This window comes from Marmota flaviventris, chromosome 9 (assembly GCF_047511675.1).
Source record: "Marmota flaviventris isolate mMarFla1 chromosome 9, mMarFla1.hap1, whole genome shotgun sequence".
In the NCBI taxonomy this organism is placed as follows: Eukaryota; Metazoa; Chordata; class Mammalia; order Rodentia; family Sciuridae; genus Marmota; species Marmota flaviventris.
Window position 1 is genome coordinate 59,497,973 of NC_092506.1, and position 72,089 is coordinate 59,570,061.

The 72,089-nt window shown below is 37.2% G+C and overlaps 5 protein-coding genes and 1 pseudogene across 5 annotated transcripts; 4 read left to right on the forward strand and 2 right to left on the reverse strand.

Annotated features, from left to right (window-relative positions):
* The first annotated feature begins 7,189 nt into the window (after positions 1–7,189).
* Or51g1 (olfactory receptor family 51 subfamily G member 1) lies at positions 7,190–8,155 on the forward strand. The gene has a single exon (XM_027942748.2). It carries the CDS (start codon positions 7,190–7,192, stop codon positions 8,153–8,155), a length of 966 nt encoding a protein of 321 aa, XP_027798549.2.
* A 9,773-nt stretch (positions 8,156–17,928) lies between these two features.
* On the forward strand, positions 17,929–18,870 carry LOC114098431 (olfactory receptor 51G2). Its single transcript, XM_027942674.2, has one exon. The coding sequence runs from the start codon at positions 17,929–17,931 to the stop codon at positions 18,868–18,870; it is 942 nt and encodes a 313-aa protein (XP_027798475.1).
* Positions 18,871–21,034: 2,164 nt separating this feature from the next.
* LOC114098585 (olfactory receptor 51A7-like) lies at positions 21,035–26,290 on the forward strand (annotated as a pseudogene).
* Positions 26,291–30,728: 4,438 nt separating this feature from the next.
* On the reverse strand, positions 30,729–31,706 carry Or51t1 (olfactory receptor family 51 subfamily T member 1). The gene has a single exon (XM_027942827.2). It carries the CDS (start codon positions 31,704–31,706, stop codon positions 30,729–30,731), a length of 978 nt encoding a protein of 325 aa, XP_027798628.2.
* A 13,189-nt stretch (positions 31,707–44,895) lies between these two features.
* Positions 44,896–45,846, forward strand: LOC114098513 (olfactory receptor 51H1). The gene has a single exon (XM_027942763.2). It carries the CDS (start codon positions 44,896–44,898, stop codon positions 45,844–45,846), a length of 951 nt encoding a protein of 316 aa, XP_027798564.2.
* Positions 45,847–55,377: 9,531 nt separating this feature from the next.
* Positions 55,378–56,334, reverse strand: LOC114098295 (olfactory receptor 51H1-like). The gene has a single exon (XM_027942446.2). The coding sequence runs from the start codon at positions 56,332–56,334 to the stop codon at positions 55,378–55,380; it is 957 nt and encodes a 318-aa protein (XP_027798247.2).
* Between the last annotated feature and the right edge of the window lie 15,755 nt (positions 56,335–72,089).

Genomic DNA, 72,089 nt, shown 5'->3' on the forward strand with positions numbered 1-72,089 from the left:
TTTACTCCCACTTGTTAGAATAAGTTTATTATAAGCATGTATCTAAGGGGCATCCATTTTTATTTTTTATTGGTTCTTTTTAGTTGTACATGATAGTAGGATCCATTTTGATATAATTACACAAGCATGTCTTGTGAAACTCAAAAACCTAAATCCCCTTAGTACCTTGGCAATCTTGGATTCCCAGATTATACATCTCAAAATCTAACCTATAAAGGAAAACTGAAAGATTCTGCTTCTTACTTTTTTAGGATATATGTCAATAAAATATTTTATTCTAATTAGGACCCCATTCTTGTGAATGTATACAATGGTTGGATTCACTATGTTATATTCATATATGTACATAGTAAAGTTATATCAGATTCATTCCACTGTTGTCACCAGCTGGGTGGGCTGGCAAAATGAGCTGGGTTCAAAGGAGTTGGCTGTATCAATAACTAAGAAAACAGTGAAAAAAACATGCAGCACACCAACGTGAGTTTCTAAGAATGAGAGTGGGACAGCTCAGTGACCCCAAGGGTCAGCTCCACGCTGGGCAACGTTGGAAAGAGCAAGAGAGAGAGCAAACCCCAAACCCTCCTATTTATTGGGTAGAAGACATTGGATAAAATATTCTTCCTAAATAAGGCAAGGGGTAGGGTTTCGAAGGGTGGAATCTTGCTTGGTGATGTCTTGTGGTCAGCAGATTGATTGACATCTTAGCAAGTCATACCCATCTCAGGTGCTGTGTGGGAACTCAGGCAGATTGAGAGGAAAGGGACATTTGCATCGCACAGCCCAAACAATGCTCAATGCCAGCAAAGTCCCCTCATACGCCCAAATGTGCATAGCTCACACACACACAGCCCATGGATGGCTTGGGACACACTGTCTTTCCTTTTCTTACTCCCTCCCTTCCCTTCATTCTAATCAATAGAACATCTATTCTTTCCCTCTCTCCTTATTTCGGTTAGTATCTACATATCACTGAAAATATTCGACCTTTGGTTTTTCGAGATTGGCTTATGAACAATTTTTATTATCTAACAAAATTGTCTTTTTATTATCTAAACAAAATTAGTGAGGCTTTTACTTTTTTCTTCAATCTTGAATCCAGGTGGGGTCACATTTTCATGATGAAACCTTCCCTGATCACTTCCAACCTAGATAGACATTATAATTTCTCCTAAATGTCAATCTTCCTGTACTTGTTCTTAAAATCATATATATTAAGGATTATTTCCTTATATTCTAGGATCATTTTCTTATAATCTTAGAATCCTGTACTTGTTCTGAATATCATATATATTAAGGATTACTTCCTTAATTCTAGAATTATTTCCTTATAATCCTAGAATCCTAGATATCATTCATAACTTATTTTTTAAATATATTATACAATTATTTGGTGTTAGAATATGAGTTTCAGGAGAGCAGTGACTGCTTATTTTATTCACTACTTCATATCAGCGGCTAGCTCAGTGAAAAATGTAATATACAAAGTCCAAAAGTTGTGCGCACACACATGCACACAGACTTTAACATCACAGAGAAATAACTGTATTGTTGCTCATTTATGACCACATTTAATGCTTTTTCTGTGCCCAATGCATACTTCAATGTCATTATGTTTGTTTTATATCACTAACAAGAAAATATGCTTTCAGTTTTGAAATGTTTTGAATAAGTATGGTGAATAACAATCTTCAAATGATTAGATATTGATAATGATGCTTATTTTGATAAAGGAGAGTAGTGAGTACAGTTAAGATTTGAAGAGGCTGAGAAAGTGTCTTTGGGGTCTCCTTTCAGCATGAGAAGAACTTAACTGCAAAGAAGATAAGATTCTTCAACAAGGAACCATCTTTCAGGTATAATATACAAGTTTCACAAAAGCTTAGCGATTTACAACAACAATAATCTTTCATTCACTTATAGTTTTGTAATCTGTTCAGAGCTCAGCAGAGAAATCTCATCTCTGTTCCACACAGCACCACTTAGGCACCTTCAGAGTGGCTGGAGGATACACGTGTAAAATGGTTACACCCATAGCTGCCAGTTGATGCTGGTTGCCAGAGTTGAATTTAGCTAAACTTCAACATGTGACCTCTACACAAATCTTGGACTTCTAATAACATGATGACTGGATTTAAAGGAGTACCATAAGAGAAAGTAATGTGTTCCTGGAAGCGGGTTGGAAGCTTCTAAATCTAAAACATTGTACCTGGCAAGGTATAGAGTCACTTCTACTGTACCTCTTAGTTACACATTAAAGGGGATAGTAAGTTTCAAAGGAAGGAGAAACCAATTCCACCTTTTGAAAAAAATGGTAATAATTTGGAATTGCCTTTAACCCATCAGAGACAGAATTTTTGCTTCTTTAGTTTTACATTCAGTTTCATAACTATAAACCATAGATTAGTGTGAATCTCTTCTGCATTTGCATGCATCCTCATTGCTGAGCAGTGAAGACCATCCTGCGCTGCTCACGATGGTGTCACAGAAACTACTATCTAGGCTGATCATCAGATAAGACTTGGAAAGCTATAATTATTTTGCATTTCAGTTCAGCTCCCACATCCATTCCTCTCAGCAACCAAGGAAGGAATGGAATAGGGAGAATTAAGCCCAACATTTCTCAGGCTCTCCACTATCTACTGCACATACACATACTCCATCCTTTAAAAGCAATGAAACATGAGTGATTTCATTTTTTGCCATGTGACATCATGTCTTCTGTATATATTCTACCAACTTATCTCATTCTCATTCCTAAGAGGAATATCACTACTCTAACAAAACTTAATCTAAGTCCCTAAAAAAATAAATAAATAAATGTATCACCTTCCTACTTCTTCTAATGACCTGACTATACCTTATGTATTGTCCTATTTTTTAATTTCTTTGCTAATAACTACTGCCCCTCAGCCTCTAAACATGCTTGCTTAAAAGTGTTTAAAGAGTAACATACCCTGGATACCTCAACTTACTCAGTCTTCATCAATTTCTTATTTACTGTAATGTGTTTTGATTTTTTATTGATACATACATGACATTCCATGTCTCATGAGCGCATATTACATGGAGTTTTTGTTTGTGTCTTAGTTCTTTCTTTCCTCCTCTTTCTACTCTCTAGACATGAGCAGATCACTCTAGCTCTTCAGTTGACCAGTATCAGGAGGTAACAGAGATTATATAAAGATGCACTAGCTGCATTTGAGGCAGACCAGTGTAGGCAGACATTTAGAAATCCAGAAATTTATGTCAATAACTCAACAGGTCCTTGGCAAAGGGACTGTATACAGCCTCTGTTGGGAACCCTTTTAGAATCCTGTCTCTTATTTATCTCCAAATTCATACAATCATAGGATGGCATATGAATTTACAGAATTCTTCATATTGAACAACATTTGCATTTCTCAAACAACTAGGACTTGCAATAGTCTTTGTCTCTTCACCCTCTCATGTGTTTTTCCAATATTATTAATTTCAACATTAGCTTTAGCAATGACCTCTAGTTTGGTTTATATTTACATTTTGCTTGCTTTTCTCATTTCTTAAAAACTTTAGCATTTCTTAAAGAGTTAAAATATATGAAGTTAATAATTATACACTTTAGATAATAAATGAGGTTGTGAATATAAATAATATTAAATATAATATGTAATACTTATTAATGATTTTATCATATGTGTTGACCACTAAAATAGTTTTAATCAAAAATTAGACTTAATAGTAACATCTCTCCTAAAAGTAAAGCAAACCCATCTATCAGTTCTTGGAAAACTAAGATCTTGTTAACTTTACTAATTACTTTAATAATAGTATTTACCAAGAATGCATGAAGTATCAGCTATCCTGTTCAGGTGCATATATCAATAATTTAAATTGATCTTAGAAGAAGTCTTGGTAAAGATATTGGTAATTGAAAGAAGTGAACTATTTGAAGGTATTAAATCAGTATTTAGAGTATGAGTTTCTGAATTGTGACTCAAATCACGTATACTGGGAGGACAACACAGGAATGTCTAATAGTAACTAAGAAACCAATAGTTTAAGACCAAAGACCAAGAACTTCCTTCCTTCTCCCTAACCTCAAACCAAATCACATTACCAGTTGACTCTAAAACAGATGAGAATTCTTGATAGTATCAAAATCCATGTTGAAAAAAGGAGGGGGTGTATTCCTCACTTAAAACAGGAAATAATAATCTCAGAGAGATTAAGTAATTTGCCCTTGGTCACACAATCATATGGTTAAAAGTGTCAGAGATAGCTACGGTGGTGTCACAAGTTCAAAATCTCAGAAACTCTTGAGGCTGATGGAGGAGGATCACAAGTTTGAGGCCAGCCTCAGCAACTTAGCAAGGCCCTGTCTCAAAACAAAAAATAAAAAGAGCTGGGGTGTACCTCAGAGGTAGAGCACCCCAAGGTTTATTCCATCTCCAGGACTATGAGAGAAAGAAAGCAAAGAGGGAAAGAAAGGAGGAAGGAAGAAAGGTAGGGAGGGAGGAAGGGAGGGAAAGAAGGAGGGAGGGGCAAAGAGAGAAAGAAAAAAAGAATCAGAAGTAAGGCTGATGACTTTATATTTTATCTGAATCAAATCTCTCTCTTTCTCCCTCCACCCTGCTCTCCATGTCTAGCTGGGTGTTTAATTTACAGTTTCAAAACATGGAATCCACAACTAGAAACATACAAATATCTTGAAGATAACCCTTGCACACACACAGTATAGATTTCCCTCCGTAACTGTTTTCCCTTGATTCCCATGTTTTAGGGCTTCTCATCAGCTAAGAACCATGAATACTCTTCCGGGAATTCAGCTTCAGAAAAAGTCCCCAAGGAGAAACTCCTGGACATTTCAAAAAGCCGTCACATTTTAAATACGGGATATTCTTGTAGCCAAGCTACAGTGCAACCTGAGTTCTGAAGTATGTTTTCTGAGAAGTCCTGTTCCTTCCAGCTATTGGTGCTCAGGTATGATTGTAGGCAGCATCACACAGAGAATAGTCTAGAACACAGAGGGACTGGGCATTTGGAACCAGGAACACACACTGAGCTCTCCGTCCTGGCTACTTGCTAAATCCTCATATCATGCTAGTAAGGCAGTTTTAAGTTGCAGATGGATTGGGATAGAAGACCTGCAATTCTGTCACTATGTGACATTGTCAAACCAAGGTAGACATTTATTCTTTTATTTATTTATTTATTTATTTTTAGTTCTTCGACATCTCTCTAACTTACTAAGGGAAGACTTTTGAAAGAATATCTCAATTTCCTGTATTTCTTCCTGTATTTCATCTGTAGATTTTTCTAACTTCTATATTATATACTATCTTCACTTAAATTGTTTGCAATGTTGTGATTTGAGCCCTTCTCCGTCCTGCTCATATTTCGTCTCCTAGCATTTTTTTCCATACACTTGGCAGACATCCTATAACTCAAGCTCTCACTCAAACCAAATATCAGTACACATAACATCCTCTAGAATCTCTCACCAAGAATTTCTTTCTTTTTCTTTTTTTTTTTTTCCTTATTGGTACCATGGATTGAACCAAGAAGTGCTTAACCACGGAGCCACGCCCCCAAACTTTTTATCCTTTTTTCTTTTTTGAGACAGATCTCATTTAATTGCTGAGGCTGGCTTTGAACTTTCAATCCTCCTGTTTCAGCCTCCCGAGGTGTTGGGATTACAGATGGGCACCACCACACAACAGCAGGAATTCTTTTGTAAACTTGTGTTCAGCATGTCCAAAACTGAACTCAGTCCCCCAAACATTTTACCTCTCTATTGTTATCCATTTCAGTTCATTAGTCATTTTTCATATAATGGAAATCTCTGTACACATGCTTGCCCAAGGTAGGAAATTTTAAGTTTTTAATTTACTTTTTAATTGTCTAACTCTTGTAACAGTTAAGTTGGTATGCAATCATAGTAGAAAATATGTTGTAAAGTGATCATGTAAACTCCAGACTATACTGCCAGGGTTGGGATTTTCTCCTTAACCCTTACTTTCTCTGCAGACTTACCCAATTGCTTTACCTCTTTGTGCCATGATTTCCAAACTATGCTCATGAGAATAGAACCTATATGGTAATATTGGTGTCAGAGTTGAATGACACAATTCACATTAGACATTTAGAAAAGTAACAAGTCTATAGCATATTTAATAAATATTATTTATTTTAAACTTCTTATGCATGCGATAAATAATATACTAGTTGCATTGCATTTGCATGCAAAGAACACAATAGAGCATTTTTCAGTGTAACTGAATAAAACTTCTTCAGGGAGAGCAAAGGAAAACCCAGTCCATGCATTTGAAGAATCTCTACCTGTTGTCATAGTACACAAGCCCCAGAGACACAGCTGACTCCAAGTCCTTCAAATTTAGTTTCCTCATCTTATGCTAAGGATTAGAGGCTTTTACCAGCTATTTTAGATTTCTCTTCTTAATTTCTTGTGCCTTAGATTTGATGCACACCTCTTTTGCATTCCCATCTCCACACAGAAGACCAATTTAACCAGTCTGATATCAGAGACACACATCTATCCTGTCCCCTTTTCTAGAATTATTTTTTTTTCTGAAGGCCCAGGTTCTTCTATGATGTTATTCAGTTCCAGTCTTCAGATTTACATACTACATTTGGCCTCCTAACCTACCAAAAGCTGTTATGTAGATTCAGGAAATATATCTCTCTGGTCACAAGTTTCAATTTCAAAGAGTTCAATAAACATTTACTAAACACTCCCTCTGAACTCCCCTATAGGCTAGGCAAGTTATAAATACTTTTGAAGGCACATTGTAGACACCTGATCCTAGTAGAAATTATATAAAATGATGTATAGTACAAATTCCCCATATATATGATTTCTAAATTCTTCAATTATTGCATTGGGGTATTTTTTCCAGGAGGTAACATATTTAAAAATTGTGTTATCTGAGGTGACATAATTAAACCACTAAGAGGCCAACATTGATGGAGAATCTGATGGCACTCATGGGTTGTAGGAATCCACTGTAAAAGTGCCCCTTCTGAACCTTCTGGAAAAGACAAATTGATCTAGAGCCCCAATTCTCTCCCATGCCATCTGCAGACCCTTCCTGACTCACTAGTCCTGGCTAAGTGACTGAGAAATCAGCCCTGTCTCTCTTCAGGAATCTCATTCTATATCACAGGTTGGTGAATCTAAAATTGTAAAGTCATGGCCATTTCTTACAACAGCAGCCTCCAAAAAGCCACCTTCTTTCTGACGGGCTTTCAAGGTCTGGAAGATCTCCATGGCTGGATCTCTATTCCCTTCTGCTCCATCTACCTGACGGTTATCCTTGGGAACCTCACCATCCTGCACATCATCCGAACCGATGCCACCCTCCATGAGCCCATGTACTATTTCCTGGCCATGCTGGCCCTCACCGACTTGGGCCTTTGCCTGTCCACACTGCCCACCGTCCTGGGCATCTTCTGGTTTGATGCCAGAGAGATTGGCATCCCTGCCTGCTTCACTCAGCTCTTCTTCATCCACACCTTGTCTCTGGTGGAGTCCTCCGTGCTGTTGTCCATGTCCGTTGACCGCTACGTGGCCATTTGCAACCCACTGCGCTACTCCAGTGTCCTGACGCCTACACGTATCATCAAGATGGGGCTGAGCTCAGTGCTTAGAAGTGCTCTGCTCATCCTCCCCTTGCCGTTCCTCCTTAAGCGCTTCCAGTACTGCCACTCCCACGTGCTGGCCCATGCCTATTGTCTGCACCTGGAGATCATGAAGCTGGCCTGCTCTAGCATCATTGTCAATCACGTCTATGGGCTCTTTGTGGTGGCCTGCACCGTGGGTGTGGACTCCCTGCTCATATTCCTGTCGTATGCTCTCATCCTGCGCACTGTGCTGAGCATCGCCTCCCACCAGGAGCGCCTCCGGGCCCTCAACACCTGCATCTCCCACATCTGCGCTGTGCTGCTCTTCTACATCCCCATGATCGGCTTGTCTCTTGTGCATCGCTTTGGTGAACATCTGCCCCGCATTGTGCACCTTCTGATGTCTTATGTTTATCTGTTGGTACCACCCCTCATGAACCCCATTGTCTATAGCATCAAGACCACGCAAATCCGCCAACGTATTGTTAAGAAGTTTGAGTTTGTAAAATCACTTAGGTGTTTTCAAAAGGACTAAGTTAGCAGGAAGAGAAAAAGTTCACCCCGTTTTTTGTTTGTTTGTTTGTTTGTTTTGTTTGTTTGTTTTTGTTCATTTATTTCACGTATGCTGTGGAAAAAATAATTAATTAGCTCTGCAATAAATAGCCTGTGTAACCTTGGGGAAATTACCTACCTCTCTGGTCTTTCAGTTTCCTTAATTCAGGAATGAGTATAGAAGTAAAGTTGGGAGCAGTGGCACATACCTGTAATCCCAACTACTCAGGAGGCCGATGTAGAAGGATTGCAAGTTCAAGACAGAACTTAGTGAGATACTTTTCAAGATAAAATAAAGGGTTGGGAATATAACTCAGTGATAGAGCACTTGCCTAGCATGTACATAGCTCTGAGTTCAATTGCCAGTACCTAAAAAAAAAAAAAAAAAAAAAAGGAATAATTATACCTTTTCTCCTTAGAGAGATGTAGTGATAATTAAATGAGATAATCCATGCATGTATATCCCTAACACAGTGTCTGACAAACACACAATTCTCAACAAATATTAACTGTTATTATTTAAGAAAATTCAAGTGGCACACGCCTGTAATCCTAGTGGCTCAGGGGGCTGAGGCAGAAGGATCACGAGTTCAAAGCCAGCCTCAGCAAAAGAGAGGTGCTAAGCAACTCAGTGAGACCCTGTCTCTAGATAAATTGCAAAAAAGAAGTCTGGGAAATGTGCTTCAGTGGTTGAGTGCCCCTGAGTTCAGTCCCCAGTACTGCCCCCCTCCAAATAAAAGAAAATTCAAAACAGTAACACAAGTTTCATCTTTCAACGCCTCCAGTAAGTGGAATTTAATTGATGATCACTCTTAACTTACCTCTTAACTTATTTTTGTTATGTTATTATAATAATCATAATTTTTATTCATTGGCAACCTGTTGCACATATCCACACCCACACTCCCAATGATGGCTTTTCATGGAGGGTACTTGCTAAGGACACATGCACAAAATTAAGAAAAGGAGCAAATGCCCCGGGAGTCTGAGGAAAGGTACCAGATTGAAATAATATGAAAATATTCATGGATAATCAAAAAGGCAACAGAGGCTGAGGATTATCGCTTTCCATCTGAGGTACTAATCAAGCATCTTCTTATAAAGCATCTTGACTTCTTCCTTTAGTTATTATGTATATTGCAAGGGTGGAAAGGTGAGAGAAAGCATGCAATGTATTGTTTCTTTGTGAGGTATTTCCCGCATCTCTGGGCTCAGCCATGTTAAACAACACACGCACACAGGCTGCTGTGGTTCTTTTTTTACTGTTTTTGTTTATGTCCCCACAGTGCATATTTTCTGTGCCACCTTTGTTTGTGTTGGTACATATGTCCCATTTAGCTAGCTTGTGTGAATCATTTTTGCACTTAAATGGGACAGAAGAGGCTGGACACCTGAGGAATTTTCTGGAAGCAGGTTTATTGACTGCAGGGTTCAGAGGTGGCTCTCACATAAGAATTCTTCCTTTGAACCATGAGTATAGAAATACTTTGAACTTTATATCCAGTGGGGGGTTAGGGGACTAGGAGGTTCATATGACAAGAGCATTTTGTTCCACCCTTTAGATAGACAGGGTTTTTACAACTTTTTTTCTGCAAACCTGGCATTTATAAACAAAGAGGAAGCTACAAAACACATTGCCTTCTGCAGATTTTTCCTGATAGCTGATGTTCTGTGCAAAAAAAAAAAAAAACTCTCTGATAAGAAGAGGGATTTACATGCCACAAATATGGTTGGGGTTTCTGCTTAATTATGATAAGAGTCTTCTGGGTGGGGGTCTCTGGCCTGCTTCAGTATATTACACATATGTCTAGATACAGGAGAATTATAACACGATATATTCATATATATAGGTAGAGGTGTCCTCCTCTAGGACTTTACCTAGAGTCAGAAGAAGGAGAAAGTTTTGGCTCAGTAATTTCTTCCCTTTCCAGTTGTGTTGCCCTAACTCTAGTTGCCAAAAGGGAAACCAGTGAGAGAGCATTTTACCCAAAATGGAAGCAAGTAGAACCAGTGGAGCTTCAAGACAGTGGGCTATATACAAAAATGATTAGTTTTAGATCCTTGAATTTCCCAAGGCATCAGGAAAGAGAGAAGATTGCAATAGTAGTAGTAGTAGTAGTAGTAGTAGTAGTAGTAGTAATGTATTTGCATAACTTTACATAGGCACATATGAATATGAATACATAAAATGACACATATTTACACAATGGCTTGTGCAGTTCAAATACGTAGATTCATGTATTCACCCTAATGGAACTGCACGCTTCCTAGTGTCCTGGGTGCCTTCTGTTTTCCTGGGATTGTTGAAGAAGCCTGCTTCACTCAGTTCTTCTGTATTCACAATTCCTCATTCTTAGAGTCCTCACCTCTTCTCATGATGGCCTTGGATCTTTGGGAAGTACTTTCTCACACCTTGACATGTATTTCACTGTTCGTTGTTTCTAGAATCACAGAAGCAGGACTGTTCTTGGCAGGAGCCTGAGCCTTGCTTTCTCCTTCCTGTTCTAAGGTAATTCCATTACTGTGGATGAGCACTCTACCTTTTGCCCTGTTTACACCAAGCTAACAGGAACATGCCTGTCCAGGAACCGTCAGCTGCATGCAAGGTTGAGTAGCACTTGCTGTATTCTTACCTCATTCCTACCTCCCACCCTCTTAAATACAGGGACCTGCAGGGTGGTGTCTGGAGCTGGCTCTGCATACCTGTGTTGCTCACCCCTACACTGCTCTTGTGTTAGACAAACATTGTCATTGTTTTTGTATTTCTCAAATGACTTTATTTATTATTACCTTCACCATAAAAATGCTAACTTGTTTCAAATGGCTCTGTGTTTTCAATGATTTTAGTGTCCTTTTTTACCTAAATGTTGATTGAAATGTGTGCATTTTTAAATGTTTTAATATTCGTCTAGGAAAACATTGAATTCAATCATTTTGTTAAAATTTAAATTTCCTCTGTCTTCATTAAGTCCCATCTTATTATTATAAAAGGGTTGGTTTCCTTTTCAATTCTCATATAGACTTTTTAGAGAGTAGTTTTAATGAGATTACTTACTATTACCAATATTGCATATCTAATAAACTGGAGTCCAGAACTACATTCAGGTCTGTATGACCTCAAAAGTTGAACTTTTTTGAGATTGTGATGTTCAGACTTTGTGAATTCAAATTTCTCTACATTATATCCTATTCTTCCCTCACAGAAGATACATGGCTAAGATATAGAGAAGATAGGATTATATTTCCTATAATATGAACTAATCTTTATGCTCTTTCTATTAAGGCTATTGAAAGATTTATCAAATATTAATCAAAATTTCCTCCCTCTCCCCCCCATCTCCCTCACTCCCTCCAAACAAATGCACTGAAGTCTACTCAAAACATATCTAATAATAGCTTTCTCTTCCAAGAGTTTGGCCTTAAATATTACTCAAGATGAACATGTTTTGGATATGTTTCCCATTTCCATTAATGCAGAAACGTTCCGAGGTGAAAGGATTAGATCATGAGGGCAATAATCCCATTAGTCCATCCTAGAGTGAATGTACTGACTAGGCGTTAACCATAAGTAGGTGGGGTGTGATTAGAGGAGATGAGTCACTGGTGGCATGCTCTGGCACAGCACATCTTCCCCATGGCCCCTTCTCCTTTTTCTCTCTCTGTCTCCACACTCCCTAACTCCCTTGCTGCCATGAGGGAAGAAAATTTCCTCTGTTAGGCCTTTCCCCCATGATTTACTGCCTCACCTTGGGCTGGGAACAATGGAGTCATCCATGTACGGTCTGAGAACTCTAAAATCATGATCCTAAAATAAATTTTTTCTCGTCTAAGTTGATTTTTTTGAGTATTTTTTTAAAACATTTTTTTTAGTTGCTTATGGATCTTTATTTACTTGTTGAGAATCAAACCTAGTGCCTCAGGCATACTAGGCAAGCACTATACCACTGAGCTACAACCCCAGCCCTCTAAGTTGTTCTTTTTGGGTATTTTCATCACAGCAATGCAAAACTAACTAAAACAGGCATGGAGAATAAGATGCATCTCTTATTGTATATGAAATATTATTTTGCTATTAAATATTTGCTAAATCCATGAATAGATGTTTGACAGGATTATAGCTAAATAGGTGTGATGGACTGAATTGTTTCTACCCTAAATTCTATGTTTAAGTATTGACTTGAAGGGTCTCAGGATGTAACTATATTTAGAGATAAGTTCACTAATGAGAAAAGTAAGTGAAAATAAGGTCACTAGGATAGAGCCATATAACTGGTGCCCTTATTAATGAGAAACTTTGGATACTTAAAGAGAAGTCAGGAGTTCACATGCACAGATAAAAGGTCATGTGAGATCATAGGAAGAGACTAAGAAAACAGGCTTCAGGAGAAGCCAAGGCTGTCAACATCTTAATCTAGGATTTTGTTGGCCTTCAGAACTATAAAAAAAAAAAATCCTTTGTTAAGTTATCAAGTCTATAGCATTTTATTACATAAACTAGTAAATTAATATAACAGGCAACTGAGATGGGTAGTAATTCTAGGCTAAAAGTGAAGATAAATATTTAATTATGGAAGGAATAGAAAATTCTGATTATGAAATCAGACTTGTAAAGAAATCGTGAAGACAATGATATGTATGTGAAAATTCCCAAATCTCGTGGTTGACATAAATATCCAATTTTCTGAATCTGTCAGGAAAGGACAAGGCCCAGAAATATGCATTTAACAAGCATCACAAGAGATTCTGATCCAGATCATCTGGCGACTGTGATTTGAGCCACACTGGTTCATCACACTTCAATGTGTATACAGCACATCCATCAAGAACACGAGAGTGAGGCCACAGGACCAACCAGGTCAACAAACTGGAATAAACTCTTGGGACTGGTTTGGGGACTCTGGAACATTCCTTTATAGCTTTACCTTCACACTCCCAAGAGAAAGCCAACAAGTTCATTTTGATTATCTGAGTAATAAAAAAACTGAAATGGCCCTCCCTTCCTGTCTCTAATTGTCTTCCCCCTCAACTTTCCCAGTGTCCAAAAATGGATGGCTAACTCTTCATATCTTTGTATTTACCTATAAAAACTCATTTTCAAGTTTTTTAAAAATTTGTTTATTGTGTTGCCTTCTATTTTTTTTTTCTCTTTCTTTTGTTTTGGTACCAAGGATTCAACCCATGGCCTATTAAGCACATGCTGTACCACTGAGCTTCACCCTAACCCTCGCTATTCAATTTTAACAGAGTCACCCTCCATGCAATGGAACACCAGAACTCATTTCTCATATAGAACTCTAAATTAGTGCCCATCGAGCACCTTCTCCTCATCCCTTTTCCCCCCTTTCTCTCCCTGGTCCTTAGTAACCATTGTTTTACTCACATTTTCTGAGACCAACTTTATTAGATTCCACAACAGTAAGATTATGTGATATTTGTCTTTCTGTGTCTAGCTTACTAAAAAGCCCTTTCAAAATATCAAATACGGTTATCTATGCCTACCATGCCCAAGGTCACTCCCAATGTACATAATTGGAACTGTGCTGTACCATACATGCAACATTATCAACAGCACATGCTCTGCTTTCCTGGAGTTGCAGAGTTTGTTAAAAATTTTCTCAACATCCTTCAGCAGTAGTAACAAGAACATGGCACCCACTGGACTTCCCATCCAGGCAGCTCAAAGTTGTCTCCTTTTTATCTTTCCCTCAGAGACTGAGATAATGAGGTCCAGAGACCTATCCACAGTAGGGAATTGATTAAAGATCCTCAAAGGGTCTCAACAGTACTTCCGGCACTTACATAAAATCACGGATTTAAACATCCACCCTCCAGTCCCTCCATACCTCTTATGCCCTGTGTGTTTAGCCTCCCTTCTTCCTGGTTGTGAGTTGTAGAGCTTCTAGGTGCTCCGCTGTGGAGCAGAGATCTCAGAAGAGTCAACCTGAGGTGAAGAAGGAGGAGAGACAAAGGATTTGAACCATGAAAAGGCTATAGAGGATGCCTGCTGAAGATGGAAACAGCTGCACCCAGATCTCGCTAACTGCACAGGATCCCAGATCTGACCTTAGAAGTAGCTCAGAAGACGGCTTTCTCACATCCATTCACTTCCTTGGTTCCTGCCCAGAGATTTGCCTCCTACCCAGTAACAGCTGGATCATTGATGTAAGCAAGTTGAGTGGGCAAAATTGAGGTGCAGAAATGAGATGAACTCAATTATGAAGGGCTCAGCATCTAGTCCTTAGCCCCAGGCACAGGGTTATAGAATCAAGAGTTACTTCCAAAAAACAAAGAGTTAGGTGGATAAGAAATAATCTGACCCTCTGGAAGAAAATCTTTTCTGTAACACAAAAGGACATTTCTATGAGTAACCACAAAATATAAATAGAATCAGAACAGTCATTTATCTTGCCCAAGTCCCTTCAGAAAAAATCCCCAAGCAGAGCAACTAGGGGTAGAAAGTCATGTTAAATTTACTTCCCAATCCCACCCTACTTTTGATAATTGCTTTAGTACTAATTAGAAACAATGAAATCTTCCCCAAACCTGATAATAGATATTCTGAATATATATTAATAAGAAGCACTTAGAAGAATTATCTTACCAGCATCTTTCTGGTCAGCAGGTGATCTTTCCCAAGCAGATATCACTTGGCTTCATTATTCTAGACTTTTTTTTTATTTCCATGTCCCTTCCTCCAACCTATCCTTCTCTCTCTGATTCCTATTTGCCCCCCACCTACCACCACTTACACTTACAAAGCACAGCTTCCAAATCCAAACACAGTCTGTCTTTAGCCTACCACAAACAGGTGGTAGGAACCAAAGGGTTTTGATCTCTCTAATATCTTTTGTCATGTAACCTTAACCCGTTAAACAGCCAATTTATTAATTCAATTTTTTTCCAATAATTGGTATGTGCTTTGCAGCTTCAGAATTTGAATTCCAGCTCCACCACTGATGGAAAGTATGACTTCAGACACACTATTGAATTCTCTCTCTCTTTCCACGTTTGCAAGTTGAGATAATACTACTAACTTGCAACGTTTCTCTAAGACCTTAATGTGATCATTTTTACAGTGGTCCTGGTAAAATGCTTGGCAAATAGTAACTGATTATCAGGAATTATTTCACTCTAAGACAATTTTCTGCCTTTATTTTCATAAGTCATATTGTTGACTAAGATGTAGTGTGCCTGTCTCTGACAGGTAAGTTTATTCTGCCTTTTCTAAATTCACTGTGATGAATAATGTGGTGACCACTGATCATGGCTGCAGCAGAAGCCAATAAACTGCTTCAAGTGGACAGTGAGTTAATAACAGAGGCAATTTAATGGCTTTGGAGTGAAAGATAAAATGTCTCTCTATATATGTATGCATTTCTCTAACCAATTTTTTGTCTGATTTTATTTTTCAGTGCTGGGGATTGAAACCCAGAGCCCCACAAAATTCAGGCAAGTACTCCACCACTGTGGTGCATCCCTAATCCATTTATTTATTACTTTAGATAGAGATCAGGATTCAGTACACTTTAAAGGACTATTGATTTTTATGATAGCTGCTTCTTTTTAACGCTGAATTACCATTTTTTTTAAAGTGTAACAGCTGATTCGAGTCTGGAGTCAGAAAAATTAGCTCTTGCTTCAAACCCCATTTTGGCCTTTTACATCTCTCTGCTTTCATCTATGTTTATAATTTACTTTAAGCCTCTGTTTCTTCATCTATAAAATGACACTATTGTGAGAATGCCATCATAGGAGTTTTTAAGGAGATAAAAATGTACCAAGTTACTAATATTTAACTAAATAAAAATTGAACTCTATTCATGCAAGAAAAAAACAATGCTGAGCACTTGCTATTCCATAGCATATTCTAAGCACAGACTTCATAGAGGCTAAGGAAGCAAAGCCTGTGCCCTCTTTGAGCTCACATTCCAGTGAGATTATCCATGAGGTGTGAGGAGATCACTGCTTTAGAAGTCAAGAAGCCTCAGTTGGCATCTGACCTCAGCCCCTGAACTAGACTCCCAAACCTTTCTTTCTTCATCTCTAGAAGAATGGGCCTACCAGCATCATTGACCTTTGCACTGTGGACTCTCATGGATGTGGCTTCATGATCAGGAATGTGGCCACGGAGGATGGTGCTGCATTCTCTCCTGCCACCCAGCTCCTTAGCAGTTGGATTCCTAGACTTCTGGGGAATGCCAGTTCCTAACTGAGTGGAGGATCAGGACTTGGATGATTTTTTATGTAGCTGTCAGGAATAGCTTCACAAACAGCCATCACACACTCTCCAGTTCACTCCAGAGTTGCAAGGTGGGCAGCATTTATGAAAATCCTGGAGCAGGCTGGGCTTCTGTGTTGGGAAGACCAGAAAGGAGGTGAGTGAAGGGCTTGTCTTTGTCCAGGATTAGGGTTTTTATTTGACTGAAGAAGTTAAACAAAACAGAAAAGAGAAAAGAATAGCAAAGGAACATAGCAAGATAAGGGGAAAAGAAAATTTGGGACATTAGTGAGGAAAAAGGCATATGAGGAGTTTTCAATAAAAGATCTATTCCTACTGCCAAGTATGGTTGCTCATGCCTATAATCCCAGTGACTAGGGAGTTTGAGGCAGGAGGATTGCAAGTTTAAGGTCAGCCTGGATACTTTGGTGAGATCCTGTCTCAAAATTTAAAAAAGGATGGGTATGTAGCTCAGTGGCAGAGCATCTCTGGGTTCAACCCCTAGTCCTGAAAAAAAAAACATATTTTTATTTATAAGAAGAAGCCAAATTTAACATGGACAATAAGAATAGGAAAAATGTTCTTACTCCTTACCATGAAGGAGCCAACAGAGCGATTACTAGCATCCAAGGAATAAGTTGTTGTAGAATAAAAGCCACACACACACACACACACACACACACACACACACAAAGCCATGTGATTCCATGGTAGAATGCAGCCACTGTTGACCCACCATGTCACAGGAGGTAAACTGAATTTTCCCCGCTCCCATCAGCCTCTCTCCTGGGATTGCTTCTGTATTGGGAAGACCAGAGGATGTGAGTAACCCTTTGTCTAGGTGAGGGGTTTTATTCAACAATGAAGTTAAACAAAACAGAAAAAAAAGTGAAAAGATCAAAGAAGAGCAAAGGAACAAAGCAAGATAAGGGAAAGAAAAGATAAAAGAAAATCTGGGACATTGGTGAGACAGTGACTAAGTCTAATAAAAATTTAAAGCTGAGCAATATGGCACACACCTATAGTCTCACCTACACACACACACAGGAAGTTGAAGCTAAAGAATCCCTTGATCCCATGAGCTCAAAACCAGCCTGGGAAACCTAATGAGATGCCAACTAAAAAAAAAAACTCTAGAAAGCAAGGGAGCCTGGCAAGGGAGGTTGATACAGTGGTCAGAACATTCAACTCACTCAGTTTAGCTCTTAAAAGTTGCACAACATTAAGAAGTCCCTTGACAATTCCACATCTTTCTTATTGAAACTACAAGACAACAAAATATTTCCTTCAAACAGATGATGAGAGGAAATCAGAGATAAGAGTGAAACAACCTCTTAGAACAGCTGGACAGTTCCAGGTCTATTTGATCCTGATCTCAGTCTCTCTCTCTCTCTCTCTCTCTCTCTCTCTCTCTCTCTCTCTCTCTCTCTCTCCCTCCTCACATTCATTCAATTTCTTCAAGGTGCAATCAACAGCATTTGCACAATTCAGGTCAGGGTTTTAGAAGAAATTGACCTCACCCTTTCTCCCCACATACAATGACACTGGGATCCGTGGGAAACAGCAGCAGCATGATGTCTTCCTTCCTGCTGAGTGGCATTCCTGGGCTGGAGCATGTGCACATCTGGATCTCCATCCCACTATGCTTCATGTACCTGGTCTCCATCCTGGGCAACTGCACAATTCTTTTCATCATTAAAACAGAGCCCTCCCTCCATGAGCCTATGTACCTCTTCTTGTCCATGCTGTCTCTGACTGACCTAGGGCTGTCCCTTTGCACCCTCCCAACAGTGCTGGGTATCTTTTGGGTTGGGGCACGAGATATTGGTCACGATGCCTGTTTTGCCCAGCTCTTTTTCATTCACTGCTTGTCCTTCCTGGAGTCCTCTGTGCTACTGTCTATGGCTTTTGACCGTTTTGTGGCTATTTGCCGCCCCCTGCACTATGCTTCCATTCTCAACAACACAGTCATTAGCAGAATTGGCCTTGCATCTCTGGGCCGGAGTGTAGCCCTCATTTTCCCCTTGCCTTTTATGCTCAAAAGATTCCCCTACTGTGGCTCTCCAGTCCTCTCACATTCCTATTGCCTCCACCAAGAGGTGATGAAATTGGCCTGTGCAGACATTAAGGCCAATAGTATCTATGGCATGTTTGTCATTGTCTCCACAGTAGGTGTAGACTCACTGCTGATCTTCTTATCCTATGCTCTGATCCTTCGAACTGTGTTATCCATTGCCTCCAGGGCTGAGAGGCTCAAAGCTCTTAACACATGTGTTTCCCACATCTGTGCTGTGCTCCTCTTCTACACTCCCATGATTGGCTTGTCTGTCATCCATCGCTTTGGAAAGAAGGCACCCCATCTGGTCCAGGTGGTTATGGGCTTTGTGTATCTTTTGTTCCCTCCTGTGATGAACCCCATTGTCTACAGTGTGAAGACTAAACAGATTCGTGATCGGGTGACCCACGCTCTTTGTTACTAATTAGGTCAAGTCTTGGAGGCACCATCTCCTTCAATGCATCCTTCCTCTTCTATCTTTATAATATCTCACATGCATAAAATAGAGGAAACTTACTTATTTACACAACAAACATACAAGAATGAGCAAACCACAGCTTTCACACAGTTCTCACTCTGTTCAGGTGAATGTGGAGGGAGACAGTAGACTATGGTACTGGTAAGTTGTATTTTCCATGCCCTCCACCACCAGGATCTCCTCTGGTCTGCCATGAAAAAAGCTATTTCTGTATGATGAATGTGTGAACCTAGAATATGATACTGTGGCAGAGTTAAGATTAGCCCCAGGCAGCAAATATATAATAGCATAGATTATGTGTGAGTCCAGAGTGGTTTCTATATTACTCAGCCATAAAGAAGAATTAAATTATGGCATTTGCTGATAAATGGATGGAACTGGAGACTATTATGCTAAGTGAAATAAGCCAATCCCCCAAAACCAAAGGCCAATGTTCTCTCTGATATGTTGATACAGACTGTTCACAATAGGGGAATTGGTGTTTGCTGGATTGGTAAGGGTGGAGTGCAGGGAAGACAGTAGAATGAATCTGACACAACTTTCTTATGTTCATATATGAATACATGAGCAGTGTAACCCCACATCCTGTACAACCACAAAATGGGAAGTTATACTCCATATATAAATGATATCTCAAAATACATTCTACTATCTATGTGTCTATATACTTCAAAACTTCAGAAAAAAACATGAAACCATTGCATAGGCACTTATAATTTTGACATGCACTTGTAATTCCTATATCCACACATTAGTTATGTTCTCTTACATCTTATAGTGAATTCATATTATTTTGATATACTAGAAAGTTCAATAAACAAAGTCTGGCTGAGAAAGTCCTAATTTCTGTGTGACTTTGGAAAATTGTTACCTTTCTGAACTCTATGTATGTATAATATTCCAAAATATACTTTACTGTCATGTATATCTAAAAAGAACAAATTTTTAAAAATTAATTCAATGTTCTATTCAAATGAATCTAAAAATGTCTATGTCACAAGGCTGCCTACTTAAACATATGATGTAGTTCCACAGTGGAAGGCTTGCCTCGCATGTGTGAGACCCTGAGTATAAACCCCAGCACAGAAAAAAAAAAAAAAAGAAAGAAAGAGAAAGAAAGAAGGAAAAAGAGAATAGACAATAATTACAGCAGGCTCTGAGGCTGTAGTTAAGCATGAAATAGAATGCGGAACAAGTCTCACACTTTCATACAATGAACTTCTACAAAAATTACAGGGAATAAATTGGCAAACAAGATACATCTCTCATCCTGAAGGAATTCATGTTCTGGTGAAGCAATCTGGAATATTTTATCATTCTGGGTGATATACAAATTGAGTCTTGAAGGTGAGCTTGGTGTTATCCAGGTAAATTTGAGGAAAATTACTATTCTAAGCAAAGCAAGTATTTTGTAAAGAAGCCAAAAGATGACAGGGAGTAGTATTTGTTGAGAAACTATTAACAATTCTTGTAAAGAACTGCTCAAGGTTGGAGTTGTAACTCCATGGTATGGTGCTCTCACAGCAAGCATGATGCCCTCCATTTGATCCCCAGCCTGCATAAAACAAAACACAAAATATGCAAGAACCACTCAGACTTGAGTTCTCTTGAGACTGAGAGGAGGAGGTATCTTGAGGTGCAGCCAGGAATACACAGGAATCAGAACTTGCAATGACTGTGTATTTAGTCATTCACTCAGCTAATATCTATTGAGTACCTACTTTAATATACCTGCAATGTTTTTGGTTTGGGGAATAGAGCAATAAAACAGAACCAACAAAAACATTGCCCTCAGGAGTCTTGGAGTTTAATAAGGTTAAACAGGCAATAAACATGAGAAAATTTAAAAAGGGTGAAAAGTGCTATGAAGAAAAATTAACATAGAAAAGGAGAGTAAGCGCTGTGTTGAAAAAAGTTTTAATTTTAAGACAGTCAAGGGTAGCTTCACTGAGGTGATAATTCAAGGATGTGAGGATGCAGCACAATCATATCTTGGAGGGAAAAGGATTCCAGTAGAGAGAAGGGCATGTTCAAGATGTAGAGCAGGAACATATTTTGTGCTTATGTATGTTGGGAGCACCACTGCATCTGCCACTGTGGTGTGGAGAACATGGAGAGTAAGGAGGAAAGAAAGGTAGTGCTGACCATATCACCCAAGTCAAGTCTGGAATTTCAGTTCAGAATTAGATGGGGAGTCACTGGGGAATTGTGAGCAGGAATTTAACTTGACATGGTTTCTGTTTTACAGGATCATCTTCAGGAGACATGGGAAGCAGCAGGGGGGGATGGAAAAAAAACTAGGTCATTGTAATAATACTAAGTAAGAGAGGACACTGGTTTGGAGCAGGGGGTGGTCATGGAAGTAGAGGGAAAAGATATACGAAATTTATAATGAATAAATAACAGGATTTGTTAAAGGGTTGAATGAAAGATGTTAGGAACTTACTCATTACTATGAAGACAAATGTGATCTATTAAGCCATGTGCAGGAATCATTATTGCACCTGGGTTGAAGAGGAGAGAAAAGGGAAGAGAAGAAAAAAGAAAGAAAGACAAGACTGGAAAGAAAGATAAGACTGGAGAGTGGAGGAACAATTAGAAGATAATGCTACAGTTCTAATGAGAGATCATATTATGAGACAGGGGAGCAACAGAGGTGAAGTTGACAAATTGGAAAATATTCACAAAGTAAAGTTGACAGGATGTTTTCAGGATTGGATATAGATATCCTGAGAATGGATAAGCCTAAAAATCTAACTTTGTGTGATGAAACAGGGAATGGACATTTTAAGGGAGGAGAGATAATTTTGTTAAGGGAATATAAACAGAAAAGTTATCTCATGGGATTTATGGCTCATTCTAAGCTTATTAAGTTTGAGGATCTGAAGTCAACAATTATCTCTCAAACTTCTGCATTCTTCTTTGAATTTAGTGGAATTAATTCATATACACCAAACTATAATTTCACAGTATGCTCAAGAACAAAGATCTGCACAATTGGAAAGACAATAATTCTCAGTTGTCTGGTATAAATGGGATGACACTCTCAGCTCATGACATCACATGCGATCATACCTTGTGTAAAGTCAGACACACTGTCAAGTGGCTGTGCTTCACATCCTGCTTGTATCAGAAGCACCATCAGGACATCAACCCAACCCATCAGCTCCCACAACCTGACCTGCCATTGAGCTAGACTCCATTGAACACTTCTGTGAGGAGGTGAATTCTCTTCAAGGTAGAGACCATATCTTTTGTGTTCATGCATCATTGTAATTGATCCTCTGTCATTTCCAGGATAAACTTTGTATTTATTTAACAAATATGTGCTTCAGTATTTTATGGGGACCCTGGATGGTCTCTGAGACACTTCCTGGAAATTTCTAAGGTCATAACTACTTTCACAATAGTATTAAGATGGCATATGATTTTATATGTGTTTTATAATTTCCATTTGCATTTTCTCTCAAGCATACAGTGAAGTTTTCCAAAGGCTAAAAAACATTAGAAATCTCAAAAGATTGAATTTAGAAGCGGATATAACAACTATCTTCTTTTAACCATGACATCAATGAGATTTGCAAAAAAAAAAAAAAAGTTAAAATGTAAAAAAAATCATGAAAATTTAAAAAAATGCAAAAAATAAATAAATTCTGACTAGACTGTGGAAAAAATGAAGCCCTTATATACTGTTGGTATGAATGTAAATTAGTACAGTCACTATGGAAAACAGTACAGAGGTTCTTCAGAAAACTAAAAATAGAACTATCATATAATCCAGCCATACCACTTCTGGGCCTAAATACAGAGGAAATAAGTCAGCATTCAAAAGAAATACCTGAACACTCAGGTCTATTGTAGCACTATTCACAATAACTAAGATATATAAATAAATTAAAAGAAGAAAAACAGTAAACACACACAATAAAGTATTATTCAGCTACAAAGAAGAATGAAATCCTGTCTGCATGAAAAATGAGTAAAACTGGAAGTCATCATGTTAAATGAGATAGGTCAAACACAGATAAACAAGTATCTTATTCCCTCTCTCACATATGTGGAAACTAAAAATAAAGATGACCTGAAAATAGAAGAGGATACTAGAAGCTGGGAAGCATGATGGGAGAGAGAGCAACAAGGGTACAGGAAGGTGATTAGATATGATAGATGCATGATATTTGCACGTATGGAAATATCAGGGTGTGTGTTGAACACTAATTGTCTATTTTCTTCTTACAGTCATTGTTATTTTTATTCATTTTGTCATGAATTTACATTCACTGTTTCCTCGTATGTGTATTGAAACATGGAACATGTAAGACCTCATTGAATCTGCATACACTACCAACTGGGGGGAGAAAAACTGAGGCTGAATCAAAACGATAGCAAAACCAGAAATTGGAATGAGTTCAAAAGACTAAATGAGCACACTTAAACTAAGAAAAGAAAGGAAATGAATATTTACTTAGTATTTTGTTATGACCAGTAATCACATGTGAAATATTGTTTCTCTGGGTGGTGTCCCTTGTACATTTAATAAGTTAGAGCTAAACTTCTTCAAACTCAAAAATTGTGCTACTTATGTTAATATCTAATGTATTTATTGTTGTTATTTAATGTATAAATCTATTTAATGTTAGTTTCAATTTCTAAGATTATAAAAATTAACATATATAATGTAGTACTTGACAAATAAATGTGAGAAAGAGAAGTTGAGGCAATGTATTCGTGATAGGCAGAAAAACGCACCCTCCTACAAAGAGGTCAACTTCCTAATCCTTGAAACTTGTGAATATATTTCCTCACATAGTAAAAGATAACTTTGCAGATATGACCTAGGTTGAAGACATTGAGAAAGAGAGAGATTATCCTGGATTATCTTGGTGGACCCCATTTAATTACCTGGATCCTTAAAAGCAGAGCCTCTTTCCCAACAATGGTCAGAAGGAAATGTGACAGAAGGCAAACAGCACAGGGGGACGTAACATTGGTAACATTGCTGACTTTGAAGGTGGAAGCAGGGATCAATGAGAGGAGAAATATAGGTGACATCGAGAAGTTTCCATATCTACACCCAAGTACTGTCACCTTGTAAAAGGAGCCAATGCAATGCTTACAGTCCTCACAGAAAGGCAGCATGCCTGGCTCCTGTTTCAAGCTCTCTGCAGGATGTCGGTTTTTAAATGTTCAGTTATCTTGGCCAAATTCTCAATACAAAATTTGAATTCATCATTCAAGCTAAGCCTCTAGTTTCTAAAAAGTTTTCCTTTTTTGTCCATAGCAGTACTGTCTCCTCAATGCCTCAGACAGATTGTCATGACAATGAACTCCTTGCCCTCCTTCCAGTTGAATTTTCAGTTGTTTACTCAAACTTTTGACTTTTTCTTAGAATATTTCTATACATGAGGACATGTTCAAAATATAAATTTTGGTGAAGAATATCTTGGTACAAAATTCAGCATACTGTATGAATCTGGTTTTGCAAAACACGTAAGAGGAGAAGGACTACATTACCCAAATAGGTTAAATAGCAAACTTACAGAATTTAAAATTATTTCTAGTCATTTAGTGGAATTTGTGAATATCCTACAAACTATATGTTTGTTTCATAAATGCCTTCCTTCTCTCTCTGCCTATCCCATAGTCATCTCTTCATAGGATTATTGCACTCTCTCTTGTTGAGCGGCTTCTTAATTTCTCTCAAGTTCAATCCATCTTGCTCATGGTTCAAATATACTGTTCTTTAAATTCATCATGTTAGGTGTTTGTTTAGAGACTCAATCAGCTGTTCAATAGCTCCTGAATTTTAACTTTTCCTCAGAAAGTCAAGGGTCAAATGATTTCTATCATATGCAGAAGCTAGAGAGAAACAAGGAATCAAAATAGAGGAGAACTTACAAAAATTGGGAGAACATTTAAGTAGAGTAAGAGGTGGAGGAAGAGATGAAAAAGAAGCAGAACTACAGAATTAAAGTGACCAAATCATGGGATGTGCATGTACAAATATATCACAATGAATTTCACTTTTATGTAAAAGTATAAAGCACTAATTTAAAAAATAAATAAATAGAAGAAAGACCAAGAGAATAGAAGAAGAGGATTAGGGAGAGTGAGGAAAAAGGGTAAGGAGAAGTATTGGGGATTGAAATGGATCAAATTACTTTATATGCATTTATGAAAATGTCAAAATGAGCCTCATTATTTTGTGTGTAACTATAATACACTAGCAAAAACATTTTTATAAATTGCACTTTTTTTTGCTCATTTCTCAGACTTGCTAAAAAGAGAGAGAGAAGCACAACAGATACACGTTGAAAGTGTCACTTCAGACTTGTGAATAAATAATTTCGGACCTGAAATTAAGATCACCACCCATTTCTGATTGAAATTACAGGGCTGGAGCATGCTCATGTGTAGAACTCTGAACCCATTGGCCTCATGTACCTGGTGGCCAGCTTGGGCAAATGCACTGTCCTCTTCATCTTTTTTTTTTTTATAGATGGACATAATATCTTCATTTTATTTATTTATTTTTATGTAGTACCAAGGATTAAACCCAACTTTACATGTGCGAGGCAAATGCTCTACCACTGAGCTACAACCTGAGCCCTGCTCCATTCTCTTTGTATCGGGACTGAGCCCTCACTCCATATACTCATGTACTATTTCCTTTCCATGTAGGCTGTCTCTGACGGGGATCTATCCACCTCCTTCCTCCCTACTATGCTGCAAATCTCTGTTCAATGTCACTGCAATCTCCCCAGTTGTCTGTTGTTTTTCAAAAATCTTTCTCCATGGATTCACTGACAGGAACTGACTGATCATATCTTTTGGCTACATTGAGATACAGAATGTCCTTACTAGTGCCAGAGTTGCCCAAATAGGTAAGCTGTTTCTCATTAAAAACATGCTCTTGGTGCTGTTTGACATACTGTAGGCAACGTACTATAGGAAAAGCCTACTTTCTCACTCTTATAGTCTCCATCAGGATGTTGTGAAGCAGGCTCTTGCTTGGACAACACACAAAACTTTTTTTCTCTGGTTTCCTCATTGCCCTCTGCATGATGTCAAAGAGGGTGTTATTGCTGTGTCCTATGTGTTTATCCTGAAGATGATGATAGGAATTGGATCCCAAAGGGAGTTGCTCAAGGACCTCAACACCTGTGTCTCCCACATGCTCATGTTCCATGTGCCCTCCATCACTTTAGCATCTATGCATCACTTTGGCCAGCACAAGTCCCCACTTGCCATGATCCTTGCTGCTGACATTTTCTTACTAGTGCTACCTCTGATGAACCCCTTTGCATGTTGAGTGAAGACAGAGCAAATTTATGAAAAAGTTCTGGAAAAACTGGGAATAAAGTGAAAATATGGCAGGGAGTAGTAGGGCAAGATCAGCCAGGATAGGGAAGAAAATGATATCTTAAAAAGAGTTGTATTATCAATGATCCATCATTATCTTTAAAATCATCTTTATAATCAGTATAACCTATACGATGGTCATTATATTGACCAAATATAGCTAGTTACTATATGAACACAGGACTTACATGGGCATTGATAGGGATGTAGGGACAGTTATTCAATAGCATGAATAATAATTGTGAATCAATACACTGATATACTATTTTAGTTACATTGCTTATAGCACAAGGATAAGTACATATGCCAGTAGATCTTGTCCCCTGCAGATAATGAATATCAGACAAGTCAGAGGTTAAAAGATGCTACCCCAATCTGGTTGCAGATTTTCTTTCAGGTGACTCTTAGGCATGTTATATTCATTGAGGGAACTTTAGTTATTTTGTGGGAATTCTTGATTTCCCATGTAAGTGAAGTCACTTACTGTTGTGAGGTGGAATAATGTCCTCCTTCTCCTCCTTCCTTAACAATAAAATAGGGACAACCAGTAATTTTTTTTACCTCAAAGTTTTCATAGCCCTGTTTTATGAGATTAGACTCTCTCACAGCATTCTTTAAGGTAAAACAAAAAAAAAAAAAGTCTTTTTCCCCACAAAATTCCAGAGTTCCAAGAAGTAATAACTATTATAAGTAGACAGATGATTATACTTTTAGTAAGGAGTAGGAAAGAAAAAAAACATATATAGTAGTCTTAAAAGAACTGAGTTATTAACTGCTCTAAAATAGACTTTATAAAGTTTGGTTCTTGTGATTATGTAAGTATTTGGTATTTAAAACTATGATATAGCAAATTAACTAAATAATCTAGAAATAATTTCAGAATTATTTTATATTTATGTAATATAAATAATGTATATTTAAATAACATAAAATCTTATACTTGCATATATGATTTTATATTTTAAAAAGATAACAACCAACTATAGATGATTGGGTTCCTCAAATTATTTTCTGTAAAATCATTTGCTTCTTGTGTATTTCTGGTTTGTATCTGCTTAATAACAGGCAAAGATATAAAAATAACCTCAGCATTTTAATGAGGTCCTCAGCAACTTAGTGAAAACTGTCTCAAAATAAAAAAGGTTGGGGATGTAGCTCAGTGATAGACCAACCCTGGGTTGTATCCCTGGTACTATATGCATGTGTGTGTGTGTGTATGTGTATGTATGTGTATATGTGTGCACACGTATGTATTTAGAATAAGTCAATCCTTAACACTTTTATATGAATTGGGGAAAAGTTAATACATTTTAATGTTTTATTGTCTAAACAGAACTCACATATGATATTATTTCTCTTTCAAAGAACCATTTTCAAGAAGTTGTTCTCTGATGGCTAAATATTCATATTTATTTTTTGTCTCCAGGTGAGTTTAGCTAAGGTTTTATTGTTGGGTAGCTGACCCTGACTGATGCCCTAATCAGGGAAGACAGGGTGAATCTTGTCTCTCCCCAGGTTGTTACTCAGTTCTTTCTCAGGGACCCACACATTCACCAATTTTGTCATAATCACTAGTTCATATATCTGTCTCTCTTACTTGTATTTTGTTTCCACACAAAAATGGCATAATGAATATCTTGGTGTAGTTCCAGTACTTTTATAGTACATATGGAATGGCATCTGGCTGGAAGTCTTATGCAACTTTTCCCCCAACTTGTTTTGAGAAACAATCTTAACAATCAAAGAGCCTTTGATGATTATGAAAATATTACAAGTACTATGAACATCTGAAGTGATAGAAAATGTAGCCTGCTTGGGCTTAAACAAACAAACAAAAAAGAGTCAGTCGGTAGAAACAAAGAATAAATCTAACAGAATCATGGTGTGTGTGTGTGTGTATTTCACAGGGAATTCCACCATTGTGTATTTATAAAAAGCAGCAATCAAAAATAAATACATAGACACATAAAAGGAAGATCACTAAAGCAGAGGAAGGAGAATGGGGAGACAGTATGGGAGGGAAAGGGGGAGACAGGGACTAAGATGGAGTAAATCAAATTCCAGACATGTATGACTTTCTCAGAATAAGCTCAACCATTATGTATGATTAAAACCCTCTAATAAAAAGAAATCAGTGAGTAACTGAATTTTATGTCCTGAAGCTGCCCTGAAAAATAGTTCATGTTCTGTTAAACCCCCCAACACACACATATATTTTCATGAGTGAAATGAAAAACAGTGTTTATATTCCTTTTAGTGTTTGCCCCAAACTCAGAATTTCAAATCTGTGCCAGGCAGGAATTTCTTAAGTGATAACATGTCAATTAATCTTGTTTCTGCATCTGAAGACTGAACAGGTCCATGGTCCAGTTCTCTGCATTTTCATATAGGTTTCATACATTTGCAGTTCAGCTTACAGTAACATTTGTTTGGAAATTTACTACAACAACTCTAAAAATTGAGTAACAAGAGGAGACTATAGAATATAAGATAAAAACAGAAACTAGGCTAACGCTCAATATGATGGTGATATTTATTACATAGGGTAAGATTGTGTGGTTCACTCAACAATTTAATAGGCAGAGGAAGGAAAGAGAATCAAGGCATTATAACACACCATATAAGACCTGGCAACATATAATAAAGCAATATCAGAAAATAATGCAATATAGATTAATTGGTCAAATAACACTAGTAGGAAAAAATGACAGCCTAAAGTTTCATATGTGTGGGCATGACATGGTGTCACACACAAAGATAAATTAAAATAAATTAAGAGCTGAGGTAACTTTAAAATTTATTTAAATACAAGTAAAACTATCATCTCTGGATGGGAATTTTTTTCTAAGAAAACAAGAATGGAAAAATGAAAAGGAAAAGCATATTTTTGTTAACAAGTGATTAGTTATATGAATAATATTTAAATAGTAAATTAGAAATAATAGGATATACCCAGTGTTTGCCAGGTGTCAGCCTATTGGCCTATATGTTTACCTCTATCAGCAACATTAACTTTGCAAAAGCACAGAGTGATAGGTTTATTGATTACTCCTATTCTGTAGATTAGGAAGTTAAAGCTTAAAAAATCAACAACTTTTCCAAGGAAATAAAGGTCAAATGTGTTTAGAGATTGAATGCTAATGCAGATAGTATGATTCTTAAACCTATAATTTCAGTTACTACACTAAATTTAGTTACTTTGTTTCCTTCTAAGTTTAATACTTCATATTACTACTAGGACTCTAAGAACATAATCAGTGGTATGATCAAATATATATTTATTAGGATATATGTCAAGAGTAACTGAAATGTTAAATAATAGGACTTCATAACCTAAACCATGATATAAATATTATATGCTGTCATTCACCCATGCAAGACAACACTAACAACTAAGTGGTATATACTAGGCAGTGTATCAGATCTTAAGGATCAAATGAAGCATGAGACATAGGCCTGCTATGAAGCAGCTCACAGTTTGGTAGTGGGGAGAACAAGTAAACAAATATTAATACTCACTGACTAAGATCTGGTAAACTTAAACACACATAAAAGAACAATAAATTGCCTATTCTGGTAGAGACTCGAAGAAAAACTAATACAAAGTACTATGACTTAACAGAGAATAATATCGCACAAACAAGAGACACATAAGCATACATTATTGTGTTAATGTATATGTGTATATTTGTGTGCACTTCTGTTGACTTGCTTAAAAAAATATTAGTCATATATAAAATGTCATTAGTGGGATTATAAATAATCTTTAATAATTTTCTGTATTTCTCAATATATTCACAATTTTAATCTAAATTTTATATGACATTTATAATCATAAAAAGGTTCCAAATATATTCAAATAGACTAAGCAAATGAGAGCAAGAGAAAAAGAGTGTGTGTGTGTGTGTGTGAGAGAGAGAGAGAGAAAGAGAAGGGATTAAAGAAAGATGTACAAAGAGTGCATCTGTGAGGAGACAGTGCTCTCTAGAAGGAATTGAAAAGAAATTGAAAGCAGTGTGCAAGATTTTCCTAAAGTGTTTAACCACAAATTTCTGTATGTGTGCTTTTGCACACACATTCAACTTTTATTTTTACCAACTCAAAGAAAACCTTTATTTTTCCCTTGGAATGTGAAAAAAATATATATATAGTTGGATGCAAATATAAAATTATTGTCATTTATTTCTGGTCTGAGAATTAATATTTTAAAACAGATAAATTATTCCATTGGATTTAAATGACTTTATTGTGCTTTTTATGTGCACACACAGGAGACTCTGTCATTTTGTTAAATGTCTGAAGAACATATACACAATTAAATGGGTTTTGAATTGTGGTATTTATGAAACTCTGATAAGCTCAAGGAAACACTATCCTGTTCTCCCAAGCCTATATTCCAAATGGAATTGCCTCAGTCACCAAATCCATTTCTCTCTTCAATCTCATCTTCTTTGAAGGCCCCTCATATTGGGGCGCCTTGAACTCTTGAACTGGAACAACTGAAATATGGCCTGGCGGATCATCCTGGTCTTCAGGCTGTAAATGACCGGGTTCAGTACAGGTGGTAAGAGTAGGTAAATATTGGCCAAAATACTACAGATAACCCTTGGGGTAGAATCAAAGAGACGGTGTGCTAAAGACAGGGTGATCATTGGCACATAGAAAACGGTAACAGCACAGATGTGACAGACACAAGTGCCGAGAGCTTTTTGTTGCTTCCTGGGGGTCACAATGGTCAGAACAGTGCGGAGGATCAGGACGTAGGAGAAAAGGATGAACAGCAAGTCTGTGCCATTCAGGAATAGCTGAAGAAACATGCCCCAAAAGTTGCTGATCCAGGGATTGGAATGTGTGTATTTGATCACGTCTGGGTGGTAGCAAAACGGGTGGGAAAGCTCTTGGCCTCCACGGAAAGACACATTACTCAAGGCGAGACCACAAGGAAACATGAAAATTACTTGTCGTATGAAGATGATTAGTCCGATCACCAAGCTCATCATGTCTGTGAGGACAACAGCATACTGCAGTGGGTTACAGATAGCCATGAAGCGGTCGAAGGCCATGGCTACCAGCACCGAGGACTCCAGAAAGGAAAAGGTGTGCAGTAAATACATCTGAATGAGGCAAGCTTTTAAACTGATTTCCCGGGCGTAAAACCAGAGAACCCCAAGCACAGTGGGAAGGGTGGTGATGGTCAGACACAGATCAACAGCTGCGAGCATGGAGAGGAAATAGTACATGGGCTTATGGAGACTCCGCTCGGTAACGATGACAAACAAGATCATGCTGTTTCCCAAGAGGGCAACGGTATAGAAACAGCAGACAGGAATGGAGATCCAGACATCAGCATGTTCCAGTCCAGGGAACGCAGTGAGCAGGAAGCCGGAGGAGGAGGACGTGGTGTTATTGAAAATGAACATGCTGAGTTGAGGGCACACCCTGGAAAGAAAGACAATAAAGATAATATTTGCCATTTAATCCTTTTTTTATAATCCTAGCTTTTTCATAAACGCTTCCCTGATTACACAATTGTATCTCTTTATTCAACACTCCCAATCTAATCCCTGTGTCTATCAGATCAGATCCTTCTACAGTGTTTTGGATTGTTCTTTTTAGAACCTGGCCATATTTTCCTGTCTCCAGATTATAATCATTTCCAGATTATATCCATCAGTCTTCCTAGTTTCATTCTCACCTTATTTCCTAGATTAGCCTGACCTGAAATAAAATATTTTTATAGACAGGTAAAACACACGCATATATAATAAGAAATATAACCTGGGGGGGTCTTTATATTAAGTCTCCAAGCTATATAAGTCACTAAAAAAATAATAGAGAAGTACACAAGCACCACTCTGGGCACCTGTGGGGCGTACTCCACAATGTCTTTGTTAGAAACTGGTCCTGGATGATGTATCCAGAGGTATCCTTGGACCTGGTATCCTTGTACCACACTCTCCTCATAGAAATATCCTTTTAGTATTATGGCTTTGTTATTTCATTTCCTGAATGAAAGTAATTCTAATAACTCTGTCTTTTACCATCTCACATATTTTTGAGCCTGAGATTCACTGTGTCCTCTATTTCTGTCTCTCTATATGGCTTTCCAGGTCTACCAACACAACTAGGTTCTATTTTTTCCTCTGTCTTACACCTCAGGGTTTTTGTTTCTACTCCTTCTCATGAATATCTACCAGGGGAATTCGAACCCACTTACTTGACTGTCCTAATGAATCCTGTCCAGATTTCCAAACATTATTCTGGAATATACAACTTCAGATATCCTTATTTAGTCTTAGCAAGTAAGCCTAGACAAAATACCCTGCCACATCAGTTTGTACCTCAGTTCTGCTATTGTTTTAAAGTCATGACAGGAATTTAATGAACCACTGTGGAGACCATGTCTTGCTTCATTAACTACAATGTGATGGGGCCATGAATGTTGGCACCATTTTATGTTATTGGGAGAATACAGGAACAAATCCTGCATTCCTCCTTCTTTGTTTTTCTCCTCTTGTTGATTAAAACAATCTTGTTAATTTGAATGCTTATTCTATTGATGAAATTTTTTGAGTGCCTTGCATGTCCATGTTGGAATGGACTTGAGATTATTTACAAGCAAGATGAAATGTATGGAAGGCTCTCATGAGCGTGCCATAAATGACTTTGGAAAAAATGTAAATGAGATGGAAGAAGGAATAAAGGAGACCAGTCAGGGACAGGCAGGTTGAGTTGACATCACAAGTTGGAATAACAAGTAGTTGAATGGATGAGAAAATCCCTAGAAAGACAGATACAAGAGAACCCATAAATGGTGTCCTAAGGAGGCAGAAGTATAGAATTTATACTTAAGATGACCATTCAGAAATTATTTGACAACTATTGGTCAAAAGAATAACAATTCCTGATTTTTGTTTTTATTTAGGCCAAGTAGTCATCTTTAAAGAGCTGACTGGGAGTGATGTATCTGGCCTAGTTATTGAATGGACATGGTCAGTTCTAAGTGACCTCATCTTCCAGTAGCTAGATTTATGCCCTGCTGACAGTAAATATAAGAAATTTTCTAATTCCAGAGCATCATATAAGGATAAACATGAGCAATGTTAATTTGTATACCTCCTCCAGCCTACTGATGATGACAATAGAAATACTCACTTCTTACCTCAACAGGAAAAAAATATTTTATGATGTTATATTTAAGTATTATTGTATTATAGTTGTCTGTGATTTGACTGGAAAAGAACACTAAGAATCAGGAAAAATCAATGCCAAATGAGATACAGATTACAAACATGCTGAATCAAATCAAACCCTCATTATTTTAATTGTCAAATTGTAGTGAAAGCTAAGGAGACAGGAATGAGTAAAGAATAGTTTCCACATTCAAAATTTACTCAACCTAGTGAGAATAAATGAGGCAAGAAGCCAAGGCAAACCTTAATTAAGAACTTCTACTACCTGGAGAAATGGAATACCCATTCCTACCCAAAGGAAAATAGGAAAACAAAAGATAGCTGAGATTTCTGTGTCATTATTTCTCTTTTTGGCTACTAAGCACAGACATTAAGAGTATATCTCTTTCTTTATGGTAAACATCCAGGAATCCCTTTACAATGCTTAACATATTGAATCTCCTCCAACCATATTTTACATATACTTTTATAAGATCTAAATTTTTTATGTCTGGATCACATTTCTTTCTCCAACCAGAATGTCATCTCTTTGGGAACAAAAAAACATATGAGTTGTTCATCTTTATATTTTCTCAGAGACAAGCACAATGACTGGCAATTAATAAAAACTCAATCAATTTTATATTAGATGTACTGACAGATGTTTAAATGACAAAAGTAGATAAAGAATGGATTAGAGAAATATAGACTGGATCTGGAAGTTTTGAGGGAAGAATGATCCATGGGGAAATAATCTCTCTGGACACCCTGAAGATCATCTAGTTAATTGGGAGAAAGATGGTAAATTAAGAGAAAATGAAAATAATTAAGATTTTTTTATACATACTATCCATTTTGGTAACCTCTTTTTGTGTACTTTCAAAAAATCTAGGAAAATTTTTAAATGAGTTTTTTTCCTGTTTTGAAGAAAGGGAAATAGAACATGGTAATTAATGTATCCAACGTAAATAGATAAAAATTCAATATCAGATTTACTAACTCTAAAGTTCATTATATCTTACCAAACTTCAGACCAAAAGAGATGTCAGCCTTATAAGACAATCCAGATAGTTGGATGCTATATTTTCTTCTTTTAAAAACAAATTATTTTTATATAGCTCTATAATTCAAAGGAAGGATAGAGATGAGCATAAGAACCTCGGTCCTCATGGCTCTCTAAAGAATATTTGTGGAGTACAAGTGTGTTTGGAAATGTGTGTAAATGTCTGCATATGTTTGTATTGTGTGTCTTCATGTCTTGGGTGTATGTAGAGGAGAATTCTAGAGTGGAAGAGTAATCAAGGGACAAATTTCCTATAAAGCAGATACCAATTAATTTTTGGTGTTTGAATAGTATCTCATGTCATAAAGGACCAAAAAAAAAAAAAGTCCCCGGATAACGAGAGGTGGGTAGGAAAAGAGAAGGTGACAGAGTCTCACTTTGCTGCTGGAGAACTTGTGTCCTATGAATGGACATGTATAGGCAGGAGGAGAAGCAGCGTGTTCATGTTAAGCTCATACACTCAGGAGCTGCCTGTAGGACACAGCTCATTAAGGTTTTCTCTACATTGCTCACTAACCAGGAAAATGGATTAATGCTTTCTCTCTTCAGGTACAAGTGCCCATCTGACTGATTAGGTAGAAAATAGCATCTGCCCATACATTAAGAAAAGGCTAAGCAAAATTATCTGAAAAAGACCTACCCAGTTCTGTGCCTTCATGATATATAACTCAACATCCTTGTTTTGTGGCATTCTCTTCATTTACCAACTTCTATCTTCTGTTCACTCATCAACACTAGCTGTTATACCTTCCACAATCCAAAACTTTCCCTGACAAATCCAGAATGTGTTAAACTGAAAATTCCCCTCTGCTTCTAATCTTTATCCATCTTAATGCTTGGACATTTACTTTGATTCTTAATAATGAAGCAGAGTGAATATTGATAATTTTTATGTCAAGGTATCTACTCTTCTTTCTGCCTAGACTGTGAGCTTCTTTATAGTTTGAGCATACACTCTTTCTCTCTCTCCATGTTAGCTATGAAAGCAAGATCTCAAACAAAGCAGTTTCAATTAACAAAATTAGCTGCTAAAAATTTGTAGCCACAAGCAGAGAGGTCTGGGTCCTGACTTCTTATCTCTTTGCCCCTTCTTTTCCTTTCTGTTCTCAATCTCCATATCTCAATCTCATCCCTGATTCGTTATACCATTACTACTACCTCTTCACTTGCCTTAGTCATAACTCCCATCTACACATTGCTTTTTCTTCCTCCTGCTCTTCTACTATTCCTCATTTTAAAATTCTTCTCCATTTAAATCTTTCTTGCACTCTCTTTACCTGGTCACATCAGTGGGAAGAACCACCAGCTTCTCTTCAGCCCCAGCACAGAGCAGAAAATAAGCCAGCTCCCATGGTGAGCTCTTTATAGGCAATGACCCAGTAGAGTCACCAGGCAACAGAAGGTAAAGTTGATTACTTAAATATGCTGCTTGGAGCAAGAGTGATGCGACCCATAAGAATATGCTCCTCTACAGCAGCTCAGAAACAGCTTCAAACCCTGCTCCTAGGCCCAAGGCAAACCCCATCTATCAGGGCCTAGGAGAAAGTTCTGGCCTCAGGGACTGAAAATAATAGGAGTCTGTAAAAACAGCCTGCCTGTGTCAGATAACTACACCTATTCCTCTTCCCCCAGCCTCAGGCTACAGAGTCTCAGTCAGAGAGGCTCTCTGAATGTCAGAGCGAGATTAGGATAGGACAGTAAGGATAATTCTTCTGTTCTCTCTTTCCAATATGTGTTCTTCCTAACAGGTCTCATTATCTGTCTAATCATTTCTATCCCCCCACCACAGGAACCGCTCCTATGAAGTCATCCTGAGTCACATTTGCAGGCAACCTACCCTGCAAGCAAAAGTAATCTAACATTTGAAAATCATGTTTTATATATAACTTTATATATGTTATATATAACTATATATGTGTGTATATGTATGTGTGTGTATGTGTATATGTATGTGTATATACACATATGTATATATGTATGTGTATATACACATACACACACAACACTCCCCCCACACCATCTCTCTCTCTCTCTCTCTCTCTCTCTCTCTCTCTCTCTCTCTATATATATATATATATATATATATATATATATATATATCCTTTAAATACATTGTACCAAATTAAAATCAACTTTATGAGTATTTTTTATTATTTCATAATGAGGAAGTGAAAACTCATAGAGATTTTTAATAACTTTGCCCAGCTAAAAGTTAACAAACTACAGAGTCCATGCTTAAGACCATGTCTACCTTATTTCAAAGCAATTGATCTTAAAAAATATGCTACACTACACTTGTTTGTAAATATTTCCATGCATATATTCAGGAAAAATGGTTTCAATATATTATCCTCAATCAACCCATCCTATAGATTGCTTGATTCCCAAGTACATCTGAATTAAGCTTCATGTGAATCAGAATCCAACTCTCTGTTACAGGGAGTAAAGTAATAATCCTGATGTTATCTAATTTTCTATGACTTTTTATACTCCTTGAAACATTTTTGCAACCATATTCTCACTGAATCTGTGCCAAGCACCCTAAGAAAAAGTGCTAATTACAACCAGTATTTAGAAAAAGTAACTAACTCCATAAATTTTACCTCAAATAATGCTCAGAATGATAGGTAAATAACACCCTTTCCTCTGGTTCCATCAGCAAATTTGAGTGACTGAAAATTTCAGAAGAAACATGAAGTTTGGATGAGGACAGAGAGAAACATTTAATCAACATTAATAAAGCAGTTTTCATTGATTTTTCCATTCAAGAAAATACATTATAATCCCACCATATGGTCTGAACCACATTAAGCACTTGGAATACAATGAAGTAGAAAGGTTCCTATTCATATGAATTATTTAGAATAGCAGGGAGGGAACACATCCTGTTAGGTTATCATACTACAGTGCAAGAAACTGTAACCCACCCACAAAAATAATAAAAAAGACAAGAGTGTGGTGGCACACTACTATAAATCTAGCTACTCAGGAGACCAAGACAGGAGGATTCCAAGTTCCAGGTCAGCCTCAGCAAGTAAATGAAACTCTGTCTCAAAAATAAAAATAAATAAGTAAAAAGAACTGGGGATGTAGCTAATTGGTAAAACACCCCTCAGTTCAATGCCCAGTACTACAATCAAAGAAAGTCAGAATAGCTGTACACATTGAAATGAGGTTGAAATTATCCAAAGTATGCATGGAATTCCATATTTTCCCAACTCACTTGATACTCCATGTTTTCATCCTTTGTATATGATATTTCTAACTTTCCTCTCCTGCTTCCAACACCTTAGAAGTATACACTGTTTTATAAGATATATAAATAAATACAGGCACAAGAAAATAAACACCCTGTGTTCAGCACTGAACACTAGAATGATTATAATGGAGCCAGAATAGTCTGGAATTTTGTCTTGAAAAAGTTATTAACAATGACATAAAACAGAAAAATATTTAGCAATAAATATAAATAATATTTCAGTATATGCAACAGCATGGATTCAATTTAAGTACATCATGCTAAGAAAACAGACACAGAAGATTGCATACTAGAGAGTTCCATTTGTATGACACTCTGAAAATAAGAAGAATTACAGGAATAGAGAATGAATCAATGTTTGCCAAGGGGTTGTGTACGCATAGAGGAGTCACCCACAAAGGGGAAATGCGAGGAAATTTGGAGATGTGATAAAATTCTTCGGCTATTTTGTTTTCAGTGGTGGTTACATGACTCTATGCCTTTGTCAAAACTTACAGGGGCATATAACAAAAATCTGTTAATTTTATTGTATATTAATAACTTTAAAATTGTTATATAACATTTTGTTATTAAAAAGTATAATTTTTATTTATTCTGATTTGTTATATATTTGTTATACATGATGGCAGAATGCAATTCATTTCATATTGTACACATAGAGCACAATTTTTCAAGACACTGATTGTACACAGAATATTTTTACATCATTCTTGTCTTATACATGTACTTAGGGTAATGATATCTGACTCATTCCACCATCATTCCTGCCCCCTCATCCCCTCCTTCCCGCTGCCTCCCCATTGCCCTATCTAAAGTTCCTCCATTCTTTTGGGGTGTTCCCCCCAACCCCAATCGCCATTATGCATCTGTGTCCTCATATAAAAGAAAATATTTGGCCTTTTTTGGGGGGAGATTGGCTTGCTTCACTTAACATTATATTCTCGAACTTCATCCATTTACCTGCAAATGCCATGATTTTATTCTCTTTTAATGCTGAGTAATGTTCCATTGTGTATATATACCAAAGTTTTCCTCTCCATTCATCTACTGAAGGGCATGTAGGTTGGTTCCATAAGTTAGCTATTGTGAATTGTGCTGCTATAACACTGATGTAGCTATGTCCATGTAGTATGCTATTTTTTAAGTCCTTTGGGTATAAACTGAGGAGTGGGATAGCTGTGTCAGATAGTGGTTCCATTTCCAGTTTTCCAATCTCCATACTGACTTCCAGATTGGATGTAAAGTATTAATGTAATTAAACTATCTTGCTTTCATCAAAATTATTAGGCAACGACATGATATCTGATGAGCACATGGTGGGAGTCATTATTTATAAAGGCTGTTTACATAAAGTTGATGGCTTTCATCATGTAAAATTTACAATAATTAAAATCTAACATTGACTGATAGATAAAAAAATAAATAAATAAATAAAGTAGCTAGTAGTAACCTATGAGGCTATTTAAATTTACACTTAAATTAACTAAAATTAAATTTAAAATTTAGTTGTTCATTTGCACCAGCCAAGATTCAAGTGCTCAATAATAAGTGCCTAATGATTATTATATTAGTGGAGATAATAGAGTATTTACATTTCTTTAGGAACTTCTATTATGAAGTGCTCATTGGATACTTCTCTGATTTGACTGCAAGAAATAATAGTAGATGTCATTAAGGGCCAATTCTGCTACCAGAGAATACTTGTACAATTCACCATCAGATATGCTTGGTCATGACACTGTACACAACAGGATGGACCAGAAAGTAGATATTGACCATTGATGTGGCTGTGTCCCTGTAGGATGATATTTTTAAGTCCTTTGGGGATAGCTGGGTCAGATGGTGGTTCCATTTCCAGTTTTCCAATGGTGAAGTGAGTTAGACATCATTACCCTAAGTACATGTATAAGACAAGAATGGTGTGAAAATATTCTGTGTACAGTGTCTTGAAAAATTGTGCTCTATGTGTACAATATGAAATGAATTCCATATCAATGGTGCTAAATGCTTCCCAGAGTAATTAATCAGGATCATACAAATGATAGGCACTGGAAGATTAGTGCTGCACAAATATGAGAGAGAGATGTTGACAGTCTTGAGACTCTTCCTGGGAAACAATGCCCCATATTGCCCAGAATGTTAGAATGTAAGGGTTCAAAAGGGTCAAGGTATCTAGGACAATGATGAAGATCCCAGGCAACAGACAATACATGCCATTGACTTGGGTGTCAGTGCAGGCATGCCTCCTGGCTTCCTAATGGAGGTAGTGTGGGTGGGAGAGACATTAGAAGGCAAAATGGAAGACTTTTCATGAGACAATGCACAAAGACCACAGCTCCCAAATTCTGCAGCAGGATTGCTGCTTCAATCTTGCCAATCATGGCAAGAATTCAAAAGAAAGCAAATGACCACATGACAACCAAAGGCACGGACACCAGAACACCTCATTCCACTCACTACCCCCCCCTGCAAAACTGATAACATTATGTTAAGTGAAATAAACCATGGATGACTGCACTCATTTGTGGAACCTAAAAAAGTTGATCTCATAGAAGTTGAGAATAGAATGGTGCCTACCACAGCAGGATGGAGGGGAGGATGGGGAAAAGTTAATCAATGAGTACTTAATACAGGATGATAGAAGCAAGAGATTCTGGTGACTATAAATGGCAGTAATTTAGTGTACATTTCAAAAAACTATAAAAAAGAATTATGAAAGTTTTCACCATAAACAACTGAGAAATATTTGAGGAGATAGATATATTTAACCTGATTTAAATATTATACAATGCATACCTCTGTCAAAAAATCATATTAACTCATTGTGCACAATGCTTTCTTTTAATATAACATTTAAATTAAATGATTAAAAATAGTCAAAAAAAGATAAATACATAAAATTCTACCATACACTCTAAGTCATGGATTTAAAAAGTACAGTTATTTATATCTGAATTTTTGATATCTACTATCAGAAGATGAAGGTACCTAAGAAGGAAAGTAAATGAGATCAAAAGGGACACAACTCCTTGTGGATGATTTAAGGACTGACTCCACAAAGGCACAAGGTGGAGGAACCAGCTGTTCCTGTAATTTTAAGAACTGTCCTATTAACAAAAAATATCATTACATCAAAATGCATTAAAACAAGTGAAACAATCTATATGTTGTAGATTCAATTTATAACCTTGAAAATCCAACAATTTCAAAGAACTTCATGTTTTTTTTGGTTGACAGTGTCTAGACAATCATCCTCTCCAACCAAAAGCAAGAGTGGTCTCCAGCACTATTTTAACAGGGAAAATTTCAACATAATGTCATCATTGAGACTGAGACTAGCTTTAGAGCTAAAAGACCTGTACCAAAATTGGGCTGGAAGAGAGAGAGAGAGAGAGAAAGAGAGGGAGAGAGGGAGAGAGAGAGAGAGAATATACTAGTATAATCAAAATTAAGAAAATTTGAGAGTTGTCAACTGTAGAAAGGATTGAGAGTTCTCAGGGACATCAGGATGGAATGGCCCAAATGGGACTATATTACACCCCTCAAGGGATACTTTCCAAAGTAATCCTTATAGAATCATGATGGTTACATATACCACCAGAGGTTTGAGTAATCTTCATAAGTGCCCTGCCTGTTAGTCTCAGTAAAGGACAGAGCCAAAGTAATGCTGACTTGGAGCACAGACCTTTTTCATACCATATATACATAGGAAATTCTGAGTAGGATTATTTATGTTTATTACTTTATTAAATTCTCAAGGAAATTCTAGAAAGAGAGATGATCAAGACAGATGAGAATATTCTAGAGTGTTATTCATTGTTGTAAAACTAAGAAATAAAGACAAGGTAAAATATGAGTGTCATTATTAGGAACCAAAGAAGACATTGTGTAGGAGAGGACATAGTGTGTAGAAAAATATGAAATAAAAATTAGATGGAAAAAGAATAAACAGAAATTTCATTAGATGATAGAGAAAATAGAGGGCTAAATAGTTAAGAAAATAAATGAGAAAAGTTGGAGAATGGGGATAGGAATGAGGGGGGGAAATGGAGAAGATGGGGAGAATACATTAAGATAAAGAAAATCAGACCAGCAAATGGTTAAAAGGGAGGGGAAAACAAGAATGAACTATTTGCATTGAAGGACAGTGCTTCAGCTGGCCCTGCAGACTTAAGAGTTCATGATTTTTCAAGAGTTTCCCAAGAAAAATAACCAGTGCGGATGAGCCAACTGATCATTCCCAACTGAAACCCATTAGAGTTGTTTTGAATGAGGGATCAACAGACCTGAAGAAGCATGGTTCCACCTACCATGTCAAGTATATCAAAGCTCCTTCCTCAAAGTACAGCAAGAAGATTAGAAGCACAAAGCCAGAAGCATAAAGTGCTTGCTTAGATTTGGCTCTGGTTATTTTTTGGAGAGAAGCCTGAATTCTCTTTACAAGAAACAACACAACGTTCGTAAGTGAACTCCACTACTTTTCAAGATTCCTAACATATCGAACAGAAAATAGTTTCTTTGTAATCGTGTGTCCCAAACAGCAAATCCTTATCCTACAACAGAGAAACCATGAGCAGAAGAAGTGGGCAAGCCATCTGGTTGAATGGGTCTGATCCCCTTCTAGACTGAGGTCCCTAGACCAGCTCTTAAGACTTTTTTTTTTCTCTCTCTTTTCTCACAAGTACAAATGTGAGATAAAAGATACTACAGTACCTCTCAAAAATTTCCCACTTAAGTTGTAATCTGTGGCCTTTTAGAAGAAAAGGTTTTTTCCCCCTAATTAATGGTTTCCAATCATTATGAAAAAGATCAAGGAGATGTCTGCAGCTTGTCAAGACTCCTTGAAAAAAGAATGACATTCAATTATCCATATTCATTCATTTTTTTGTTTTCTTATTCAACTCGTAAGCAAATGCTCATATAAGCTTTGCATGTGCTCAAAGAGGTGATGAATAAAAAATATTTTCTTCATGTGAATTTAATTTTTAGGGAGAGAGAGAGAGGAAGAAGAAGAAGAGAGAAAGAGAAATTTAATAAATATTTACATAAGGTACAATTAACTATATTCATTTATAAGAAGAAAAAGTCCAGAATGTGAAAGCAGCATACCAAGAAGTCTTAAACTACCATAAATACTTAGAAATAACTTACTTAAGAAGGACAGATAGGCTAGGAAAAGGGAAACATTAGAAAGAGTAGGAGAAAGAAAAAGGAACTGGGGGAAAATTTTGTAGAAAACCTATATCAAGCTGGGCATGGTGGCCCACACCCACAATCCTAGCTACTCGGGAGGCTGAGGTAGGAGGATCATAAGTTCTAGAATCAGTTTCAGCAACTTATCCACATCTCATCTCAAAAAATAATAAATAAGTAAATTAAAAAGTACTGGAGGGGAGCAGGAAGGACAGGGGCTGTAGCTCAGTGGTAGAGTACTTGCCTAGCATGTGTGAGGCACTGGATTCCATTCTCAGTACCACATGTAAATAAAATAAAGGTCCATCAACAACTAATATATATATATATATATATATATATATATATATATATATATATATGAATGAATATATATATATATATATATATGAATGAATATATATATATATATATATATGAATGAACTGGGAATGTAGCTCAATAGTAAAATTCCCAGTAGCAAAAAAGAAAAAGAGAAAGAAAGAAAGAAAATATCAGGGAGTATCTTAGTGAGATCCAGGAAATTAAAGACTACAAATGTGGCTGCATTGAAGAGACCAAAGCACCAGGTGTGTTGTTGAACACCTGTAATTCCTGGGGCTTGAAGGCTGAGGCAGGAGGATCGCGAGTTCAAAGCCAATCTCAGCAAAAGCAAGGTGCTAAGCAACTCAGTGAGACCCTGTCTCTAAATAAAAAAAAAATAGGGCTGGGGATGTGGCTCAGTGGTTGAGAGTTGAGTTCAATGCCTGGTAACCCCCCCACCAAAAAAAAAAGAGACCAAAGGGAAATCAAATAGTATAAAGTGGTGCTAGAGAAACAGCTTGGGGCTGAATTATGCTCACCCTGAAGACTAATGTAGATATTTAGGACTCTAAGTACATTGGAAGCCTCTGAAGTAACCTTTGTTATAATGAATAAATCAGATTTCTAAAACATATTCTGAATGAATAAATCAGATTTCTAAAATGTATTCTACAGAATGAAGAATCTATTGAGAAATGGCACTAGTGGATACAGAAAGATCTATTATGGGAATCTGAAAGAAGTAAGCTATAACATTTATTAGTTATAAAAATAGGAAGAAGAAATACAGTTTATATGCTTTAGAGACAAGTATGAAAATTGTTTAAATATTGGTAGGATGAAGGAAGAGTTTCCAGGAATAACTTCCAAACTCCTGATGTGTTAGAAGACTTTCAAAATAAAATCTGTGTGTATGATACATTCTTGTGTATCTTATATGAGGTTGTGTATGGGTCAGTAAATTTTATTCTGTTTTTTACTATCTTAAAACGAAGTTAGGAAAAATAATGTTTTTGAAATACATGAATTAAATGTGACTATCTGCACATGTAATTCATTACAAATATAGTTCAATAAATGCCTAGGCAATGTGTATGTATGTATGTGTGTGTGTGTGTATGTGCGTGTGTTCTTTTTTTAAAAATATAGTCACAGAGACTTATATGATGTGGATTTGTGTTGGCAGTGGTATTCTGTATCGGTGTATGTGTGGTGATGGCATTGAGTTAAGTGAGATTTTAAAGTTACTATTATTTAACTAAATGCTCTGTTATTAAGTCCTTGGATATGGCTGATTCTTTTCTGCCAAACTTTGAGGATTGCCAAAGGAGAAGCAATCCAAATTCTCTCCTGTATGAACCCTGGGTTTTCAGTCTCATCTCAGTTTTTCAGAACAAGTTAAATTCAAGAAAAAGGAGGCAATTACATGCAACTCTCTTAGGAAGCAAAAATATAAACCAGAAAGTGTCTTGACTCTGGTATCTAACCTAATTCTTCCCTCTGTTTTTTTTTTTTTTAATCTGTGTACTCATTTACTTATCTCATATGAGAAAATAATTTCAATTTAGGAGCTGTGAGCTAAGTGGGAGAGTCCAACTTCATCCAGTACTGAGAAGACCATGATGAACTTGAGCACATCACAGGCCAATCACCATAGTTTCATTCTGACAGGTATCCCAGGGATGCCAGACAAGAACCCATGGATGGCCTTTCCACTGGGATTTCTCTACACTCTAACCCTCTTGGGGAATGGTACCATCCTGGCAGTCATCAAGGTGGACCAGAGTCTCCATGAGCCCATGTACTACTTTCTCTCTCTCTTGGCTCTGACTGATGTTAGTCTCTCCATGTCCACCTTGCCAACTATGCTCAGCATCTTCTGGTTTAATGTCCCTGAGATTTCCTTTGATGCATGCATCACACAGATGTTCTTTATCCATGGTTTAGGAGGAGTAGAATCCGGAGTTCTAGTGTCCATGGCCTTTGACAGATTTGTGGCTATCCGAGACCCACTACGCTATGCCTCCATCCTCACCCATGGTGTTATTGGAAAGATTGGAATAGCTGTCCTCACCCGGGCATTCTGTGTGGTCTTCCCTGTGCCATTCCTTATAAAGCGACTGCCCTTCTGCCATTCCAATGTCTTATCTCATTCGTATTGTCTTCACCAAGATGCAATGCGGCTAGCCTGTGCCAGCACCCACGTCAACAGCCTCTATGGCCTCATCATCGTCATTCTCACGCTGGGGCTAGATGCCCTTATCATCCTCTTTTCTTATGTACTCATCCTGAAGATGGTGCTGAGCATTGCCTCCAGAGCGGAAAGGCTCAAAGCCCTCAACACTTGTCTTTCTCACATCTGTGCTGTGCTTCTCTTCTATGTTCCTCTCATTGGTGTCACCATGATCCACAGGTTTGGGAAACGCTTATCACCAGTAGTGCACACACTCATGGCCAATGCCTACCTGCTACTTCCCCCTGTGCTGAACCCCATTGTCTACAGTGTGAGGACCAAGCAGATATGGAGACGGATCATCCATGTGTTCCAGGGGAGAAAAAACAGGGCTTAGTGGGACAGAATCACATGTAAGATAAAGAAATTGACCCTGAAAAAGTTAATAGTTCCATTTTCAGCACTTACACTGCAATCAAATTTTGCACATCTCGTAAAATGTGGGGTTGTTGAGGCTCATGGGAGAAGATACAAAACTAGTCATTCTTGTTCTGCATATATTGTTTTGGAATGCATGCATTTTGATACATGGTATCACAAAATCCAGTTTAATTAAGGAACATAGTAATTTTTATTCTTTGGAATGGAGATGAACATCACTGATATAAAATTATATGTTTATACAGATAACACTTATGTTTATTATTGTAATGTTAAGTAATATTTTCCTATAGTTATCAATAAATAATAATTACATCAAGAAAAATTCAATAAGCCCTATAGTTCTACTGAAAGACTGAGTATATGGAATATTTCATTTTTAGATAGAGAAAAGAGAACTGTTATAGGATCAAGCACATTTATCTATGTTTCTAGATATTTAAAGAGTGAAGGGTGTCTATGATGAGATTAAATCAGATTCTATTTGTGGTTACTTAATACATACCTTTGCTTTTAAGTAGTATCACCTCTCTATAGAGTTAACATAGTTCTAGTTTTTGTCAAATACTTAGTATACTAATACACATTCTTCCTTTACTCTCTTGACCCAATATGAATGGCTCCAATTCTGCCTATACCAGTAAAAATTTTACAGAATAAAACTACTTCTTGGATTTATGTAAGGAATGTTAAAAATTCTCAGCACAAGAAGGATATTTAAAGATGCAATACACAGATGTGTGGGGATGAATATGTCAAATGCAATGTGTTTTTACATTGATGCTAATGCCTGTTTTAAGAATTGTGTTAAAAATTATTCAACCAGCTTGCAGGGGGATTATTTATTCATTCAACAAGTATGTATTTAACACTAACAAAATGCAGTCATTATGGTAACCTCCAGGTTTATGAGAAAAATGCATCCATTTTACACGCAATTTCTAGAATATTTATCTAGAAAATATGCATACAGACAATTAAAAGGCAAGTGATATTACATTAGAGTATAATATTTAATTTGTTAACACTAATAATTCTTTTATATATTATTTCAGTAGATTCTCCCAACAACCTTTGAAAACAGATGTCATGGACATTTTACACAGAGAGGAAAAGAGACTCAGATCGGTTAAGTAACTAGTTCAAGGTCTTGCAGTTTCTTTGTGGAATGGCTAAGTTCAGATTAAGAGTTATTGATTCTGAAGTTTGTAAATTGAGACTTTATCCATGTCTCAGGGTTTCCTGACAGGGACAGGGACAGGAGAAGGGAGGGACTGCAGAGTGAGGCTGACCAAATTATCTATGTACAAATATAAATACACCACAGTAAATTCCACATTTATGTATATCTCTAAAATACCAATCTTAAAAAAGCTCTAATAGAAGGAAGATCAGTAGGGTAGAGGAAGGGGAATAAGCAGGGAGGAGAGGACAAAGGGAAGTACAAGGGAAAAAATGGAGCAAATTTTATTCCATACTTGTATGCCTATTGTGAAAATGAAACGCAATATCATGTGTGCCTAAAATGTACTAATTAAAAAAAGTTTATTTTGAATGCATGATCAAATTCATTATGTGTTAATTATGGATGCACAAGAAGGTGTAGCAGGCATGTTCTAAAATGTTTGGGCAGAACAGGTTTATACATCCTAGATGTGGAATATTTACATGAGCATCCGAACTGCTAGGCTGGTGCCTGATTTATTTCATAGTAAATTTCATATAAACCTGTCATTGTCATTCACCAGTGTTCATCACTTGTAAGCAGTTCAGGACACAATTCAAATTGCTTATCAGATATGAACCATTAAACATAACTAACTCACTATAAATTTGAAAATAAAAGAAAATCTAATTGATGCGTCACTACCAATCAAACATATAAACAACACAATTGCCACAGAATCCCCTCCCCAACAAAATGCTGCACATAAATACATTGACAGAAACACATAAATTTAATCTCAATTTTATTTGGAATACAAAATTTCTAGATACTATTTAATTTTCAGTTTGGGGAAAAATGGTTCTTCCTCATGTGCTTCAACTTCAGGACAGTTGCACATAGCTGGGAAGAGCCAGGTCAGGAGAGAGGAAATGGGAAAGAGAACATGAGCAGCCAAGCTGGCTTTGATAGGAAGATCTTGTGGAGAAATGTAAACTATATTAGGAGCTGTCGTGTGAAAAACAATGGACATGGAAAAAGATGTGCAAAGAGTTATGAAGTCTAGGGGCTGGGGATATAGCTCAGTTGGTAGAGTGCTTGCCTTGCCTGCACACAGCCCTGGGATCAATCCCCAGCATCACACCCAAAAAAAGAGTTATGAAGTCTAAATACATATTTCACTACCAAAGCCGACATCAATCTTTTGAAGACACCTTCAGTAAACACCTTCTTGGCCTTATTCTTCAAGAAAGTCCATTGGAGATCTTGTTCACTGAATGTAACACCAAGCAGAGATGGAGCCATGGGGGTCCTGATGTGTTAAAAACAAATAATCATTAAAAAAAATAACACATGCCATAATCTTTCACTCATATCTCTTTTTTCAGTGATGTTAAGCCTGGTTTTCTAGTTGGGCATGGTGAAACACATCTGTAATCCCAGCCATGCAGGAGGCTGAGGCAGGAGGATCACACTTCAAGGCCAGCCTCAGCAACTCAGGGGTTAAGTGCCTCTGGGTTCAATCTCTGGTACAAAAAAAAAAAAATTCTCTCATTTTAAAAGCATTGGCATTTGAAAACAATCTTAGAATAAAATAGAGGAAGAAGTTAAGTTCCTTCTATTCACTCTTCTTGCTTCATACTGTAGAAGCTTCTTTTGACATCTCTTTTTTATGCCAGATTGATCACCTGTCAAACACTGACGTCTCTAAACAGCACTGAACATCTTTGTGGCTCAACATGTATACTTGATGGCTGACTATCTATTAATTGCTACTCAGTGGGCATCATATTTCTACCCTGACTACAACACTAACCAAATCTGATTAATGTACCCCCAAATTTCCATTTGTGTGTGTGTGTGTGTATACATGCACACCCTTATTATCTATCTGCTATAGTTAAAGTTAACCAGCTGACATTCCTTTCTTCTTCCTTAAAACTCCCCCACCTCATTTTTTTGCTGGTAAAATATCACCAATCCACGTACTCTTCTTTCTTCTGGGACATGAGTCTTCAGTCTTCATGCTTATGTGTAATCCCATAAATATCAATAGTTTTATGAGTTCCACTCATACATTTTCACTGGTGATTTTTTCTATGTCTCTATTCCACTCATCTGCTTACCAATGGTTAAACAGACATTTACATTTCATTGACCCTGAAATCATTATATTTAATCTAGACATCTGAGCTTCCATTTATTGATAGAGTTCAAATACTCAGGGACTCCTCAAATTTAGCCTACCCAGCACAAAGTCAACTTTTCAAGAGAACAAATAACCCTGTAAACAAGATTATAGCCCTCATAGGTGAAGTCACACCAGCCTTTGAATTTCCCCAGCTGGTTGGGCTAAGGATACAGCTCAGTGGTAGAGTGTTTTCCTAACATGTAGGAGGCCCTGGGTTTAAAGCTCAGTATTGAAAGAATAAAATTCCTAGCTGAAGCTTCCAGAGCAGTGCCTTCAAATTCTGTCCGAATTTCAGATAAGTAAGCAAAATAAATGAGTGCTCTTCTTTTAAGCCACTACTTTGGAGGTGACTTCTTATGCAGTAACTGGTAACTGAAACAGGTGGGTCAACTGGAGTAGGATGCTGCTGTAACCAACAACTGCAGCATTTGGCATTGCCTCCGCAGGGCCAGTGAGTTTCACCTACAGGGGGGTGGGGGGGAAGCAGCAAGTGAAGCTGAGAGGGCATCAGTGAGACTTAGGAAAGGCTTATAGGGCCTACAGAAAAGTGTAGGCAAAAGACTAAAGGGCTTTGAGTTCAGTGGTAACAGAAGCCCAAGGGCCTCTCCGGGCTATCAGAAAGCATTTAAAGAAAAAAAACATGGCAAGTATTAATCAAGTTTGGAGGAAAGTTCACCTTTGGCATATTATGAGAGAAAGTTTGTCAAATTGTCTATAATACTATGGAAAACAGGAAATCCATCTAATGGAACCAACAGTTTAGTTGAGATATGCAGGCAGATTGTAGAAGGTATGTTCATCTTCTACCTACCTACAGTATCATACAAAAGGAGAAAAAAGGGCTGAATAAAACCCATATTTCCCTTTAATAATATATACAGGACAGATAAATGAACAAGGGTTTATTAGATTTAACAATGAATTATTATTCCAGAACTCCAGTTATCATATTCTCAATTTGAAAAAAAAATGGCTTCTAGGCAAAGATCATTTCTGGAATAGGACTATAAGATCTTTTCATTGAACATCAGAGGGGAAAAGAGGGTGCCCAGTGAAATTTGACAATAGATAAAAGGCCCTCTATGGATCTTAAGAATGTACTTTACAAATGTCCTCTGTTAAATAATAGGCCCTCTAAGAATTTGAAGGGCATAACCCTAAAGCAACTTACCTCAAATTCAAGGCAAAGAAAGATTTATCTCAAACAGCTGTTTTTCCATGGCTTTTGACTAATGGAGATTATATAATTATTCATAAGAAATAAATATCAATTGAAGATAATTATTTGTATGAGGACTGAAGATAAGAGAGACATCATCATCATCATCATCATCATCATCATTATTATTATTAAAATATTTATTTTTTTAGTTGTAGTTGGACACAACACCTTTATTCCATTCATTTATTTTTATGTGGTTGCTTAGGATCGAACCCAGGGCCCCACGCATGCTAGGCGAGCGCTCTACCGCGGAGCCACAATCCCAGCCCCATCATTATTATTATTATTATTTGAAAGTTGGCCGTAGAGACAGGCACAGCGAAGCATGCTCTATAATCCCAGCAACTTGGAACACTGGGGCAGGAAGATCTCAAGTTTTGGCAATCTTGTGGGAACCTCAGCAATTTAGCCTAAAGTTTCAACAGGGCTTAATTTCAGAAGGTTGTGGGGGAGAATTCATTTCCTTATCTTTTCCAGCCCTTAGAGGCTTTATACATTCCGTGGCTTGTGGTCTCATTAAAAGCCAACTATAGCAGTTCAAGTCATCCTTATTTCATATGGTATCAACCTGGCATGTGTGCTTTTGACCCTATTTATTACATTTAGATGACTGGGGTCACCTAAGTAAACCAGGATAGTGTCCTTATCTTAGAGTCATTTTTATTAGCAACCTTGAAAGTATGTTTCTATGTAACATACTTTCCAGAAATTAGGTCATAGACCTCTTTAGATGGCAATTTTCTTGTTTATCACAGCCACTGATCTCAAAAGTGAAATGTGAAAAGGGAGCAAGGATAAAAGCTTGTCTGAAAGACTCCAGATAAAGTTGGAGCTCCTCCTCGATTCAATTTATTTATTTATTTATTCTGAGCCACATCCCCAAGTTCATATGTGTGTGTGTGTTTGTGTGTGTGTGTGTGTGTGTGTATTTTTGGATACAGGGTCTTACTAAGTTGTTTAGGGCCTCACTAAATTGCTGAGGCTGACTTTGAACTCATGATCCTCCTATCTCAGCCTCCTGAACTGCTGGGATAACAGGCATGTGCTACAGCATCTGGCTACTCCTTGATTCTTGATTATCAGGTGTTAATGTTAAATCATAATCTAGATCCCTAACGCTAGAAAAATTGGGATTATATCATGGCTCAATAAATTTAGCTTGGAAATTCTGAGTATAGGATCTATTTGCAGCACTGAAAGGATTAACTACAAATCAAAATCATGCTGACTTCAGGACATCCTTACCTGGGAAAGAAGATAGCACTTCTCACTTTCAAGATGATCTTCAGATACCCAGAAACCATCCTTCTTGCTTACATGCCTGTTTCCAATATTAAACTGTGTTTTTTTCCACAGCCCTTGACTTCTAGATTTTATCCTCATTATTATGTAGTATCTTAGCTCAAGTGCATGAATATATGTGTATGTGTCTATACATAGACACATATATATTAAACTAACTACAAAAATAATAGAGAATGCATCCCTTTTAAACTCATGTTTCTCAAAACTATCCATAATAAAATACTTTTGAATTTTGTTTTTATTTTCCAAATTATTTAGATCAATACGATTATTATTATTATTATTATTACTAGGTGCTTCAGTATCATTGAGAAGTCATAAACTTTTCCAAACACACTTTCTGAGCTCAGTACAAATAGATAACAGACCATTCCCAAGTCAGTATTGATGCCAAGACCTTACTTGCAATCACACTGCACTAACTCACCCACTTTTTAAGCTTCTCTCATTGCTATGTACTGGGGAGCTGAAATCTTACCTAGAGAGGGACTAGATTAACCGCCTTACTTTGAGGATATTATGCAGTCGTTTCCTGAAGCAAAAGAAGGCCCTGAGTATACACAGGAGAGGAAACAAGAGACAAGGTTGGGGATCAGCATGGACTTTGCAGCAGAGTGACATGGTTTCAACTTGTGGTTGTGCCCACTTATTTGCCATTTGAGCCTGATAAAGTTACAAAACTGTGCCTTGGTGTATTTTTTATTAGGGCTTTATAATTATATATAATTGTGGGGTTCATTTTGACATATTCATAAATGCATGTAACATAGCTTACTCTATTTCAATCCTCAGTACTTTCTCTTACCCTTATCACCCCCGCCACCTGATCCCCTTCTACTACAATATTGATCTCCCTTCTATTTATGTTTTAATTGGTACATCATAGTTTTATACAAAATTGGTCTATTTTTCAACTGAGAATAATTATTATATCAATTGATATTTATTGAATGTTTATTCTTCCCAGGCCGTGAGCTAGATCTTATGTACATTAACTCCCTAATCTCTTTAACTCTACAAAATAAACAATATCCTTATGAAGATTTTGTAGATTAGAATAGATACATTGAATTAATTTTGTATTTTACTCCAGATTACAGTTAACAAGTGACACAGACAGGATTTAAATCCAGAGGTATGTAACACTTAAGTTGTTGTTTTCAATACCTTCACTCACAGCATTAATTTGGGGGAGAATAAGATAATATACAAAATGTCAGCTATTTCTATTAACAGATGGTTTAGACCATACTGTCGCTATTCCTAATACTCACTTGCAGCTATCATCTTCACCTCCAAAGCAGAAGGAGGCTGAAAGTGGGTAGAGAGAAACATCCAATCTCCTTCACCACGACACTTGTTTCTGAGGCCAATCTTTATTTACTTAAGGCACCAAATTCAAATAGCTATGAAGGACATTTCTGTTTGTCTCTAAAGCACAGACTATGATTTTTGGAATTCTTTGCCTTCACATAAATGTAAAGTTCCCAAATGGATGAAAATACCTAAGACCAATATGTGCTCAAAGAGACAGGGCCTTGAAAATATTGGACACTTTTTATTGCTTCTAGGATCTGTTCCCCCAATTTGGATAAAATACATCTTGGTTTAGTCTTTTATCCTTAATATATATTTATACTTATTTATTTTTAATTGATGCATAAATATTGTACATATTATGGGGTACCATGTGATGTTATCATATAGGTATGCATCATGCAGTGCTCATTAGCAACAACTGGAAGAGATGTGGAGCTGTATCCCCTGCTCCAGATTCAAGGCCACTATGGTAGTGTTGGTGACCTGAAGGCCCTCCAGGCATGGTGGACCTCAAGTCATCTATAAGGTCCAGAACATTTAAATGACATTTTATACTTATATTATTTTGATGTATGTATGCAATATACTTTCTTTTGCTTATATAATTAGGAATAAAAGCTTATTTTTACTTAACTAAAATTATTTTGGTAAGGCCTCATGTGCCTGAAAGCATATTGTAAATGGAAATACTCTTTATTTGTATGCATAATCTCTCATGAATTAATCTTACCAACTCTAAAATAGCCACTAATTTGAGCAACAGTTGCCGAAATATCAAAGAGTCTATCATGTTTCACTTTAACAATCAAATGACAAATACTTTATAAAAAAATCTGACCATGTGGAGTTGGGGTTGTGGCTCAGTGGCAGAGCGCTTTCCTCACACATGTGAGGCACTGGGTTCAATCCTCAATACCACATAAAATAAATAAGTAAAACAAAGGTATTGTGTCTATGTTCAACTAAAAAGAATTTTTTTTAAAAATCTGACCATGTAAACAGATACAAGTAGTTCAGAATATACACATGCCTTGGTTTTTTTCCATTTCTTATACTTTGTTTGCCTTCAAATAAAAGCCATAATGAATCTTTAAATCTCTTCTATGAATATCTTCACCATCTTTCTGCCTAACCCATCTTATCTGTCTCCTTGATGTCCAACATTCTACAAGAAATGTTCCAGACCATGCCTTAGCCAAAAAAGTAAATAAATAAACTATTTTGTGTTTGTTTGTTTGTGTGTGTGTGTGTGTGTGTGTTTAGTACTGAGGGTAGAACCCAGGGGTGTTTCACTGCTGAGCTACATCCCCAAGTCCTTTTTATTTATTTTGAGACAGGACCTTTCTAGATTGCCCAGACTGGCCTTGAACTTGTGATCCTCTTGCCTCGGCCTCTCAAATCCCTTGTATTATCATTGTTGCCCCACTTCCCCAGCTCCTAAAGATACCATGATTATCAAATAAAATAACCTAAAAGGATTTGGCAACTTGTCTTTTACTTCATAGACAACCTATAAATACAAGCCCTCTTATTCCCTTATATTCAATGTTCTTGAATATTTCTTACAATTACACAACATTTGATAGTTTTATTTATAATTCTTAAATTTAATTTAGTAAAAATGCTGGATGCAAAGTGATATTATTTCCATTTTCAAAATGAAAAATTGTGGCTAAGAGAAACTAAGGTAATTCCCAATGTCATACAGATCTTAGTTGGAATAGCTAAAACTCACCCTCAATCTTTTGATTTCAAATTATACAATACCACTGACTCCTGCTCATTATGTATAGATTCTTAATTCTAAAATGTGATTATTTTTCTGATTCATATTTTATTTTAATAACATATACTCTTCAGGATTTTTCTTATTATTTAATGAATACAGTTTGTTTCCTCCTCAACTAAATTCATAGAGGTAACTTCTAAGTCTTAAACTAGAATGTTAATTTAATGAACTCAAATTTAAAAGTTGTAAAACCTTTGCCTTATTTCAGTTCGAAGGAATTGCTTTTACCAGTGGAATTATTAATATTTCCTGCCTTAAGCTGGCATGTGCCTAGTCTTAAATATAAGACTATGGAGAAGTGCAACTCTTATGGATGCCACTCTTTCTCTAATAAATAAAAGACAATTCAGCCTAGGAAAAAGAAGGTATTCTCCATGAGTAGAAAAATCTTTCTTTGCCCAATTCATATCACACAGAAAACTTTAAAAAAATAAATTTCTCATAGTCTTAACTGAACTTTCACAGAATAGGCTCTTCCTCTCTAAAATTGATTGATTATCCCTCTGCAGTAATCTTGGCTTGAACAAATATCTGGATGATTTTCTTTCGAATTTCTTTGGTCTTCACAGTATAGACTATGGGGTTGAGCACAGGAGGTACAAGAAGGTAAGCATTAGCCATGAGGGCATGGGTCAGTGGTGACAGGTGCTTTCCAAAGCGATGAATGACAGAAACCCCAATCAGTGGCACATAGAAGATGAGCACAGCACAGATGTGTGAAACACAGGTGTTGAGTGCCTTCCACCGGCCCTCCCTGGAGGCAAGAGCCATCACTGTCCGGAGTATGAACACATAAGAGAGGAGGATAGAGAGGGAATCTGAACCCTTGGTGAAGACAACAGCAATGAGGCCATAGAGACTATTGACACGAGTGCTGGCACAGGCAAGGCGCATGACATCTTGGTGGAGGCAGAAGGAGTGGGAGAGGATGTTGGAGCGGTAGAAGGGAAGCCGCTTGATGAGAAAAGGCACTGGGAAGACCACACAGACTGCCCTTGACAAAATGGCCATCCCCGTTTTGCAGACCACTCTGTTGGTTAGGATGGTGCTGTACCTAAGGGGGTTCCAGATGGCCACTACCCGATCAATGGCCATGGCCACCAGCACACCTGACTCAATGGCTGAAAAGGTGTGAATGAAATACATCTGAACAAGACAGGCATCAAAGGCAATGAACTTGTAGTTGAACCAGAATATGCCTAGCATAGAGGGCAAAGTACAAAGAGTGAGCCCCATGTCTGCAAAGGCCAGCATACACAGAAAGTAGTACATGGGGATATGCAGGGATAATTCAGACTTGATGGTGGAGATGATGACGCCATTGCCAAAGAGAGCAATGACATATATGGCACCCAGAGGGAATGCCATCCAGTAATACTCCTGTTCAAGTCCTGGAATTCCAGTTAAGACAAAGTATGGGTGTTGAAAGTGGGAGTAGTTATTACCTGCCATGGAACCACTGTGATGTGGGCATGGGGAGCTGGTAGGATCCTGATGAGCGACTTCCTAAAAATACAGTGACAGGGATTAATGATATGTTAAAACCTGACTTCCCTGTACCCATTCTATGTCCCCATGGCTGTGTGCAAGGGAAAAGGGTAACATAAAAGAAAACAGAGATCCTGAGATTACTACTCTGAGGTATGGCCTACTGAGGAAATTTTGACTAGCTCAGAGAAAAATGACCTACCCAAGGACAAATAAGTCACATTCAATTTAAGCAAATCCATTCAGTAAAAATCTTCTATCTGTCCTGTCCTTTCTTTCTAATCAGTATCTTATAAGCTGGTGAATTGAAAGCTGAGGACAAATAACACAGTCATATAAATCTAACAGAATCAATATAAAATATGAAATTGATTTTCCATAAATGATTCAACTACTAACAAATCATACTCTTTGCCCAGAGCTTTCTAGAAGGCAGTAGGACTTTATCTAGGGCAGATGGAAATGTCCAGTTCACATGCTGATATTTCCACTTTGAGCATAACTTTCCTTCATCCCCCCTGAGCTTGGATATGCTCTCAGAATCATGTTTAACCCAGACACCACAGACCGCTTCTTAAATCATTTAAATTGAAATGAGTTTGTTGTTTCTACATTAGCAAGATCTTAGCAGGAGGGAGAGTAAATTATACTTGGGAAAGCAACAAGAAGATTCCTTTTTAGAGTAATCCATTCTATCCAAACAGAAGTAAGACACCAGGGCTCACCTAAAGATATTTTCAGGATTGAAATCATAATCTTCTACAGCGAAAGCACAGCGATCATGCCACATCTGACTTAGGGAGTATTATAGAGGCCTTAATGGAGATTCGGAAGATGTGCTTATATTTCCAGAACCAGTAACCTCTCTTTATCTTAAAGAGCCCCCTGATGGAGTTTTGACATGATTGAAGTCAGAACACGCCCTCTTTCAAAAGCTCTCAACCTTAAGATTCTCATCTGTTGTCTTTATCAATTGATTGGAATAAAGTTTGCTGAGAACTCTAGATACATATATCTCATATTAAGTTCCTCCTATGCAGTCCCTGTATGTGAACATGTGGATAATAACAGTGTCTGTCCCATAGGATCAATGTGTGAATTAAAATGTAAAGGCTATAGAAAGAAATGTGTGCTTTTATTATGATCACTAGGAATAAAAATTTTTGTTTCTCATGTATTCTTAGTATTGATATTAGATTTTTGTTTCTTTTTTTTCCTTGATTTTGTTGTTGTAGGTTTTGGCAAGAGCTCTTTTCAATCAGTAGAAGTGGAACTAATAGATACTCTCCTGCCACAAAGAATAACAATTAATTTGTAATTTTTTTTAATAAAGTATTTTGTTCTTTACTGTGCAATTATTGAATATCCCACTCCCAGACTCTGTTCCCATCCCTGGCTGACACATTCTCATGATGAACAAAAAAAATTAGAACTTTTCAAAAATCTCCTCAAATACCCTCTCTAAAGATTTGTAATTAAGATTTCCCCAGCCAGAACATTTTATCTATTTATATAAAATATCCCTTTCCTTCCATTATTATTATGAAAGACTAACTATTCAAATACATGATCTATTAGATCTCTGCCATATATGTTCTGTCTGTCTTGATAAACTATTGTTTAAGTTTTGGGGTGTCTCAGTAATTTTTTTAAGAAAGTGCCTACTAAATTTTTCAAATAACTATAAAAAATGGGATGAGGAAAAATTTTAAGAGGTGAGAAAATGACAGGAGGAGAAGAAAATAAGGTGAGAGGAAGAAAAGAGAAATGTGAGAAAAAGAAAAAAAAATCCATGAATAGCAGAGATAAAAAAAAAATCAATCTATTTCACTATTTGTTACATAATGAAAATGAAAATAGCTTTATCTTGCTCACTTCTTGTTACTAGCAAACCAGAGGAGAAAATAGAGGAAGAAACTACACAGCCTTATTGAGGAAGATTATAACTAAGTACACCAGGAGCTGGGGACTCCATCAGAGGGGACAATCCAAATCACATCTCCTGGCCAAGACCCTGACCTTCTGATATGAGTCCTCAGATGTTGTTATTAATCTATATTGTCCAAGACCTAGAAAATAGAGTTCAAATCTATCTTCAAATATTAGGCTCTTAGGCTGAAGTTCATGCTTTGGCATTTTATTTGACCTTCATCTCTGGCATCTGGGGAAAAACAGATCATACAAGCATCTGTAGCTCTCCTTTAGGTTCCACAAATCATGTGGCCTCATTATAGGTACTGTATTGAAGAAGCACATGGAGAATAGAATAAGATTATAAAATCTATTATATGATAACAGCAAATAATGAAACAAAAGCAAACTTTAATTGCTGTAAACACTAAAGAATATACAGGATTCCAGGCATTCTGACTGTGGTGGATAATAGAGTAAGATGGAGACTGAAACTAACAGGAAAAACTTACCCTTCATTTTTCTGGGATGATTGGTGGGCAGGGAGGACTGGAAAAAATAGGAATAAAAACTCTCTTCATGTAAAGATTAATTGTAACCATCCCTTACTTGATGGTAGGACCATGAATTCCCTTCTCAAGTGGGGGGAATCCCAAACTCCAAACATCATAGGCTCTAGTGACAGGAATTTTAAAGACTCAGTGTCTAACAAATATAGAGATATGCACAGCATGTTCCACAGGTGACAGGAGCCCTCTGCCTACACTAATTCCAGTGGCTAGGAATTCCCTGTCAGAGGCATGCAGTCATTATAAAGAATCAAATATCTACCCTTCTCTTTGAAGAGGGTCACCTTATGTGTCATTAGATTAAAATTAGTTGGCTTCATATTTTTTTTCTTTTAAAGCAGGTCTGAGTGAAAAAGAAGACAAGACACATGAAAAAGCATGTTTGGGTTGGGGAATGAAAAACAAGGGAAAGAAAAGAGTCACAGAAAGAAGTTGTGGGTGATGATACCCTAAAATATGCTGTCCATGGCCCACTTTATCCTTTTGTTTTGAAACTGACCTGGCTGCTGAGAGGAGCCCTTGTAGATGAGGATTCCTAAATAGCCTGAGGCTCACCTGGCAGAAACATTGCCATTACCTTGTGAGGACTTTTATGGCCTGAGCTGCTCCAGTTCTGCTTTACTGTACCACAGAGATCCACAGATCAACAAGCAGGGTTAATCCCGGGAGCTTCCGGGACGGAGGAAGTCTCTCCAGGTCTGTACAATCACCCCTAGCTATCACGTATGGGAAATAAGAGTCACCAAGGAAGCTATTAGGAAAGAGACACAGGAGAGAGAGAGAGAGAGAGAGAGAGAGAGAGAGAGAGAGAGAGAGAGATGGGAAAATCTAGTCACAGCCCAATCACAGTCTCTTGGGGCCATGTGGTGAAGCCCACTGTTTCCATGCTCTAACCATGCCTTTTTTTTTTCCAAACATCAGCAAATCTAACAAAAGAAAATCTCAAGAAAAAGTGATTTCATGGATTTTGCATTTAAAGGTTATTCCGAAGTTGAAACAACTCCCCAGCAAATAATTATTTTGATTATTTTACCTACATTTTCAGGTTTTAATATCAACCCAATAATAGTAAGTCATGTCCTCTGCAAAAGGAAAGCAGAAAGCCCTTCAATAAGTGATCAATCAATGCAATCAATCACAAGACAATGAATATTTCTTGATAACTCATTATAATCTTCAGGTAATACTTCTCTCCTTATATGCCCTATGAATAATAATAATAATAGCAAATAACAAAGCAATTCATCCACAGCAATGGTAATAACCAACAATATCCTATACTAATTTTGAACTTTGTCATTAATGTTATTTATCACTTTCATTTTTTACCTTAATCATCATAATACTCATAAACCTTCACAATAATTCTCCTGTGAAGTAAATGATAATAGTATTATCATCCTCACTATTGAAGAGACAAAAGAGGATCACACTGGAAACTGACCCAGACTCTGGGTAATTGTAAGAATTAGATTATAGAAATCACTTAGGATAGAAGTAAAAGAGCAAGGGCTCCTCACTGCCCTACATGTATTCTAGACCTCCCAGTTCTTGAAGGTCACCCTGGGTGTAAGAAAGAAATGCTCATATAGAATGAAGTTCACACACTTAGCATGGTATTCTCCAACTCCATCCATTTACCTGTAAATGCCATGATTATTCTCTTTTAATGCTTTTATATATATATATATATATATAGATAGATAGATAGATAGATAGATAGATACACACACACCCCACAGTTTCTTTTCCATTCATCTATTGAAGGACATCTAGGTTGGTTCCACAATTCAGCTACTGTGAATTGTGCTGCTATAAACATTGATGTGGCTATGTCATTGTGGTATGCTGTTTTTAAGTTCTTTGGGTAAAAACTTAGGAGTGGGGTAGCTGGGTCAAATGGCAGCTCCATTCCAAGTTTTCTAAGGAATCTCCATACTGCCTTCCAGATTGGTTGATGGAGTTGGAGAATATCATGCTAAGTGAAGTAAGCCAATCTCAAAAAACCAAAGGCCAAATGTTTTCTCTGGTAAGTGGATGCTGATCACTAATGGGGATGGAGGGAACATGGGAGGGATGGAGGGAACATGGAAGGAATGGAGGAATTTTGGACAAAGCAAAGGGAGGGGGCAGGGTGGTAGAAAAGATGGTGGAATGAGATGGACATCATTACCCTAGGTACATAAATGAAGACACAAATAGTGTGACTCTACTTTGTGTAGAACCATAAAACTGAAAAATTGTGCTCCATTTGTGTACTATGAGCTGAAATGCATTCTGCTGTCATGTATAAGAAATTACACCTAATTAATTAATTAAAGAAAAAAGAATGAGACTCACACACTACTGTCAGTCATCTACCATTCTTCTACGTGGCAGTCCCAGAAGAACTCAAAATCAATGCAGATTGTTCTTTCTTTTTTTCATTTGTTCTTTTTAGATCTACATGAGAGTAGAGTGTATTTTGACATATTGTCCATACATGGAGTATTATTTATTCTAATTAGGATCCTATTCGTGTGGTTGTACATGATGTGGAGTTTCCCTGGTCATGTATTCATATACAAGGATAGGAAAGTTATGTCTGATTAATTCTACTGTCTTTATTATTCCCCTCCCTTTTCCTTTCCCTTCATCCTCCTTTGTCTAACCCAATAGACTTTCACTCTTTCCCTCTCTATCTCTACTTTTTTGTGGGTTAGCATCTACATATCACAGAGAACATTCAGCCTTTGGTTTTTTGGGACTGGCTTATTTCACTTAGAATGATCTTCTCCTGCACCTCAAATAAAGCATTAATCTCCAGGATATACACAGGACTCAAAAAACTTAACAGCAAAATAACAAATAACCCAATCAATAAATGTGCAAAGGAATTGAACAAACACTTCATATAAGAAGATATGTGAATGGTCAAAAAATATATGAAAAATGTTCAACATCTTTAGCAATTAGAGAAATGCAAATTAAAATTACACTGAGATTCCATCTCATTCCAGTCAGAAAAGCTATTATAAAGAATACCAGTAACAATAAATGTTGGCAAGAATGTGGGGGAAAAGGTTCACTCATAAATTGCTAGTGGGACTGAAAATTGTTGCAGACTGTTCTTTCAATACCATAAAGTTCTAATTCGCATCACATAATCACTCCTTCAGCAGATTTGAACTAATGAACGTATTAATTTGCATAATAATTAATTAACACATTGCATACCCTACCTCTTTGTTTTCTACTACTTATATCATCTTGCAGCTCAGTCATACTATTATTCATATTTTTCTTCTATATGGACACATAAGATATTGATTAAATCCTTATAGTTTTCTTCTAATTGTTCCACCAAATTGTCTTATCACTTATCTAAGTTCATCATTTATGATCTAATATGGATTATAATCTCTTTTAACTTTGTCATACAATATCAACTTGAGTATAAAACTGAGCAAAGTTTACCATGCCTCTTTTTAAATTTGAACCTCTTGAAAGCTGAAAAGGATATGTATTAGACCAGATTTTATGGCCCTACAAATTTAGGGAATTTATATTTTATTAATTATTTTAATCATACTTGGATTAATCCACTGATAGGAATTAACTAGTTGGTAACTGAAGGCAGGTAGGGTATGGCTGGAGGAGATAAGTCACTGGGGGTATGCCTTTGGGGTTTATATTTTATCCCCAGTGAGCAGAGCTCTCTTTGTTTTTGTTTTTTGTTTGTTTGTTTGTTTGTTTGCCAAGCCCTGAGCTACTTTCCTCTACCACACCCTTCCACCATGTTGTCCAGCCTCATCTCACATCCAGAGCAATGGAGTCAGCCATCCACGGACTGAGACCTCTGAAATCGTGAGAGCCAAATTAACTTTTCCTTCTTGAAATTGTTCTTGTCAGGTCTTTTTGTCACAGCAATTAAAAAAAGAAATAAAGAAAAGACCTTCTTTATATATATTTAATTATCTCATCTCAAAAGCAATTTCAAAAATTTACCACATATTGAACTCCCTCCTCAACTGAATCTTTTCAACCATCACTTCCTATTCAAAAATCTTTTCCTACTCATTCAAAAATTTTGTGATTTGATCTGATTTCTCTCAATCCCCCACCCAAAGCTACTTATCGAAATACATCCATCTCCATCCTTTCCTTTCCAGAATTTAAGTAAATTCCCTCTTCTTAGGCTCGGTTGAAATGTGGGTGTGGAGATTTGAGCAGGCAACGCTAGACAGTGATACCCCACTCTACCCTACTCCACCACTTCACTCTGCTGTATGGATGTGAGAAAGTGTAGTAAAGAATGGGGTGGGAAGGGATGTCTTCACTCTCCCTCACTTACAGGAGGATAGCAGGAGAGGGTGTACATAAAACAACCATGATCTTCTCTCCTTGACTAGAAGAGGAAAGACATTCTTAATAATATAGACTCTGCCCCTTCCACTGTAGCACTGTAGCACGTCCTTTTCAATAGTTTGTTTTCATGATTATTACCACTCCATTATTCCATTATTGACTCCAGAGAGAATCTCTGAATGTTATCAGAGTCAGTGCAGATATGTGGAGGAAGTACATGTTTATTTAAGGAATAAATGAATGGAAGCAGAAAAACAGGTGTAATTTAAACTACCAGGGGTAGGGTATGACCTGATGTGGTTGCTAAATTTGAACATGGAGTCTGCTACTCTGCAGTCTAATAATCACTACTTTTTATATTAGTATATTTGAGCACTTGGTGTTGTTTAGGAAAGGCATTGAGTACAATGATGTAGATGTAGTTTGGGCAGTAAGACACAGAAGAGAATTTATTTTCAAGAATCTAGAAATGGAATATAGGACCTGGGAGAAAAGATAGATTTTTGACTGTTATGGTTTAGAAATGTGATGTCCACCAAAACCTCATGTGTGACAATGCAAGAAATGCAGAGGTGAAATGGTTAGATTATGAAAACCATAATTGAATCTGTGTAGAATAATAAGTTGGGACTTAATCAGTGGATTAATCCACTGATAGAAGTTGGTAACTGAAGGCAGGTATGGTATGGCTGGAGGAGATAGGTCACTGAGGGTGTGCCTTTGTTTTTTGTTTGTTTGTTTGCTTGTTTGTTTTGCCATGTCCTGAGCTGTTTTCCTCTACCACACTCTTCCACTATGTTGTCTGGCCTCATCTCATGCCCAGAGCAATGGAGTTAGCCATCTATGGACTGAGATCTCTGAAATAATGAGTGCCAAATAAACTTTTTCCTTCTTGAAAAAAAAAGCTAACTAAACCACTGACTTCATGAAATACAGGAAATATCAAATTACTTGTATAGGTTTTTCAGGTCTGAGACAAAAAGTTTACTTGACCTCACAGTTCCATTCAACACGTGTATAAAACATATCCTTATGTCCCTGTACCCATTCTTGAATTAGGGAATAATGAGAAGAGTGAACTTAGCCATTAAGGAGGCAAAGTACATAATTGAGACTCTCAGAGAAATCATTTACCCTATAAATGTGTTCAAATATGGGTCACAGGTATTCACAAAATGAGAATACTATAAGATCTTATGTAGAAATTAGAAGCTTGTCAGAAAAAGTACAAATTGAACGTTTGGTAGTTGTAAAGAATTCGATTATAAGTTGATATGGGCTTTATCAGAGAGTTACTATGCTTACAAAGGCACAAATCCACATGTAAATTGCACTTACTTGAAATAACATGAGGTCATTAGTTTTACATGGATAGAATCCATGTTGTGGGACAGGGGGAGAGAATGGAGAGAGCGAGCGAGAGAAAGAAAATGGACAGTTGCTGATCTTGAATAACAGGCAAAACTGTTACGGAAATAGGCAGCAGACATGTGTATATGGGCTAGTAGGTTACAACAGCACCAGCAGAAACTCACATGCACTGTGCCGTGCCCTGATGCCACTCCTCTTTAAAATGCTTCTTGAACATCTACCTACTCGTTTATACTTACACTCCAATAGCCCAAGACTAGGCACTCATTACCTCCTGCCCAGCTGAGCTGGACTTCTGACTATTTCTATGTTGCTAGTCTCTGCCCTGATGGTCCAGTTTACTCACAGCTGCCAGATTCAGCTTCCTGGGACATCTCTGTCATCAATTATTTATAGATAAATTAAATAGTAACTGAGAAAATACTTTATTAAAGGCATTGTCTAGATATATTGGTAAATACAGAAATGTATACAGAAAAAATAATGATAATAAATAATGACCTCATGAAGAAGATGATGTCAATAAGAGACAGATGATGAAGCTCCAAGTTCTCCTTCCATAGTCACAAGTTAGCACAACACACAGGTGATAACATTGCTGTGAGAATGCTAGGTGTCAGCTGAGTAACTACAGTACCCAGGCCAGCATAAAACCAAGAAGTCATTCCAGCAAAAAGTTAAGAAAATTCATGACATTTCTGTTTGTGTTCTTCTACCTACCCAAGGAAGTATCTTTAAAACAAGAGGAAGCTTCCCATCCTTAGGCTCCTCCTCCTTTGGGATAAAAACAAAGAAATTAACCATAATTTCAGGGTTTTTGCTTGTCTGAGAACTTCTCAAAGGACTGGTTTGTTTCACTTGTGCACAGACAAATTATGCACAATAAAATTATCTCTGGTCACAGAGGATATGATTTGAAATAGAGTTTGAAAGCTGCTGAAAGACAAGGTACAGCTGCAATCCCCTAAGCAGACACCAGGGGGACCAAAAGGTCAGAAAAGACTTGAGAGATCCTAGAATCTCTAGCTTGGCTGTTCCGTGAGGGTCTTTTCCTACAGGAAGCCATTATACAAAAAACAAGAGAGTAAGTTTTTTTTGTTGTTGTTGTTGGTGGTTTCAAATGTTCAGATCCTACCAAAAATTACAAGACATATAAATGTTGAAACAGGTCAAAGGGCTAAAATAAAACCAGAAACTAACCCTAAAAAAATGCAGATTTATGAGCTGACTGACAAAAAAAAAAAATTTAAAATACCATAAAGATGCTCACTGAAATAAAAGACAACACACACACACACACACACAAAAAAAATCTAACTAAAATCAGGAACATCCTGCATGAACAGAAGAGGAACATCAACATGGAAGTAAGATACATTTTAAAGAAGATCAAGATGGAAATTGTGCAGCTGAAAAATAGAGTAAGTGAATTGAACAATTCACTAGAGGGGCTTAACAGCAGACTTTGCTAGGCAGAGAAAATAATCAACAAAGTCTTAAGATAGGTTATTAGAGATCATTGAGTCAGGGTAGCAAATTATCCAGACATGATGCCTTAATTAGTTAAGTTGTTCAAAAGTGTAAAAATAGAGGCACAAATCCTCTAAAACTCTTTTTAAAAACTGAAGTGGAGGGAACACTTTCAAGCTTCTTTGTGAAGCCACCTTTACCCCAATGCCAACAGACATTACCAAAAAACTATACACCAATATATCTAATGAATCTTTATGCAAAATTTCTCAGCAAATACTAACAATAAATATAGCAGCACATTGAAAAGACTATACACCAAGACCACAGGGGATTTATATCTGGAATGCAAGGATGAATTAACATATGAATATGGGTCAATGTGATACACCATATTAGAGGAATGAAGGACAAAACCACTGATGCAACAAAAGCATTTTACATGATTCAATGTCTGTTAATGAAAAAAACATTCAACAAACTAGGAAAAGTAGGAAACTACCTCAACATAATAAAGACCATTTGCTAAAAGGCCACAGTCACCACTTCTTATCCAACGTAGTATTAGAGTCCTAGCCAAAGCTCTTCGGCAATGAAAAGAAATTTAAAAAAAAAAGAAAATCCACATTGGAAAGAAGAAAATAAAATTATCTCTGGTCACAGAGGATATGATTTTGTATATAGAAAGCCTAAAACATTACACGCATGCACACACGCACACACGCACACACACCTCCTAGAATTAATAAATGAATTCAGCAAAGCTGCAAGATACAAAATAAATGCACAAAACCCAGATGTGTTTCCACTTAACATAGCATCACAGAAAATAAAATATTTTACAAGCTACTCAAGGAGGGAGAATATTTATACACTGAAAACTACAAAATATTGCTGAAAGAAATTGAAGAGAACACACATAAATAATAAGACATGATATCTATGGATTAAAAGATGTAATATTGTTTAAATGTTCACATCACACAAAGCAATCTACAGGTGCAATGAAATTCTATGAAAATCCCAATGATATACATCACTGAAATGAAAATGTTCCCCTAACATTCCTATAAATCCCAAAGGATCTTGGAGAGCAAAATTGATTTTGGAAGAAAAAGAAAAAAGAAAGTTGAAGTGAGATACTAATGTGACTCCATTTTTAAAAATGCTTCTACCTCAAGGCCTGTCCTAAGTAAGGGGGTGTGACCCTTGTCCTTGGAAAAACCCACAGAGCACTCCTAAGCACATACCCACCCTGCTGAGTTGTTTGTCTGTAAATAACAGGAGAGGTCTGAGGCGCCAGGTGTCCCTGACTCAGTTCGGCTAGGTGAGGACCCATAGCAACCCCCCTAGCAACCTCCAATCAGCATGAGACAGGGAAAATACCTGGAATGCCAGATGACCCCAAGTAGTTTATTGTGGTTGATAACATATTGGGAAACCACGTAGTTTAGTGCGTACACCCCTCGTGGCCTAAACCAATCAGTTCAAAGGAACCCTGCTCTTGTACTAGCCAATCACCCCTACTCAACTTGTTCCTGCCAGTGAATATGCTAATCAATATTAAGAGTTGTTGTTTGATTTTCCCGTGGTATGGAATGATTTGCTGTGTGATGTTGTGACGCATAGAGTATCCCCCCAAAACCTGTAAAATCTCACTGAACAAAGGACCAGGACTCACTCCCTGGGACAGTTGCATCTGGAACGGTTGTGAGTCCAGGCTTGAGCTTGCAATAAAGACTCTTGTGTGCTTGCATTGGATTCGGCTCCTGGAGGTGTATTGGGGTCCCACGAATCTGGCATAACAGAAGGACTTAACACTTCCTGAATTACAAAACTACAGTAATCAAAGAGTGTAGTACAAGTTAAAAGACAAATAGACCAGAAGAATAGAACCATGAACCAGAAATAAACCCTATACACATGGTCAAATGACCTTTGAAAGGATGCCAAGGTCACTCAATGGGGAGATGACAGTATTTTCAATAAATAGTTGTGAGGAAGCTGAGTATCAAAATGCAAAAATTTAAAGGGAATATTTATCCTATACATCATAAAAATTAACTCAAAATGAATTACCTAACAATATGTAAGACCTAAAAATCTAAATCTGCTTGAAGAAAACACAGGAGAAAGCTTCTGACATTAGATTTGTCAAAGATCTCCTTTGATATGATACAAAAATAACAAAGAGATGCAAAAATAGACAAACAGGACTAGTTCAAACTTTAAAACTTTGTGCATCAAAAAACACAAATAACAGAGTCAAAAAGACTGGGAGAAACATTTGCACATTATGTATCTGATAAGAGATTAATATCCAGAATACATTAAGAACACTTACAACTCAACAATGAGAAAATCTAATAATCTGATTTTAAAATGGGCAAAATAAGGTAAGGGTTGAAGCTCAATTGTACAGTGCTTTCTTAGAATGTGTGAGGCCCTGAGTTCAACTCCTAGCACCCACCACAAAAATGGATGGGGGTTGGGGGACAAAGAACTTGAATAAATGTGCTTCAAATAAATGGCCAACAACAATATGAAAAGATGTTCAACATCACAAATCATCAGAGAAATGCAAGTCATCAAACTACAATATCTCTTCACATCAATTAACAAAAAAACAAATGCTAGAAAAAAATATAGCCATTAGTAAGTAGGTAGAAAAATTAGATTTGTTAGGATTGTGTTTTAGTCAGCTTTTCGTCACTGTACCAAAAAGACCTGAGGAGAACAATCAGAGGAGGAAAAGTTTATTTGTGGCTCATGATTTAACACTGGCTCACTTTATGCTTTGAAGATAGCCTTTGCTTCTCTGCCATGGCAATTTATTTTTTAAACAGGCCTATTTCTTTCTCTTCCTCATTCCCTGCTCCTCCCTAATCTCTCCCCATCCCTAATCTCACGGGAAATAGGATTACCTTTCTTCCCCATCCTAGGTAGAGTTATCTGTCCCTGAGTACACTTCCACCATAGGAATAAAGTAACCAGAAGATCTCAGAAGTCTCCCAAATTAACATCTGAATTACAACTCCAGACAGAGAATATGTGGAATGCAGCCTTTGAGTCACCTCTTTAAAAAGTCCCCTGTTCCTGCTGATCGGCAGAATCACAGCTTTTGGAACAGGAGTCCCCTATGTTTTCCATTTGCTAGGAAAGCAATAAACCTTTTTTTTTTTTTTTTCCTTTGTTTCAAAAAACCGTGTCCTTGTTACTGGATTGACATCAGGGACAAGGACCAAGCTTTTGGCAGCAGCTGGGTTAAGGAAGAGTGGAAAACCCTAAAACTGAGCATCAAGAGTCTTGAATGCCTTAGGAATGTGAAATTGACCAAGGGGCAAAGAGTGAACAATGGAAAAATCCTGTGAGAGAAAATTAAATGATCAGATATATTCTGTACAAAAAGAGGAGGAAATGGAGAACTGGAGACAAAACAAGGTTAATATAGCACAAATGATGTGTGGAAAACAAGGTAGAAGAACAAGTTGCAGGGTTAGTAGTACCGGTTAGTAGTACCATGGAGACCGAACCTAACTTGCTAAATACTCAGCAAATAGTCAGGAGATGTAACAATAACTTTATAATTTTTACCTGCCAGAGACGGATGGTAGTGCAGAAACATGTTGGTTTGGAGACATAATGAGTCACTTTTCCTCCATTTTTAATTGCTTTGGATGGTTTATTCTAAATAGTCTTTCTGCTTCTGTCTGCCAAAGTCCACCCTTACTCTATGTGGCAGTGGAAATACATTTTTAAAATCATGAACCACATCCTCACACTCCTCTGCTTTAAAAATACCCCTATTATATTTTCATGTACTTAAAATACAAATTCCTAACCATGTCTGATGACACTATCTGGCAAAGCCCAGTAAATATCTTCAGTGCTCATGTAATTGTTTTCCTTTTTCCCTTTAGTCCAAGACACTTTCTGGCTCCTCAGAAACACCAAACTCATTGCCTTGCTGCCTTCACATTGGCTGAAACTCTTTTCCTCCATATCTCCACATGGATGGTCTGTTCTCAGCATTTAGGTCTCTGCTTAAATATCACCTCTTCCAACATGTTACCCTTTGTATAGAATTCAGCTACTCTCCATTTACGATCGTTTTTTGATTGTTTCATATGCCCTATAAAGAGTCAACTGGAATTGTCATGACTAGTTTACTCGTTTATTTATTTTCTGTCACTCCCTACTGGAATGTGAAATCCAAAAAGAATCTCACATCCCTTGTTTACTACCATGTCCTTGAAAAATACCTGACATATATCAGGTGCTTAAACCATCTGTTGAGTGAGAGCCAATTCAGAGAGCAAAGAAAGGAACAGAGATTGATGTGGAAATACTGTAAGAAATGGGAGTTATGTTTTATGCTGAGTATAGCACTAACATTATTACTACACCTGTTTTACTGATGAGAAAAATGAAGATCAGAAAGGTGAAGTAGCTGATCCACATCCTCATAGAGAGAAAGTAGGAAAGAGAGGATCATCACCCAGATTCGGCTAGATCTGAATGCCACAGCATTCAGATAGGAAAAAGTACATTTAATTGAAGGGGGATCCTAAGTCAGGAACTGGATAAAAGCTGCGCAGGTTCTGAGGAGCTAAAGCCAATTTAATTAATTAAATTAATACCCCCTGCTCCATTTACCATGGAGTTAAACTACAGTTGGCATGTTTGATCCAGGCCCAACGGATCATACCAGCTGAAGTGGTCTGGAAAAAAAATGGGAGGAGGGATGCAGTAACCTGAATCCCAGGGATGTTTGACTGTACCCTGGGGATAGAAAGATTAAGGCACCATCTCCTGAAAGGGAATATAGGAGTGACAGGAACCAGCCAAGATAAACCTGAAATATGGGATCTGGTTACCCAGGCCTGTTGCAGGGATTACAGGAACAAAAGCATCCCTGGAAGGTCGGAGGGAGGGAGGAGCAGTAGTGCCCAAGCTGTTTACAGGGATTTGAGGGATCATGCCCAGAGTGTGACAGAAAACCACAAACTAGGATACATGATCCAGGGCATCTATTAAGAACAAGAGATGATAGGAAAAATAAGAAACGGCAGAGGACAGAGAGAAGAAATAAAATTGAGTCAAAATAAATGGGCCAGAGGAGAGAGGAGACCAAGGCAAACTTGCTGATATATTTTAGAGAGATCTAACTTTCTATGAAACAGTGTGCACATGGCCAGAGAAGGCGATCAGACCATAAAAAGGATTAAGAAATCACTCTATAGCCCAAGGGGTCTTGAACTTGATTATGACCTGAGCCTGAAGTTACAAAGCAAAGTGAATAAGTGATCCTGACAGAGATAGAGCCTGTGACCTTGGTGTTATTAACACCATGTGGTACCACACTGAGCTAATGGCAATTAGTTAAAACCAGAAGCTGCAAAACCAAAAGATGTCCCTGAGGACTGAGCCCAAGGCACTCTCTGCAGCTCATTAGCCACTGTCTGAAAAAACAAAAAGAAGAACAGAAAGGGGTTTTGATAATGACCAAAGGGCAGATAGGTCAGGAGAAGACAGGGCATTACGGTTTATGAGTGCCAAACTAGTGTGAGATGGTGGGGGACCTGCTTCATGGGCTGTGAGAGCAGGACTGGATGGTAGGGATGGAGGGATTCTTCCATTTCTGCAGCAGTTTTAAAGGTCATCATGGTCCTTCTGCTGGGCAGAATAGCAGGCTCTTAACTAACCACATTCTCACCTTGGCTCCCCCATGGGGCTCTGGCAAAGAGAGGATAAACACCTGTGCTCTCCTTTCCTGTACCCCACATCCCATCTCCAAACCCCCAGATACGGTACAGAAACAGTGACATAAACACTACAGTGTATGAGGGTCGCTGAGAGAAACTATGTGTGGTGAGTGAACTGCAAAAGGGAGAAACCCACATGGGAAAGAAGAATGAGACAGGGTGAGAGTGAGCAACTAATGGGGAGAGGCATAGAAGTGGGGAGATGACAAAGGAAGAGAGAAAAGAAGGTGAGAGAGGAGTGAAAATGCCTCTTTTTAAAGCCAAGAAGGACAGGAAGGAGACAGGG

Bases quoted from the DNA above. Each gene is read 5' to 3' on its own strand.
- Or51g1 (XM_027942748.2), top strand. From the start codon at position 7,190: ATGGCCATTTCTTACAACAGCAGCCTCCAAAAAGCCACCTTCTTTCTG.
- LOC114098431 (XM_027942674.2), top strand. From the start codon at position 17,929: ATGACACTGGGATCCGTGGGAAACAGCAGCAGCATGATGTCTTCCTTC.
- Or51t1 (XM_027942827.2), bottom strand. From the start codon at position 31,706: ATGTTCATTTTCAATAACACCACGTCCTCCTCCTCCGGCTTCCTGCTC.
- LOC114098513 (XM_027942763.2), top strand. From the start codon at position 44,896: ATGATGAACTTGAGCACATCACAGGCCAATCACCATAGTTTCATTCTG.
- LOC114098295 (XM_027942446.2), bottom strand. From the start codon at position 56,334: ATGGCAGGTAATAACTACTCCCACTTTCAACACCCATACTTTGTCTTA.